This window comes from Parasteatoda tepidariorum, chromosome 2 (assembly GCF_982258835.1).
Source record: "Parasteatoda tepidariorum strain Cologne lab strain chromosome 2, Ptep-v5.0, whole genome shotgun sequence".
NCBI lineage: Eukaryota > Metazoa > Arthropoda > Arachnida > Araneae > Theridiidae > Parasteatoda > Parasteatoda tepidariorum.
In genome coordinates, this window is record NC_141756.1 from 92,703,033 (window position 1) to 92,775,121 (window position 72,089).

Consider the following 72,089-nt stretch of genomic DNA (forward strand, 5'->3'; position numbering starts at 1 on the left):
AAATTTTTAACTCAAAAATTCTATTAAGTTAAAGTTCTCAAAGCAATTCGAATAAAATTTTCTATAAGATCGATTTAATTTGCTTAAAAAAAAACTTATCGAAAATAGCAAAAGGACCAAAACTTATGAAGGCTGTTTTCTGTCATAATATGAAATGATGCCTTTTTGCGACTAATATGCTATTTTTATACCTGCTGGGAGTTTGCAATTGTTACTCATAACTGTTAGGTCAAGTTCAGTTTATCTAAAGCCAGAGCTGTCGACGCTTATCTTGAAAATGGCGAAAACGTCAAAATGGAGAAAAGCCACAGTTTTATGAAAATAAAAAGCGTTTGTGATCTAATATTTTAAAACTTTCTCCAATGCTACATTACTTGGGCTCATAAAAATTTGCGAAAACTGGGAATAAGGCAGTGATTTTGGTAACTTTTATCTAGGAGAAAAAATGTCGCTAAATCGGAAATTTTTAAAAAAGTTTAATAACCTTTAAAATATTTAAGTTATTTTTATCTGCTCTACAGCCCAGATAATTCTTCACGTCAAGATTATATATAAATAGTTCAAAATCATCACATTGCTTCAATTGTAAATCACTTAAACTATGGATTTTTTTTTTTTTGGCGACAGAGCTTTGTTAAGTAAAGCCAATAAACAGTTTCAAAAATTCTAAGTCAGAATAAAACATACTGTAAGATACTCTGGTCATAGAAATTATGCCCCACTCACTATAGTTAAAGCCTAGACCACGCCACCTGGATCAATAAAATGTAAAACCTTCATTCAATCACTCGATCATCATCACTAGTTTACCACCTCTCATGAAGTTAGAAACTTAAATTTGGAACGTGTTCTTTATGAATTAAATTAAAACTCATTTCAATATTTTGTAATTTTTGGGGTAATTAGCCTAATTGACAGTTATGCTAGACCTTCTTAGCAATATAAAAGGCTCAAATTTTACCACCTCTCATGAAGTTAGAAACTTAAATATGGAACGTGTTCTTTACGAAATAAATTAAAATAAAACTCATTTCACTATTTTGTAATTATTGGGGTAATTAGCCTAATTGACAGTTATGCTAGATTTTCTTTAGCAATATAAAAGTCTCAAATTTCGACCACGGGCTCGTTATCAGACGTAAAGAGAGACCAAAAAAGTTTTATTTGAGATCTTATAATTATTATTGGAATAATTAGCCCAATAAAAAAGCAACTTTCTCACTTACTCATCAATAATTCTTTCTATTCCCTGGAGAAAATTAAAATTTGGATAACGTGTTCTCTATGCAATAGATAAATAAAAGAGTTTCATCTCGATATTTTGTAATAATTAGAGTAATTAACTTAACTGACATTCATGCTTTAAGTTCTCTTTGTCTCAATACACTTAATTTAGAGTCAAGAGCCGTCCTAAGTGAAGTCACCTATGATATCAAACTTCGCCAAATTTTCTAATAAAAAATATCAGCCGCTTTTGGCGACCAGCTTGGTTACCTTTTAAAATTATCTTACATAACGCTTAAACATTAATGGTAACCAAGCCTAATCCACGGACTACTGTATTTGAAATTCTTCAACTCCTCCACCAATCCTGACAACCCAATTTGTTTTAAACTACATACTCGGACATCAAATGGGCCCTCAGTTATTGAGAAAAATAATGCATACAATTATTAATCATATTTCAAAAGATTTAGTTAAATGTCGCTAGCGGGCCCAATCTATTCTCGCTTGTTTGATTATGTGATTTTAGCTAGGTAATTCGGACCGTATTACGCCTTCTGATGCATCCGATTTCATAGATTCGTAAACGAGAATACTTTCTACTTAAATAAAATGACCCGTTAAATTTTTTTTAAAAATCTGGTTCAACAATTTCGGTTCAAGATAATTTCGAATTTTATCTTCTCTCAAAGCCTTTTTCATTGTAATTGTGATGTATGTACCTCGTTTGGAGCGACTTATTTAAATTGTGAAGTTGTCTAAAAGAGACTTATAGTTTGATATTCACAAAACAAAATCTCTCCGTGCGTGAATTTACTTACTTTGAAACAGAGAATGTTCTTTATTTACGTCGAACTGGAGCAGCACAATGGGCTATTGGCGACAGTGTGGAATTCATCTCCGAACTTGTTCGGAAGACATGCCATAACAATTTTGATCTTCTGCAGAAGAGATTGCTTCCCCGCTTTGGTAGCCCGACAACCTGCGCGTGAAGTCGAGTACTTTACGATAGAACAGTTTTTGAGTCGTGATGGCTCAGGGGATAGAGGGTTCGCCTTTCTATGAGGTGAACCAGTTCGAAGCTCAGTGATGACTGGTCTATACGCATTACAACTAGGCGAATCTGAAACTAAATGGCTTTATTTTTTTGTTCATAATTTTTTTTCGCTTATTTTTAGTTGATTTAAAAGACATTTTTAGATTTTGCAAAAGTTGTACTCGGTGCTCTTACAGTATTTACAAACTTGAATGGGACGTAGGACACATTATAAGAATTGCTTAGAAACCCATCTTAAAAAAATTTTACCATACGCCAAAAGGAGCGCCTCTGTGACATGACTTGGCTATTCGTACTCATTTGCAGTAGTAGTTTCTTTATTACTATTGTCATACGTTATTCATAATTTTACGCTGTTTAGTTATTGTTATTTTTGTCATAAATTGTATTAAACTAGGTTCGAACCACGGTGGTTTAGGAGATACAGTACTCGCCTTCCAATGAGGAAACCCGGGTTCGAATCCCAGTGAGAGCTGTTCGAAACGAATTCCGCACTAGATTTGCACCAACCACAGTGCTGCCGTGAAATATCCTCAGTGGTAAGCTCATCATGGGTTAGACCCTCTTTCCGTGGGGCTAACCATAGGAGGTTCTCGTGGTCTTCCTCTCCATGTAACGCAAATGCGGGTTAGTTCCATAAAGAAGTCCTCCATGAAGGCAAATTTCTCCCAATACTTGATACGGGAGTTCCCTTGTCTTCTGGATTGGGTTCAAAATTACAAGGTACGGGGTTGAACATTAGTATTCGTAAACCCAAAAATTGGGTTGGCTGATCAACGACAGTTATAAAAAAATAAAAAGTTTAACGAGGAACAGTTTAGCGAGGACTGATACCACGCACCCTCAATCCCTATACGCAGGGAGATCATGAACCCACTTACTGAGCGCAGTCAGTAATGTTTGACTTCGGTGCTCTGAGAACAATGTCTTTACGATCTGTCCACTGCGGTTAAGGATTGTAAATAAATATAAAACTAACTTCAAGTAAAGACAGCCGAAAAGCTTGCAAACTTCTAGCTTGGAGTAAATTGTCAAAAATTCGCATGTATAAATTTTTTCGCCTTTACTATTATGGTATAAGTAAAACTTGATTTTTGTTTTACATCCTTGGCGATCGCTTTCTTTCACTTCGAATCCTCTCTTACAAGTTAATTACACTTACGGTAAAATAACGGCGGAAAAAAAATCTGAATTGTTTTGAGATTTAAAGATGAATTTCAAGTGTGCCTGAACTTTTATTACATTACATATTGCAATTTTTTTTTCTATTTCTTATAGAAGAACAAATATAGAGGTTAAAAAATAAATTCAATTCAAAATTTATTTTTCAATTTAAATTAAAACCGAAATTCAAATTTTGACACAGCCATTTTCTAAATTCAATATGAAAAAGAAGAAAAAAAATGAGGAAAGTAAGACCTCTCTTATCTAAAGTATACTTCAAAACCTATAAAAAAAAATAATTTTTATGAATTCACACTATCATCCTATTCCTTAAAATCCCTCGTTGACAAAGTTTGATAGCGCACTTTATTATACTCCAAAATCTGAAGTTTTTTGAAAAAGGAAAAAAAAAGCTTTTCCGTAAAAAGGGTAGGAAGAGTAAAGAAACCTTTTAGTTCCATATTTCTTTCATTTTGGATCTCAATAAAAAGAAGAAAAAAACTGATCATTTCTCTGGGGCCACGTTTTGAATGGTCTGTGAAATTTCAAGGGAAAAAAGCAGGAAAAGAAAACTTCTAGCAAGCATAACCAAAGAAACAGCCCTTGGCGGAAGAAAAAGGTCAATGAAAAATGATACTGTTGGTATACTTTCATTTATCAGCCATGTATTTTGAACTTTAAAGTGTATACTATTAATTTTTTAACTAGAGCAGTGGTGGCTCAGGGGATAAAGCGTTCGTATTCCAATAAGGTCAACCGGGTTCGAATCCGAGCGATGATGGACGAATTCCGCACCCTGCTCGCATCGACCACAGTGCTGATCTAACAGATCCTCAGTGGTTGACAGACCACGTGAGTTTTCCATGGTTTTCTACTCCATGTAACGAAAATAGTTCCATGAGAAAGTTCAGATTTTTCCCAATACTTGATCCAGGAGTTTCCTTGTCTTCTGCATTGGATTCAAAATTACAAGGCTATGGAGTATACAAAAAATGGGGTCGGCTGTTCAACGACGTGTATAAAATAAAATAAGTACAAGCGGAAAATATGACAAAGGTAGCGGGCATTTTCGGACTGTGAAACAATTTTAGAACCGCTGAGCTTGGTTGCGTATTTTGTTGGCCTGGATCCAAATATGTAAATAAAACAATATGTTTCCCCTGCCTTCTAAATAAAACAATATGTTTCAACTATATTATTTACCAAAGGAAATTTCCTTTTTTTTTTTTTGCTTGTTTTATTAAGTTCTAAAAGTAAATAACCAAATTATAACAATGATATTAACAATTTTAAGGAGTAAATTTAAATTGCTAAAATAATTCAGCTGTATCAAAATATTTTTTAAAGAGTTTTTATTACAAAACTTATGTATTGAAAAAAAAACGTAAAGTGTGTGGTTTGCATAGTAAAAAACATGGCTGTTTTTCAAAAAAGAAAAATGTTTGAAAATTGCTGCAATTAAAAAGAAAATGTCTGCTACCTTTACCATATTCTTTCACGTTGCAAATATTTTTTTGGAACAAATCTTTAGTAAATATTTTATTCAATCTGTTTTACTTCGTCTTTAAATTAATACTAATTGCAGCAGCAAATAAATAACTACTAATTTATTCCAATAAATTACTTTTTGTAGCGGCCTTCCAAAAGCCGTGGGACCTTTTTGCGGACCCTTCGTTTTCTAAAAAAGATTCATCGTCCTCTTTTATTATCAAATATGTTATTATATTAAAACAATATGTAGCATGTAATGTGCTAAATTAAAAAAAAAATTAAATATGTTTAGGTTGTCCATTCCTTTATGTGAACTATGTTTTAACTTTATCACAACTACAACAAGGTAAATACGTACAGCAGTTAGTGGTTTTCTGCATTTAGAACACTCAGGTGCTTGCTTCGTTTAGAAAAAGATTATGGAAAAGGTGGTCTTATAAGTGTGTGACCAGTACGTAAGAGGCATGGAAGTTCTTCAAGTGTTTGGTTGATGCTTGCACGACTGTACATAAGGTTTAATTGCATGTAGTTTATTAGTTTCATAAATCCAACAGTTTTGCCAGAGTGAGATGAGGGCATTATGGATCGATTTTTTTACGTTAGAAAATGGTCAGTAGATTATTAGATAAATTGATTGTATATTTTAATATTTGACAACAGTTTCGTTTTACGTTATGTTAGTATGAACCGGAACCCAGAGAAAAACTGCTTCATATTCTGCTTCCCTTGCAACAAAATGTCATGTGTCTACGATGACTTTCTGAATCGGAATGCATGAACCATTTTGCGCGTTTTTGAATTAACATGTGCTGAAGTATTAAGAGCATGGCGTGATATCCAGCAGTTTTTATAAATGGTGCAATCAGGATAACTTGTTTTGTCGCGCAGAGAGGGGTGATATAGTATATTAAAACTCGTAAATGGTGAAGTTCGAAGCGTCTCTAGCGGAAAAACGTACGCCTGTATTGTAAATTGTCCCAGAAACCTTGTTTCATTTAAACTAGGAATTCGGGAGCTATTCAGATAAATTTCTGGATCAGAATGAAGTCCCTTGTCTACAAAAATGCATACAAGATATTTTAGTCGATTAAAAGATAAAACCATTTAATTTTGACCATTGTAATTGTCTTTCATTTTTGCACATGTGAGAAGCTTTACAAGAGCGAAGATCCTCTAAAAAGAGTCTGCAATCTACTGTAGGTGGAAGTGTACATAAAATTTCATTAATTTTTATGAGAAATAGTGTTGTACTGATAATACTGCCTTGAAGTAGAGTTAAAATTAGAATGCAACAGTCAGGTGTCAATGGCACCTAAATAATTTTTCGTAATTGCAAAAAAATAAATAAATGAAAGGTTTAGCTAGGCGTAATTTTAAAATTATATTTTTACTCACAATATTTTCCCTTTTTTATAACTTTCAGTAAAAAACATTTTTGGGCGATATATAACTAAAAAGGACACTATTTTTAAATCATATAAATACGAAAATCGATGATTGATATTAAAATCGAGATATTAGCAGATTAGAGCACAGTTCCAAAAATTCAAAATGGCGAAAATCCGCCAAACCAAATTGGTAAGAGAATCATATAAGCGTTAACAACTCGTTAAAGGGTTTTAGCAAAAGTTTCAAAATTTCGCCAGATTATAAGTTTTTGATTTGACGAAGTTCGCGAACCAAAAACCACCCTGATTTCAAAGAAATCACGTGGAAAAGCACTAGAATACCAGAAAAAGATAAGCGCAAGCAGTTATTGAAGCATAATAAACAAGATACAATATTTAAGATGTATAGCATGGTTTTAACTAAAAATAGTAGTAGTTTATTTACGTCACACTGAAGCTGCACAATGGGCTATCGACGACGGTCTGGGAAAATTCCCTGAGGATGATCCGAAGACCTGCCATCACAATTTCGATCTTCTGCACAGGGGATGACACCCCCGCTTCGGTAGCCCCCAGACCAGAAGGCAAAACTTCTAGGGAAATATACGTCTAGATTTTTTTTTATGGGGAAATTCTAATAAATAATCATAATAATAATTTCAGAAAACTAGCAAACAGTAGCGAGACCAGTGTTAACCAGAATGTACACTTTGAGGAATAAATGTCTAGATTTTTCCTGAGTGAATTCTAATAAATATTCATACTTTCAGTAAATGAAAATGACAGATAGCAAACAGTTGATGACATAATCCAGTGTCCACGATCGTTAAAAATTTTAAAAAAAAGTTACTTGGAAAATAGTGATTGGTACTAGAGGTAGTTGTCAAGTAGTATTCAATAAAATAAAATAAAAAGATTTTTATGAAGAAAAAAAAACATTTAAAATTGCTTACGATATTTACCATCACCGTTCACAGAAGTCAACTTTTCGTAATACTTTATGAAAATATGTCATATCTAAGACATATACTTTCATTTAAAAAGATTGGTCAGAATGAAAGCACTCACAAGCAAACTCTGCAAATTTATAGGAAGCTTCAAAGAAAAATAAGATCACTAGGGCACCTCGGGATCGTGAAACCCGTGTTTACCAGAAGGCAAAACCCCTTGAGGAACAAATGTTTAGATTTCTTCACATCAGAGAATTTTAATAAATATTTATAATTTTTTTTAAAAATGGAAGGGGGCAATCAGTTGATGGCATAATCAAGTATTACGATATATATATATATTTTTAAATAGTTGGATGGAAATAGTGATTGGTACTGAGACAATCTGTCAAATATTGAGTATTGATTTTGCTAGACATCATAATACCTCCTAGTTGATTCTATGTGACAAGGGAAGAAAATAATTCACCAAGGAATTTGTGGTTAGGGAAATTTGAAGAGCAGCAACTCCCTGATGTTATTAGTTGGCAAATCAGTCAAGTTATATTATACTTAAATTCATATGAACTATGATTTTATTAATAAGAACTGGGAACGAAACCAAATCTTTCAAGAAAAAAATAAGCACCTTTTATGAATTTTTTAAGCACTAAAAATATTTTTAAGTACTATATACATTAACAAAATGCAAAATAATTTTCAATGACTTTAAGTGATCATGACAAAATAACTAGTTTCTGACAAAGAACTCTTTTCGTGATTATATTAGCCACCATGAAAAGATCGAGAGATTTTTCAGTTTGATTTCAGAAGGTGTAAAATTAAGCCTGGAATTGAGAATATCTGGCATAATGCAGCAGAGTTGCACATAGGAGTGCAAGAATCTCACCGAACCCAGCTCACACGCGGACCCACAAGCATTTCATGAAACATGCAAAATGATTGGTGCTTTCATACGCTACCGACCGACTGTAAGTCGAAATGAATTGTTTGAATGAATTGTAAAAACGCTGAATAGAACAAAGTGAAAACCACGTTATTGCATAATATGTGCCAAAAATTGACAAGGTAATAAAAAAATCACATTTTAGAAAAGGGAAAATAAGCACCTTTTAAAAACACTCAATAAAAAAAGCACCTTAAAGGCTTTTTTAAAAAACAAAAATAAGTACCTTTAAGCATTTTTTAAAAAAGCTGCGCACCACGAAAAAATATGCAAAGTAATGTATGATTAAATCAGTGCTGTGGTAGTGGCACTCTCAAAATCTTTTTCCACTGGAAGGAAAAGTGATACCTATTGAACTAAAGTCAGCAAATTATTAATACTTAAGGTTTTTCAAAAAACCTTAAATTCAGAAGTTTTTTATAAATTAAAAAAATATGCTCAGAAGCCTACCTAAAGAAAAACCCTTTGAGACAATGAAAATAGGGTTCATAGAAAAAAAGAAGAAAATTGCTGATATATAGGGTTGTAACACAAAAGTAAAAAACCCTAAACATTTTATGAGCAAAAAAACGATATTAAGATATTAATTTACATATCATAAATGTTTCATATTTCACTTAAATTTTGAACTAACATTTATAATTAAATTACCTGCTGATGAAGAATATCACACCTGTAAGTGACTATTTCTAGAAAAAAAAACTTCTTATAAGAATCGCGATATTGGATTTTAAAATCGCTTGAATATGAATCACGATATTGAAAACGCCAAAATAGAAATTACGATATTGAATTTTTAGATCGCGTGAATATGAATAGCAATGCATAGTCTTTAAATTAGTGAAAATACGAAAATCGATGTTTGATATTACAACCGTGGGAATACGAATGGCAAAATTAGACTCTAATCTAGAGTGAATACGAAGCATGAAATTGCATTTTAAAAAAGCGTGAATACAAATCGCAATATTGGACTTTTAAATCTCGTTCATAGAAATCGTGATCTACGATTTTGAAATAGCGATAATACGAATCGCAACAGGTAACTTTTAAATCAGGATAAAGTGAAATTCGATGTTTTATTAAAATCGTGACAAAAGCAGATTCGGGGCAGTTCCAAACATTCAAATGGGCGAATATCTTCCAAACCAAAAGAATGAAATTTGTGAAAGAATCACGCGTATGTACAAATCTCGTTAATGAGTTTTAGCAAAAGTTTCAACATTTCATCGGATTAAATGTTCTTGATTCGAGGAATTCCCCGACCCAATGGTCTTGAAATACGAAGAATTCTGCAAAATTCGCCAAAAGATCACATGCCCTGCTTCTAGTTTTCAGACCTGGACGAACGATACGAAAAACCCGGAATACAATCATTGCTGATGGGGACTTTTCTTAATAAATAAAAAATTTTTAACATACATAAAGTTTTTTGTCTATCACATTGCTAGTTCTCTTCTGTTTCCTAGCAATGGTTTTTTCTCTCATAGTTTTAGGAATTAAATATCTGTTTTATAATTTAAAGCAAATGTAAGAAATTGTTCGGAAAGCAACTGAAAAATTTTAGCCAAATTCTGTAAAAGAAAAGCTTGCATTAAAAATAAGGCACGTTATTGTGATAACTCATTTAATCTCATTGTGTTACCACATACTTTGTTTTATTTTATTAAAACAGTTTTTTATTCACATAATTTTCAGATTTAGGTACATATACAGCCTAACTTTGATTTTCTCTAATTATTCTAATGTAAAAATAAATTTATTCTTCAATAATAAAATTGATTAGTATAACTGACTAGATAAGATTTCTGAAGACCTGAAAAACTTAATGATGATTCTGAACATATTTCTGAATATAGCTCGTTCACCAGGAGTTGGCACTTGGCTCCGCCTACATCACGTGGTATGCGACGATTCTATTTCGCTATTTTTGGGAGAAGGTTGTGAGCAATCCTGAACAATGTTGCTATTTGGCGATCGTTTGGCAAAAATATTTATTTCGCAAACTTTATGTGCATTTTTAACAATAAATATTTCATAAATTTGATGGTAGTTTGCCCCTTTTTTATGATATTTCTTTCTTTTGAGTGAATAGTTCGTCCTTTATGAGACATTTGCTGGGAGAGCAGCAGTTTTTAAATTTAAACTATATTTAATTAGCTAGAGTAACAAAAGGTATAATAGCAGATGATAAAGCGAAGTATGTGACTGAAAAAGAATTCACTGTTTGTGTTTGGCGCAAATTAAGGGTTGTCTCAATTTCAAGCACGGAGATGTTTCTCTTCTGACTCCCGCGCTGAAATGAACTCTGCGTCCGATGAGGTGGAGCCAAGTGTCAACTCCTGGTGAACGAACTATAGTCATTCGCACTCAAAGATTCTGAGGGAAGACTATTTTGATACTTTTAAAAGCTACAATTTAAATGAAAAATTTACAGCTTTTTCGTAAGAAAATCCAATTATATCAAACATATTGTATAAATGCATAGTTAATTTTTCCTAAACTGAATGCAAGATGAGTTCATTAACATTAATTTAGTAAATTGAATAGAGGAAAAATGTATCAACTTTCTTAATCAAGCTGATTGCACTGATGTATTTTCACAATTGTTTTAAGTTACAAATAATATTTTGAGCTTACTTTTTCTCTATAAGAAATCTGATTGAATCATGATAATGTATACAAATATTTAAAACTCTAAAAATAGAAACCATTTAAAAAAAAGAATTTTTAATGCAGAAATTAAAACTAAATAAGAGAAAAACTGACAATAAATAAACTATTTATTTTATAAAAATTCATATTATATAATCTCATATTAATCACTAGCACAAAATGAAATGGCATATCAATGTTTATAGTAAATTTAAAACGCAAAATATCATAAAAATTGTTTCATATTAAGTAACATGCAAAATGGAATGCAGAAATTATGAATCACCATTAAACAATGGAGAAAAAATCATGAATAGGAACTAATTAGGACACGATAAAATTAATTTTAATAAAGAAAGCAACTTCCTTGTGTTAACTTTATTAAAAGAGCATTTACTTTCCCCCGGTATCAGAGGTGAAAAATATGAATACAAAGAAGTAGCATTCAAGTAGAGCTTAAAATAATATAGTTAATAAAATAATAGATATTTTTAAAGTTATTGCTATTTAGAAAATACAAATTCATTAAATTTATGGAAACGCAGGGTGGCCATAAGCACTCAGGAAGAAATTCCAAGACTTTTTTCTAATTTTATCGAATTTCCCTGATTTTTGCAAACAGTGGCATAAATGTAAAATGGCGAAGTGGTATAAACAGTGGCATCGATATAATATAAACTACAAAACAGTTTTTCTTCTCTTAGAGTTTAAACTAGCTATTTAAAAATTCATAAACAAACAAATAAAAATTATTGCAAATATAACTTATTTGGGAAAAATATCAGGTACCTTACAATGTAAATTTATACATTAACCCTGGAATTTTAGTTAAATTCATTCATTTTTCTAAGTTGATAAAATTCTTAGACTTATATCAGTAGCTCTCATTACCCTGTTTTGAAGCCAACCTGAAAATAGTGCATTTTCATTGACTAAAAAATTTTAAAAACATATACATACATTTTAAAAGGATCTATAATTAATTTTTAAAAAAATTATGTAAAGAGAAGAAAATTTTCTCTTTAAGCTCTGGTTTGACTAGCATTTGTGATAGAAAACAAAGTTAACAAAAAAGTGTGCAATGAATATCTAAATGACATAGAATAACAAACATTATCAAGTTTAAATATCATATAACATTAAATTCAAAAAAATGTAACCAAAAACAAGTAAGTACTAGTCCCCATTATTACAATCAAAAGAAAAACAACTAAACAAAATCAAAAGAGCATATTAGAGAACCATAATGTTGTACATAGTCACAATTTTTAAATAAAATATAAAAAAAATTAACTCTATGGTATATAGCAAGTTAACATGCTACAATTTTAAAATCGTATCCATGCATTTTAAAAGATTTTTAAGATTACAAAAATATTTTTTTCCATATAGTCCGAAATTAAAATTTTCTTAGTAAGAGATAAAAAAAGACCAACATGACTGAAAGAAGGGAACACGGATATTAAAAATGTATAAATAACATAAAATGGCAAACATCATATAATCAAAAATATTTCAAAGACCGTAGTTATAACAAAAAATATATTTAAATTGAGGTAATTACTATCCACTAACAACTGACTAACTATTAGTAACATTTTCAATAACAACAGCTCCACCTGATGGTTTTGTTAAAAATATGTCGCTATCAGAAAGCCCATTGGCCATTCCATATTCCTTTAAATGCTGTAGTAATTCTTGAGCATGCTCCTTAGTTACAGCTGCAATCATTGCACCACCCCATCTAAAAAATTTGTATTTAAAAAAAGTTACTACTTGGAGACACATTTGTCATACAATAACCTCAGAACCTCATAACGAACTGCAGAATATATTTCTAACAGTGGTGAAACTATATGATAACTGGACTATTCTATATGATAAAGGCATCGGGTTATACAGGCTATACTCACTACAAATTTAACCCTTATGCATTGAATATAATATAATGTTTTAAAATATAATATAATAAATATAGTTTAATGTTTTGCCACTATAGAATAATTCACATTAATACTGTTTATAATATCAATAAAAGAGACAACAAATAAGAAATACTATTGATAAGTAATAGTTATTATGAAGAATTTAAATTGAAAGAAGAGAAATTTTTTTGTAAAATCATAACATGAAAAATTATTAAAGATGCGAACAGGTGAAAATAAGAAAACGAAGTTCAACTATTGGCATGAGTTAGTTCCAGACTTTTTTTTGTAATCCTTTCTGCTTCCTTCATTAACCCAGTCCTTGCAGTTTTACTCATTAAAAAAGCAATAAAAATATACAACTTCAGAAAATTTTGTTACAGTTATTTATTTTTGGTTTTGTCACTTCACTCATAAACATTTGATAATTAACTTTACAGATTTACTTGAACTTAATTTTTCTCTCACAAAAGACTCATAACATATGATAAATGAATACTGATTTTTATTATTATTGTTTTATGCATTGTATACCTTGGCACAGCAATGAGAAAAATTTTACTTTTTTGTGGTTTAAAACTTCATAAAATACATTTTTTGCTCAGGTTTTGTTATTTTTAGAAATAAGTACTACTCAACCATACATTTTTTCATTTTCATACTTTTAATAATGGAGGGCTATGCTAGGGATAGTAATCGGATTGGGTTATTTGGAAAGTAATTTCTTTTTTTCATAATCAAAGACTTAACTTCATTTTTTCAGTCAACTGCACACTTAAGCCACATAATCATTATATATTTTGACCACTGATATAGCAATAATTTCTATATCAGCAATTTTTTTCCTGATATAACAAAAATTGCTATATCAGTAAAAAATTGTTTGATTTTATGTAGAAGTTTTTTGTTAGAACCTTTACAAATATAGAAAGTGAAAAGCAGTATTTTCAGCATATTTTAGTTCTTTACTATCAAAAAAGTAAAGATGCAGATCAAGCAAATATATATATATATATATATATATATATATATATATATATATATATATATATATATATATATATATATATATATATGCAATGTGCACGGAGTTGTATTTAAGGTGAGCCAGAGACCAGTTGATGCTGATGGAGACACAATAAAGGCGTTAATTCATATAAATTGGCCAACTCGTGAGATCGCTGAGGGATAAAATTTGTTAAATTCGACCCTTTGAAACAGATAGGTTTAATCTCGAAGCTCCATATATGGGTTTGTTTCATTTTTGAAATACATCATGTCTGGGGACAAGAAACGGGTAGTCCACAATATTTGTTCCAGGCTTTACAAAATGTCTTACACGGAGAAACCTTTATTGCAAATACCTTAAATTCAAAATTGCTACAGCCTAAAAGATGGCAGAAAGTATTGAAGCAGAATGGTCAATATACAATTCAATAAGATAACTATTCACTAAAAGAAAATAGACTTTCACTTTCTTTAAAAAAATAATAATAATAATATTTTTTTTAACAACCCAATAGTTTAGGTTTTCAAGCAATTTATAGAGATTATTGCTTATATGTCAAAAAAAAAAATTATAAAAACTGTTTGAACATGATTTGTCTTAACAAAAAATATACTAAAATTTATGACCCTTTTGTAATTTACTAGTATTTATCTGAATTGCCCCACATATTCAGAAGCCCACATATTAATTTATTTAAGCAATTAATATTTTAGCTTTACATTTGTAATAAACATAGTTAAGTTCACACTTTCATATGATATTTAAGTGCGCTTCTGGGGCAGATGCATTTTAAAACCCTTTTTAAAATCTGTTATCAACTTTTCACAATGTCACTAAAATGAGTTAGGTTCAACTCTAAAACTCATTTTAGGGACATCAATTCTAAGATATCACTCTAAAAAGTTTTAAAATTAAGATAGGTGTTCTTGAATTTCTTTAACTAACTTATAGTTGCTTTTAAAAACATTAAGTTCTATACTTAGCTATCTGTCTTTGAAGAAAAAAAAGCACTTTTACAAAAACCTATAAATTCTAAAAATTTATTTCAAATAACAAATCCCAATACTTTACTTAATTTATGACTTCCATGAAAAATTTTGCAAAGTCTAAGAATATACAAACATTAGAGCCTAGCCTACAACCTAGATACACAATCGAAATACCTATATTTTTGCTTCCTATTAAGCTAATGCTTAGGAACGGAAAGATAGCCTTATTTAGTAAATTTAATGTTAAACAATTTTAAAAGATTAAGGTTCAACATTTGATTAAAAAATATACGTGATAAGCTGCATTAAAAGGCATAACATAAAAATACAGTTTGTCAAGAATTTTTGATATGTGATGTTATTCAGTAAATGTGTGTACATTCTGAATATGTTGGTTTTCTGACAGTAGAATACTAAATAAAAGACTTAATATTAAGACTAAAACATTACTAAAGGAGATTAATTAGTGTAAGTTGACAATACCCATAAAAAATAACAGCAAAAGAAAAATAAGATAAACAGCATTGAAAGCATATAAAAATTTGAAAAAAAAGAAAGGGATCATTTTACAATGTAACTAAAGCATAGCAAACTCCCAAACAAGAATATTTTTATTACAATACAAGAAAATAAATCTCTAAGAAAATAACTATATTTTTAAGACTGTTAAATAAAAAAATCTAGGTAATGAAGTCCAATAAAAAATATATATATAGCAAAAGAAAAAAAAAGAAAATTAGAAGCATTGAAAGCATATACCAAATTTGAAAAAAAAAATGAAGAGATAGATTATTATATTGATATATTATATTGCAAACATAGCACAGAGAGATATATTATATTGCAAACTCTTGAACGCAATGAACTCTTAAATAAGAACATTTGAATTACAATAATAGAAAATAAATATCTCAGAATATATATATTTAACTATATTTCAAAGAACTAGATTTGTAAATAAAAATCTAGCCAATGAGAATCAAAGTGAAGGAATTTAATTATTCTATGCTGACTACTAATTAAATACAACAACAAAATAGTCAAGAAAATATAAAATAAACACAAACAGCATTGAAAGCATTTACTAAATTTGGAAGAAACTTTTTTTATTTTGAGACGAAATTTTCATAGATAACTCCTAAATAAGAAAATATTTAAATTAAATTACAAGAAAAATAACAGACCCTGCACCAGTTAATCGTGCTCCAAGAGCTCCATATTTCACTGCATGGTCAACTAGAATGTCCAACTTTTCATGGGAGCAATCATAATTGTACCGTAGACTCTGATGACTAGAATTCATAGCACCTCCAATCGAAACTAGATCTTCTTTCTCACATGCTTCGATAAACTGCTCAACGTTGCCAGCCTCTGTATAAACATGCCTGGCACGAGGAAGAAGCTTTAAATAAAAGACACAATACACTGGTAAAGTTTTATGCAATATTGACGATTTAGACATGATGTAGATGCTACTATGTTTTTCTTTCACTTTAACTCACTTAAGTTAAAATTTAATTAACCTAGTAGTGCTTAATACCTTTTAAGATAGGGTTTTTTGTTTGCATCAAAATCTGAAAAGAAGTACTATAATATCCCTACCAATAATAAAATAAACAGTTTAAGTTATTTATTGAAAGTGCTTTTTTTTAAAGAAAAAAAAAGATAACCTATTAAGCACAATATCTTCAAGTCAAAGGTATTATTGTAGGCACACACACACACATATATATAGCATAATAAATACAAAAATGAAAAAAAAAAGAAAATTAAGAAGAAAAGAAAAAGTTTTATTTACTGTGCATAAGCTGCAAGTAAATAGAACTCATAAAATAAGTTCAAAATGTAGAGAAAACATGGAAAAAATTACAGAACAATGAAAAAAGGGAAAAAGAAAAATAATGATTGTATTGATATATTTTGCTTTGGCTATATTGATACAATATTAGAAAGCACTCCTTTTTGCAGATATAATCGTGTGAGCTGATGAAAAGATTATATCTTTTATTTTCCAGATTATTATTTTTTTCTTCTTTACAGATTTTAATCATTATTTTTCTTTTTCCCTTTTTTCATTGTTCTGTAATTTTTTCCATGTTTTCTCTACATTTTGAACTTTATATATATATATATATATATATATATATATATATATATATATATATATATATATATATATATATATATATATATATATATATATATATATATACTGATTTAAGATAATTTAAAATAAAAAACATTTCTTTTTTACAGCACCAGACAGTACAGTATTAAACAACACTAATAGTAAAAACTGTTAAGAGAAGCATTAACAGTAACAATTAACTAACTGCATTATACAATAGTAGCAGCATTATTTTGCTACAGTTAAAAGTTTGCCATATTTTCTACAATAAAGTTTAAATTTAAAAATAAGAGAGGATTATTTGTAATAAGTATTTGTTTTTGAACAAGAAAATTTTGATCCTCATTTACATTGAGAATATACTAATTGTGACCTTGTTATAAAAAAAAGAGATCTAAATAAAAGGTAAATATGGTGAAAAATGTTATTTTTTGTCAGCAATTTATTCAAAACGCTTTTACATTTTTCGCTTTGTTTAAATTTTAATTCTTTTTCACTAATTTTCGTAGCATTGTAAAACTGGAAGAAAAAAATTAAATTAAATATGGATCCTCTGCCAACTAAGCAATTTACGAAACAAAAAGAGTGTTTTTGTATAATATAAATTGGCCAACAATTTAGTTTAAATATGTATAAAGTAAAAACATTTTACAATTATGCCACAATATTTAATAATTTGTATTCAATAAAGCTTTAGAGGGGTAATGGGGAAAATTACTAAAAAATCATATCTGACTAAATTAAAGCACCAGACTTAAAAACAAATACATTTTTAATATTCTAAGACTTTTAAACTAATTCTTTATTACTTGTTTCTTCTTAGAAACAAAATATACAACGTGTCCTATAATGACTGTATTTAATTTAGAAAATCTTAGAATCCTAGTAAAAAAAAAGTAAGTACATACATAGAACAAAAAAGAAATAAAAATCTAACAAATCACTACCGAGAAAGACAGAACATAAATCCTTAAAACCATTTGACTAATCCAGACGTAGATCTAGAATATTCAATAAATCTTTTTATAATAAGATGTTCATAAATTTGCAAGAGTGCAAATATTGCAAGATATTAATATTAAGCTCATTTCACAGTTAATAGTCTTATTCAGTTTCACATTATGTACAAATGTATTTTGGAAAGTGAAATTTTTTAACTGTTATTTTATGATGCAATTTTTAATAAAAGACCTTTAACTCTAATCATGCACATCTAAACTAAAATTCAGTTTCAATGGAAAAAAATTTGATATCAGAAAAAAGTAGAAAAATATCCCCTCTTCTAATGGTTTTGTACAATTTCAATATTCTCAGATGAATATTTTCTAAAAAATATTTCTACAACTATTATGTTATAATATGAAATACATATCAAGTAAAACAGCTTTAACCTAATCGTGCTTAGATAAATTAAAACCAATTTAATTTAATTGAAAAAAATAAAATAAATAAAAAGCAGAAATCTGGTAAAAAATGGAAAATTCTTATCCCTACTAATAATTTTGTAAGGTTTATTTTGCTATGTTATGTTACAATTCAATTTTAAATAAAATACCTTCTACTTTAAACATGCATACATGATTTAAATTGAATTATAATGGAAAAATGCAGAAATCTGCTTAGTGGAAAAATCTGATTTCTATTATTGGCTTTGTACAATTTCACTATTCTGTACAAATATATTTTGTAAAGATTGATTATTCCACTGTTAAATTATTATATGAAATACAATTTCAGAAATAAAATACCTTAAACGCTAATTGTGTATAGATAAATTAAAATTAATATTTACTTAGTAATAATATTTTTTAAAGAATTTAATGAAAATTGGAATAGAGTATGAATCGGATTGAGCTCTTAGAAAAGTCTCAAGCTGAAGGTTTCAACTGCTGATTTCAAAGCACTGATATATGCTGTACACTTGTATGGCCAACCATAAAAGTTGTTAAGCATATATCTGAGTCATCAAGTTTCATACAAATTAAGTAAGAGGAAAAGACTGCAATAGTACTACTAAACATGTTTTGGCATTAATATTTCAATTTAAGAGCAGTTAAATGCCAATTCAGTTAGGTTAAAGATTTACTAAGTCACTTCAAAGAAAATAAACACATAAGTACATAAAAAGTTATTAACAGTACAAATGAATGAATTCAATCTACTTCAAAATGTTCAGTCTCCAAATTTGGAAAGTGGAAACGATGCAGAATTTCTTTTAATTGGTCTAAATTTATCATCAGCTCTTCGCAAATGCTTGTTGTACTGTAAGGTGCACTGTTCAAAATTTCATCCAATATACCAAGAATTTCACTAGGGGATTTTTCTGATTGAGCTACCAGCTCACCTAATGTATTCACAGTTTTCCAGTCTAGATCTAAGTGCTTGGCTAAAACCTGTAAAAGAATTATAACATTTATAACAAAAAATAGTGACCAAGCTAAATCCATAATTTGAAAATAAAACAACCTATCATTTAATCCCAGACAGATTCTTGCAAGGATGGATTTTTAAAAAAGTTATGACTCTGTTTATGTAGATTATAATAAATAAAATTTACATAAAACAAACTAAGTGTATAGCTAAATTGAAAGATGAATTAAAATACTCTAATAGACAACAAAAGGTCTTTAAAAGCATATTTTTGTTAACTGTTTTATGACATTTTCACTTGACGGAGACATTTAATTTGAAATGAATAAAGTAGTTCAGGAATCATTTTTATCACTGCGATGTCTAGGTGTAAATATCTTTTGCAAATAGAGCATTAAGGACTGTGAATCTGTCAAGCTCACTGTCAGATTTATTTCAACAATATTAATTTACTTAAACTACAATTTTTTATTACCTCTTGAGTATAAAACCACCCACAGGTGTACTAGAATAGCATGGTTAGTAATACTCATCATATTCAAAATAACATTAAAAACTTTCTTTTAAATTTCTTAAAATGAATAATTAGCTTTACACAAAATATCCTGTCAAGGTTAAAGACCTAGGTGCTTTAGCCATTTTTGTTATTATTTTCTTTAAAAAAACGATTACTTTGTCAATAAACTAAGAACTAGTTCCTTTATCTAAACTTAAAATATAGTAAATGTAAAGCAAAGTACTGTAAAGCTATCAAAATGTGAAGAAAAATCTTAGCTATAACAATTACATTTGAAAACTTACAAGTTTTGCTTTTTTAAATAAAATTACTAGGTTTTGACATGAATTTCAGCTCCAATATTAAAAAAGAAAAAAAAACTTTAAATTGGTTTACTCCTCAATTAAATTTTTCAGCATTTTCTTAATTGAATCATTGATTTTGAAATGAGAAATCAGTAATTTGTGAATATAAATTTACAGATAAAAATGATAATATAATAAAAACATAATTTACGGATAAAATAAAAATTATTTTATAAATTAAAATAAACTTGTAATTTTATGATTAGGTATGCAAAAATACATTAAAATATTTATTGACAGATACCTTTATACTATGCAATACTTGTTTTCAGTATTTATAATTTACAATACTTAGTGATGAAGATTTGTTTGCTGTTTGTAATTATGAATCAATGTATGATTTGTAGAATTGAAAAAAATATGTAATTTGATTAGATGTAAGTAATATATGATTTAATGAAGATATTTTTAAAGTTGTTGAATAATTATAATTATAAAGTCCAACTACACTTCGTTATACAAAAACTGAAGGAAACTATGTTTTAATTTCTTACGAAATTCATTAAAATTACTTTTCCTTCCAATTTTTGCTTTTTAATTTTCACTTATTGATAAATTATTTATCGAATGATATTACTCAGAAATAATACTATTATTTAAACTAGATTGAATAAACCGCTTAAAAATTTAATTTTAATGCATTATATTTGTTTATTAAATTTTTTTTTGCCACTTGGGTTTGATGAAACTCATTTTCAAAAGGACAGTTTTTACCGTGGTTTTTTTTGCACTGTGAAAGGAACTTGCTGTTCCAGAGTTGAATAGATAATATTTTAAGATATAGATGTTTAGATAAAAAAGTTTTTATTTATTTAAACCAACATATTTTTTTTGCCACATATATTTCAATTTCCGATTCTTTTTTTGTTTATAAAAAAAACTATATCATATTAACTGACAGAATTTAAAATTTGAATGCACAAATTTAATAGCGACAGAAAAATAAATAAAAAACTATTATTAAAATGGTACTTCTCAGAAAGTCATGAAATTCAATAAACATAATTATTTATATCTGACAAATCAAACTTATTTTTATTGTTATTATATTTAGAATGATTTTTTGAAGAAAAAAAATTAGCATCTTAACAAGGAATTTTACAACTGTCTGCAAAAAGTTTGCTGTAAATGCAAACTGTGAAAGATTAAAATTAGCATTATAAAATTGTAAATGCTCTCTTGATTAATTTATTAGAAGCATATTTTTGACATAACTGCCAGTTTCAAGATTTTTGGGGAAAGCTAAGAGGAAAAGTATGAAGTTAAAAGAAAATACTTTTTCCTTCAGATTTTTCTAACATACATCATATATCATTTGAACTAATAAATAAGCATACTTAAAAGACCAAGCCCTTCGAACCATCAGAGCTACATCTTAGTGCATAAGAATCTAATCATTCGATAAAAAGTTATAGAGGGTGTAACATTTTGCACACTGTACATTTAAAACTGAATAATTAACTGCAATTGTATAGTATCATATTTTTTTGCTTTAATTCCTACAAACTTTAACAAATTAGTGAATCGTTCTTTCAATAGCAAAATTTGAAATTTACAATTCAACATCTAATATGAAGAATAACCTTCTGCTCTTTAGTTTATTTCAGAAGTTGGACATTCAATTTTTATTTATCTTAACCGCAGCTTTAATACTTCTGGAATAATTGGGAATCTGTTCCATTATTCTTCGGGATTTTTTTTAAACTGTGAGCGTCTAATCTTTAAGCTCTCACAAGAAGTGTAATTACATTAATCGTTTATTGCTAAAACATTTAATACCTTTTAATGTTTGAAAAAAGAGATATTTTTACTCTTTGGCATTTTAATTAAATTAATTTTTTCAATTTTCCACATGCAGATAGTTTTAACAATTTGGAGTTTGAACCACTAGCAACAAAATTCCTCAAAAGTAAAAGAAAAAATAAAGCTGAAATTCTACACAAATAAAGGAGAAATAAATAACACCACAGTAATAAAAATGAATGTTTTGTATGATATATAATTAAAAACCAAACTAATCTTATAAACGTGTATTCTATTCAGAGATGGATTAAAATGAAATAAATAATATTTACAAAACGTATTTATATAGCATTCACTGATCTTTTAGATCCTACAAGAAGTTTAATCATACCAGTTATTAATTGCTGAAATACTAAATTCCTTTTTATGTAAAAAAAAAGAAGAAAAACAAATGTTTTAACTCTCAGGCAATTAAGCCAAAACCCGGTTTTAATAAAAAAAAAACCTTCGCTTAAAACCTGATGAAGGCAAAATTCTTTTCACTTTCTTAGCATTTATTATTTTTTAAATATTTTTTCAAAATGCTAATTTTATTAAAAAATCTTTGTCAGTAAAAGAAAAAAAAAGAATAAGTTGTTTATTGCTTAAACACTGAATAATTTTCTTAAGTAATAAAAAGGAACAACAAAACAATTAACAACCATACTAAAATTTGACACATTAGTTATCCATTAGGATCCTCTTAACTCAGCAGAGTTTTCCAAGGTATAAGTTTTAGCAATACAGAACATATAAAATGTATTTTAAAATTACAAAGAACCTTGCCAGCTAGTATACATTCAGCGACTCGTTTATTGAAGTCACTCGATAAAGCTTTTTCTTTTTTCACACCAGAATTCACAACAATGAACTGCAAATCTTCTGGCAAGTGAATATTTACAGAGCGAAGAGGCTTGAAGGAGATTTTTTTGGCATAACCTGCAACACAAAAATGTTAACATTGAATGAGTGCATTATTTAAGCTAGCAATTTAATAACATATTTTTATTAGGTGATAGCAACAAAAAATATTTTTTATGTAAAATCAGAGATAATATTAACAATATAAGCATTGATATTTTAATATAAAAACGCAAATAACCATTTTTTTTTTCAATAAAGAAAGGAACAAATTTCAGTTTCATGTATTCAAAAATAATTTGTCATTTAATATTTTTTTATTTGATGGTTTTAAAATTTTTTTATGCATAACCTTGAATTTCAGCAACATAAAAAAAGAAAGAAGAAAAGGGCAGGTGTTTAAACAGTCCTAACTTAGATGAAATTAATACATTTAACTTTAATCTTTTCCATAAGCTAACATGCTCCAAGGATAACATGTACTCACATCCTAAATCAAAAAGTCCTTTTTTTTAAAAGAAAATTAAAACTTTTTGAAAAATCAATTAAAGAAAAAATGTCTTTTAGCTCGTAAATGATAAGGCATACATACTTTTGATTGACATTTTGTTTATCAAAAGAAAATTTAAAAAAAAATTTAAAATACAAATAAAGATTCATTCTTAAAAAATGCACTATTCTGAGTTTTCCAAATTTACTTTGAGACAAATGAATCATAGAAAATTAAAAGGGTGAATGTAAAGTAACCATATTATGAAAATTAATTGATTAGGACTTTAACTGATGTAGTAGTTAGAAGAAATTTATAGTAAAATCATTTAATTTCTAATGTGTATTACAGAGGAGTAAAATATTTATAATTTCAACAATTATTGACTATAAAATACATTTAATAGAAATTAGGTTCATATGAAGGATATAATCAAGAGGAAGAATTGGTAGTCACAGTTAATTTACTTATCTGGAATTAAATTAAAAAATAGTTATATTAGTAGTTTTTATTTTATTTTCTTAAATAGTTGCAACAGTCACGATTAATGAATGATGCTAAGAACTAAATAAAACCAATGACAGCATGATATAAAAATATAACTAGTAATGACCACAAGTACAAAATTGGCACAAATCAACAAGCAAAAATTAAAAAAAAAAAAAAAAAAAAAAAAAAAACATTTGAACCTTTATCTGCAAGGAAAATAATTGCTTGATCCATACCACCTCCTCGAGTACCAACATATTGTTCAGCATTTGCACACAATTCAGCCAATTCAAACTTTCCTATCCCATGCCTATAAGAATAATTGAATAAGGTTTACGATGTTTAGAAACATTCGTTGTTATCATATTTTGCAAGAACCCAGCGCATTATATAAACAGTTCACTGAATTTTTTTCCATTTACAAGCTAGTTTTCATAAAAACAGTATGAAGTAAACATCAAACTCAAAATAAAGCTTTTAATTAATAAGCTAACTTTTTTCATATTGGATTAATCTTAATGCACTTAATAGCATAAAAATTAAGAATAATTGATATTCTTTAATTCAAAAAATGCCAGTGATGTCTTCAATACTAATAATTTCTTATAAGGAATAAAAGTCAATGTTTCTTATCTATGTAGTAGGTAAAGAAAACAAAGAAAAAATTGTCTGTTTCACGAAGAAATTTGCACACCACTTTAAGGACGTAGAAACATAAAAACAAAACTATAGCTTCGTGACAGAATGACAATGTTTCATTAACTTTACCGTTTCGAATTTATACTGTTGATTAGAAAATAAACCAATAAATAAATAACTAGTTATAAAATAACTATCATAAAAAATCATTATACTAGTCCAGTGTTTTCACTACAGCGCGAGAACGCGAGAATCTCGCATATTTTTTTCTTTTCTCGCATTAAAAAATGATTACCGCGAGAAATTCGCGTATTCTATAAATCAATTTCAAAATTCGCGAAATTCTCGCATTTTGGAAAAAGTTTCGAATTACGTCATTTAGAATAAAATCCGTTTCACTTTTCTTCCTGGATCTTCATTATTTTTAACACTTGCCCCGTTATCTATCTTCCCTATTTACCAGTAGGTATTGTTCAGAACCTTTTCGAACAACAGAACACAACCCCTCCGAACCACGGAACCCCTTTCAGAACACATTTCTCTGCAATCACGTGTTTACTCTAGGTATGGTTTTTCATGTAAGACGCTCAAATTTTTTTATGCACTAATGTAAGATGGACAAATACCTAGTAAAGGCAAAATCTTCTATGATGATGCAGCAAAAATATTCAATGCTTTAGAAAATAGAAGACGTTAAAAATGTATTATAATAAAAGAAATGATTTTTTTTCCAAGTCTATTTGTATTTTTTCAGTTTTTGGAAATATCACTTAACTTTTTGAAAACTCACCCTGTTTTTAAGAAAAGGGTGAGAAATTCTCACCCATTTTTCATCTATGATGAAAACACTGTAGTCACTCACAAATAAAGCCACAGTTATTTCTTTGTTTAATTTTTACATTGTAATTTGATATGAAAATTGAGTTTATTATTGACATCTCATTTGTATTAATTATTTAAAGGGGGAAAATGACATACTTTATTTAAGCCTAATTGAAATTTAAGTTTTCTTATGCATTGGCACAATTTTCTCCAATTTTTAACCTTAAGAATGTTAATAACTTTTTCAATTGAATTGATCTATTTCAGTGGAGTCATTTTTGAGGTCTTATACTTATGGGTTTTTGTAAGAAAGTTTTTCTAACAGCTACGATATCCTGGAGCAACCAACCCATTTAAGTCTTTGTAATCCTGTCAATTTGGCTACACCAAGTGACCCATATGCAAGATTACAAAGCAAAATCTTTTATTTTAAAATGCTTACAAGTTCCCTCATTCCATAAAGTAAAGGCTTAAGTCTCTGATACACAACAGTCAGGATAAATCTTCTTTTTTTTTTTTTTTTTTTTAAATGAAGCAGTTTTTTTTTCTGCCTGATGAACTAAAGTAATAAATGCATATTTAAGAGTTTGAGCAACAATAAAAATATCATTCATGTAAACCAGCATTTAGATTAACAAGGTAAAAATATTTCCTTGCATATTGATCATAAGATCTAACTCGGGTAATTTATTAAATCTACTTTTACTGCAAAAAAAAAAAAAAAAGAAATTGTTCATTATTATTATAATTCCATTTATTTACTTTTTGGAAAAGTTCGGCTCTCATTTATGTTACCAGATCAGCTTAAGAGGGAAAAAATATTAGACTATTAAAATACAGGTATTAAACTCAGATATTTTCAATCTTATTAAAAATGTTTGGTGTCTAATGCCAAAAATTACCTTTTGTTTCTTTAATGCACTCAGTAGACGCACCATGGAATATGAACTAGAAATTATTTATTTATATATGCATATTTAAACATTGACAATTTAACAATTTTGACAACTCAGTTTTCATTTGAATTTTGCACACAATAATTTTAGCATTTAATGGTTGGACTGCATTAAAAATGCTATTTACAGTGCATAAGTAGCTTTGTTTCATGACAATCCATTTTGTGACAGAGTTACAGACTGATACTTATCATAACTAAACAATGTAAGAGCAAATTTAATAATGACCAAAAAACAAAACAAATACTAAACATAGCTTACAATTCATGTAGGTGACACTTATAAGCAACAGCCATTGCAGAGGCACAAACCAATGAACTTGAACTGGAAAGACCAGCAGCAGGCGGCAGGTTGCTTGATACAAGCATGTTAAAACTGGGAGCAATTTGAAATTTGTCAGCGAGGCCAAGAATTGCTGCAAAGATGTAGTTGTACCATGACATGCCCTTACTCATTTCTTTCTGAATTTCATCAAAGGCAATTGAGATGGAAGGATACTTTTCATCGACATTTTGAATATTAATTTGCTTTTCCTTATTATCACCAACAGCTATTAATATACTTTGTTCTATAGCAATAGGAAGAACTTGAAAGTCATTATAATCTATATGCTCTCCAATTAGATTAACCCTTCCTGGACTCCTTACAAAAAAAGAAGGCGTGGATTTAAATGTTTCTTCAAAAGAGCTTTGAAGAGCTTGAATTCTCTTTTTATCATTGGTTACACTTATGGCCTCTACTGGAAAAGAATTCATTTTTCTATAAAAAAAGAAATGAAAGAGAATTAGAGGATGACACCACACACAAAAGAATTTTTGAAATTCAATATCAAAAATTTATTATTATATTCGCAAAACAATTTCCACAGTTTAAATACCTTTACCTTGTCTATAATGTACCTTTTAAAAATAAATTTGAAATGTTTTGATAAAAAAAAATTATTTTATCACACCAAAAACAGATTTTTCAATAAAAAATAAGCACCTTTTAAGTATTTTTTAAACACTCAAAAAATTTATTTAAAAACTTTCCAAAAAAAATTATAATTAGGATTTGTGCAGTATTAAAAATTAATTTTTTCTATCATTTAAAATTCCTAAATTATAAACATAAAATAAAATAAATTTTAAAAAATATACATAATTATGATAAAATAGCTAGTTTCCGATAAATATTGCAGAGAAAATTGTGAAAATCATGAATTTTTTGCAATTTAGAATGATAATCGATACAGCAGAGAAAAAATCTATTTTTAAAAGATAGAAAATTAAGCACTTCTTACAAGAAAGCTTGCGCATTCTATTATTAATTTTTTTTATCATTTAAAATTCCTAAATTATAAACATAAAATAAAATAAATTTTAAAAAATATACATAATTATGATAAAATAGCTAGTTTCCGATAAATATTGCAGAGAAAATTGTGAAAATCATGAATTTTTTGCAATTTAGAATGATAATCGATACAGCAGAGAAAAAATCTATTTTTAAAAGATAGAAAATTAAGCACTTCTTACAAACCTCGAATAAAAAAAGTACCTCTAAGGGCTTTTAAAAAACGCAAATCAAAAATAAACACCTTTAAGCACTTTTTAAAAATGCTAAGCACCCTGTAAAAAATATATTGAAAATTGTTGCTTTATATTTAGTAGTATTTAATTTCCTGAAATTATTTCAACAATAATTTTTTTAATACATTGAAATTTACAATCATTAGATAAGAAAATTAAAATAACACTCCAGTTTTAAATATTTAAAGCATATAGTGTATTTTACAGAAAAATGTCTAACACAATGTTCCCTCTGCAACAGCAAAATTTTGATATTTCCTATTTGAAGCTTGAAAAAAAAAATACATTTAATAAATTTCTTAAGATATTAAAATAACTGTAGTTTCTTTCAATACTTTACTTAAAGTCAAATAATAACACAGAATTCCACAAAAATATCATAATCAAATATGTTGCACACAAGTAAAAGTCAAATTTATTTACAGATTAAGTAAATAAAGCTAAAAAGCTAGTACGGCTTTGTTAAACTCGAAAAAAATTTGTTGCTTCAAAACTTTATTTCTAATATTGTACAACTTAAATCAAAACAATTTAAATACATTTGAATAAAAAAGAATATAAAATAAATTACAATGTAGCATAATCAAATATCATAGCTGATTTAAAAGCTTCATAATCTTTTTCTTGATTGTTTCTATTTTCATTTTATATGCAATAGTACAAAAATCAAAACTATGTAATAAACCCCATATAATATAGTAAAAAGCATAGCTCGATTATACTAGTACAGTGAGTAGGTATACTTGTGATGCAGCTAAAGTTACTATTGAATACAGTAATAAATATGGTTTAAAATTCTAGTGCACTAAATCTGGCAGCGATTTTTACTTATTTTCTCAACTTTTTTTACATAAAAATTAAATAGTCATATTGTGCATAGTTTTTCATTATTAAATCTTACTACAAGGAGTAAATCAAGCCTCTCATTTTTATTATAACTTGTGGGTGGAGAAGACAAACTAAGTTAATTATTTCCAGATTAAGACATGAAAGATGAAGACATGAAAGATAATGTCAAACAAAATTAAAAGAATTAAAAACGAGATTAAGAATGTAATTCTAATATATTTATAAATGTAATTGATACAGACAATACTAACCACAATAATTTCATAGATTTGTGAAGTAAAATTCTGCACTAATTTTAAATATAAACACCAATTTTACAATAAACGATTTATCTATGCCGAAAAACGATCATAATACTTCAAGGTTAATTCTTGTGTTAGACAGGGTTGTATACTTTCTCCAACAATCTTTTCAATTGCTATTGGCTGGATTATGAAAAAGTATCAAAGAATAAAATGAGTACAAGATGGAACCTTGCTGAATACCTCTCTAATCTTGATTTTGAAAACGACTTATGTTTACTACCAATACCCTTCAAAACATGCAAACATTTTAAACATTGAGATAAAGAAAATGGGGCTTATTATCAACCAAAATAAAACTAAAATTTTGAAAATTAATCTTAAACAATTAAATGACATATTTTAAAAAAATAATAAACTGGCGGAGGTAAGCAGTTCTAGGTATCTTGGAAGTATAATATTAACAACTGAGGAGGAACTAATGAAGACATGCTAAATAGATTAAACAAAAGCCCGAAGCAGTTACGCTATTCTCAATAAATTCTGGAAAAACAAAAACATAACAAATTTAATAAAAATTAGAATTTTCAATACTAATGATAAATCTGTCCTACTATATGGATCTCAGACATGGCACAGCAATAAAAATATCGTGGAAAAACTTCAAGTCTAACTGTTTAAGAAGAAACTCTCGTATCAGCGGGTTTCATAAAATTTGTAATGCAGAAATACTTAGAAGAGTAAAACAGAAACCACTTGATCTGGAAATTAGAAAACATTAATGGAAATTGATTTGTCATGTTCTACGTAAACCTGAAAAATTTAAAGCAAAACAAGTTCTTGATTCAAACTCCTAGGGAAATAGAAAACAATAAGAAAGACATGGAGAGAAGCAAAAAATCTGGTCACAAATAGGGTAAGATGGAAAGCAATGATAGAAGTCACATACTCCAATTCGGAGAGAAAAGGTATATGTATGCAGGTATGTTACTTTAAAAAATATCTTGTACAAAATCACTAATTAATTCATATATTGATAAATGTATACATTTTAAAATATGTGAAGAGCTAAAAATTCAAGATGATAGAACTGTATCTTGAAATTAAATCAAAATAACACCAAAAAGCACTGGAACTAGAGCTATTACTATTTGAAGCATTTAATTTCACGGCATTTCGTGATACTTCATTCAGCATTTTTTCAGCTGTTTTCATGTGGTTTTCAAATTAAGATATATAGGATATTGTAAAGACAAGTGACTGTTGACATATTCAATTCATAAAAATTCCAACACAATTTCAGGTTGTTTGATAATTGTTATTTCTGAAGACATTTTTCATCTTTTAGCACTTTTTACATGATTTTCCAAATTTCAATGTGTTTAATATGATGTTATTACTACATTCGAAATTTGAATTTGAGTTTTTGAACTCTATTTTTTTAGATGTTTAATTTCATAACTTTGTGACAATTTAATAGAATAATAAATTTGTTACTTTATCGTAACTTCAGGTTATTGGATTTCATCGTAATTTCAGGTTATTGCATGATAGTTTTTTTAAAAAGTTATATATCATTTTCTTGGTCCTTTCACTTGGTTATCCAAATTCCAAAATTTTTAATATTATGTTGTTACAACGAGTGAAATTCGAATTAGAGGTATCACAATATTCTATGTTTAATTGATGATGATTCCATCATAGCTACATGTTGTTAGGTCATAGTTTTTAAGGAAGCTACTTATCATTTTTGATCCTTGGTCTTTCAAATTCCGATATTTTTAATACAATGTTGTTACGATATGCGAATTTCAAATTTGCATCATAACATTTTAACCTGTTTAATTTCATATGATTCCATCACAATTTCTTGTCGTTTGATGATGGGTTTATTTGGCAGTAATTTATCATTTTATCAGTCCCTTCCCACAGAATTTTTCAAATTCCCATATTCTTAATCAGATGTTATTATGACATTCCTGATTTCAACATAATATGTCGCCCAATGATATTGGGTCTTTCAGAAAGTTTGTTTGATTCTATAATGCTACATAATGTGTGTATAGGCAGAATATATAATAAAAGAAATCTTCTAAAAATTCCTACGTACAGCTTTCCAGAGATTTAATAACCTGTTAAGTTCTTCAAAAGTTCATTGATATATAAAAATTACAGTATGAGAAAAGTAGTTAGATAATATATTGCTATTAAAGTGATACTTATTATATTTAGCCTGAAAAGGAAAAAACTTATTTTAATAACAAAGAAATGTTTCTCTATTCTCGATTTATGTTACAGAACAATTTTCAAGCCATAAAAACATATGATTAAATGCACAATGTTTAATAATCAAATAATGTAAAGATATTTCAAGAACAATATAATTATTCCATAAAACTTCATAAATAAAAAAAATATGCAAAAACTTGTCAATTATTATGTATTATGGTTTTTAAGGGAAAAATTCTCCACAAATTTCTGATGTTCATAAACAAATGGTGCAATTTTTAAAGAAAATAAATAAATTTATAAAAAATAATAAAAAAAACATGATGTTTAAACGCAGGCACAGGCGATCTGTAACAATGGCTTACATAAAAAACTGTAAGCTTATTGAAAATCAAATAAATGGTGTTTTCCAGAAATTTTCTTATTTTAAGTGTAAAGCAAATGATATAAAATATATTTAAAAATTTATCATATATTTAAAACTTTAAAATTAATAGCTTACCTTTGCTGATTTCTATTGCTTTCTGTAAGCTGTCAAGTTCTGTTCATTCATTAAGCTCACCAATGTCCTTCATGCAAGTTTTCATACAAGTAACAAGAATGTTGAAAACTGTTATTCAATCTAAAATTGAGAAACATAATAAGATTAAATAAAAAAAAATTAAAATACTTGGAACATGCTTCAGTTTTATTATACTTATATTAATTTTTTTTTTTAAATATATTTGAATTCCTGCATTTCCTGGTTAGCCAGAATTGCAAAGATTAAAATAAAAACAAATTGCAAAAATTAATAAAAACAAATAAATTTCAGGCTAATAGGACAAAATTGTAGGAGATAAAGTTAAATGATAAAAAAGGCACTAAAATGACTATGTAGAGTAAATAAATTTGCTAATATAAATAAAGAAGATCGACTTATTGGCACCCTACCTGGTTATTACTAGAAAGTGGCAAAATAGAAACTAAAAAAAAAATCCCAAAATGGGACAAACTCTAAAGGCAAAACTTGTAATCATCATTGGGCAAGTTAATAACATTTATCATTAATTAATTCCAAGTAAAAAACCTAGGCAATTTCATTTCTTGCTTGAAAAATTTCAATAAAAGGAAACAGGTTTCTAATAAGGAAATATTTTTATTGACTTTAATGAAAGAGAATATTTTAGCATCAATACCCGTCAGGGCTAACTACAATCGCCTTGATGTCAAAGGTTTCTAGTAATTGGAAAAAAATAATGGCTGGCCTGATTACAAGTTATACTACAGTGGAAACAAAGAAAAAAATTCTGTGACTTTTACAGATTAATAATATCAAATTTTCTTGATTTTTAAAATCCGTAACATAAATTTCATAATCATTTTTTTCAGTTATAATGTATCTTTATAACTAAAATATATTACAAAACACTTATACTTTCTACTTGCAAATAAAATTGCATAAATTTTAGAACCTCATTACAAGTCAATTTTTTAAAGGAATAATCAGGGACTTGAATGTACCTTAAAGTTAAATTCTTTTTCTCTGATGTTTTAATTATTTTAATTAAATTCCCTGATTTTTCCAATTCTATAAAATTCCCTACCTTTTTCGTACATTCCTTTTTTTGTTTCCTTTTTCGTACATTCCTTTTTTTGGGGGGGCACTGGTACCAATATAAGTATTTATAAATACATCTGTGTATAAGTATTTAAATAAAAAGTTAGAGAAAAGTAAAATATTTCCTAGAAGTTTTTAATGTATCCTTTGTTATTTATTTTTAAAAAAAACTTTAAACTGAAAATATGGATACAAATAATATTTATGTATGTTTATATATCACAAGATTCGTAGTGAAATGATCGTAGAGAGAAAAATAGTATTAAAATGATATTAAAACAAAAACATGATATTTTACTAGCGAATCTTAAGGTTAGAAAATAATTTATAAATAGAGAAAGTTTTATATATTTTGATAGCCTAAGCAATAACCTGTACTTGAAGTAAATTTTTACGTGCTTATCACTACACTGATCAAAACAAATATACTTCACCGGTAAATGGAAATATTGTTTCAATTTGTTACACCAATTATATTGTAAAATATTATATAGAAAATAATTAAACATTAGATAATTTAGAATACAAAAGTAATTTCTATCAATTAATTTAGAATAAAAAACAACAAACCAGACAAAAAGTGCTGAAGCATTCCACAACGGCAAAATTAAAAGTCGTTTGTTTATCTCTTGGCCAGCGAGTAAGAAGGCTTATCTTGGCTTATCTTGAGCACAAGAAGGTGAATCATGACTGCTTATTTTTGTCTATTCAAAGCACAAAAAAGCTTATCAACTTTAAAAAGAAAATAGGAAAGAATATATACTTCCACTTTTACTCATAACTAAACTTGGAATTACAGCCTACTAAATGGACTGTTGAACATGTAAAGCTAAACGCAGATGGCTCTACGGGTTTAAATTCGTCGTAAGACTCCCGGGCTACTACTTCCGATTGATTTTTATGCCTAAACGTGAAAAAGATCGCCATCAAATATTATTATACTTGTAGTGTTTACAATCACGTTTTATTAATTTAAATTTTGAAAGAATGTTGAAGACTTCGTAGGCATGCTATGCTCTGCAAGATGCTACCTAAAAAATAACTAACGATGATATTTTACACAAATATAGCCATATAAAGAATAACACTCAAAATATGGTAAAGCTTATACTTTATTAATGTTGTGATATTAATTTTCTGAAATTTATTCCAGGCTCACAACAAGTTAGAATTTATTAATGACAGAAACCTCTTATAAATTTTAAAATAACGCACAAATTTAAACATAAATGACATTAATAAAATTTTTCTTTTAAAATATAGATATTAAAATTATAACTCTAAAAGATGCAGAGACAATTTTATATCTGTCTTTGATTTTAGTATTAGTTTTTTGTACATAACACAGGAATTAAAAACTATTACTATATTGGCAATAATTAAAAACTTTCATGCAGCAATGCTCGCGCGATGGTCATTGGGCTACCGAAGCGGGGGTGCCCTTCCCTCTGCAGAGGATCAAAATTGTGATGGCATGTCTTCGGATCATCCTCAGGGATGTTTCCCAGACCATGGCCAATAGCCCATTGTGCCGCTCTAGTGCGACGTAAATGAACTACAAGTACAACAGTTTCATGGAACAATGACGGATTTTGTAATGTATTCATGGCACATCGTAAAACAATGACGAGTCTGAGTTTTGAGGTTTTATTTTCTTTAGAAAAAATTTAAAAAAAATATATATGGCAAAATTTCTCAATTATAAGTGCTTTCTGTTAAGAGCCAAGGTAATGATTGTTTTATATTCCTTAAAAATATACAAAATCAATTTTTCTGTATCTCAGAGTATTATAAACAATAATTATGAAACATTTTGGATGTATTAATTTTTTAGAATTTTTATTCCTGGAGATTTTTAATATTTAGCTTTTTTTTAAATAAATATTATAAAATTGCTCTTATCGGAATTAGGTTTCTAATCAACATCATGTATAGCTTTGATTGAAAAATAGTACAAAACCTAATATAATCCCAACTGTCACAAAATATATCTTCAATAAGGGAAGAGTATAGATAAAATAAGTATAGGCTTGTAGTTAGTATTATGATCGCTTTTTCCTCAGACCTTAAATGCATAAAAATTTATTGACAAGTTCATTTTTAACTATTATCTGGAAAATTGTGGGAAAATCAGATCCACCATAATGTTCAGTGTTCAAAATAAATAACAGACCACCCTGATTAACTTTTTGATCATATCAACGGATCTTCACTTTCTAGAACTCAATCTTAATAGTTCAAGAGGATGACTTCAAATATGATAATAGACGATATTTCAAGTCATAAATTGAGGAACGAAAATGTACTTTATCTGGATAAACAAACCTTTTTTTCGGCGGATTCAATTTACTAAACCCCCAATATATAGGGGTTCGCCGCTGTCTGGGAATAGTTGTTTCCAATATTTTGGTCAGGAGAACGGTCCAAAGTTTGGATTTCTTAATATTAATTTTACTTTACGCGTATTTCGCCCATTTCTAGAACTCTAAACGAGTGAAAGATTTTTTCCCACTTAAATATGAAATTCATTTGTCCAAACATAATTAATCCCATGCTTAAAATAACTTTCAGCATAAATATTTTTATAACTTTATTTATTTACAGTCGAAAATTTTTTAAATGGTAAAGGTGATAGTTTTTTGCATAATTTTAACGAATGTAATTTTACACTGGTGAAATAAGTTAAGAGAATTTGCATATTCTATGGAATTTCATGAGAAGAACTCAACTGAATATAAATTCCCTGCTTCTAGACAAAAATGCAAATCCTGTGCATCAAATAAGGAAGGGTACACGTGTGTGTATTCGGAGATCCTTGAAACAAATTGTCCTTGAATCCTTGAATTGTCCTTGAAATCCTTGAAACATATATCCTTGAAACAAATTGTCATATAAACTTGAAATCGGATTTAATTTCATTCTGCCCAATATTCTAATAAGTAATAACAATCTGCTTAGTAAATAATTAACGTGGGTAAAATGCAAGAAAATAACATGTAGTGAAAATAGCAGTTTTGTGATTAAACATGAAGAAGTGAGCTAGTACAGTTACTAGTTTTCAACTATCAAATATCTAGCAAACTATTGTTATCAACAATTACATAAATTCTGTAGTTTATTAGGAGAGATTACTTTTTCTTTTAGTTATAAATTCAGAACTATATCCTAGGGGAAGGCTGAGCAGTAGCTTGCTTGTCTCTTCTTCTGCACCGCCGCGCATGTGCTATTTACAGCCTAGGTCAGCTCAGTAATATCAGGGAACTGTGGATAAGCTCTGTAAATATATATATATATATATATATATATATATATATATATATATATATATATATATATATATATATATATATATATATATATATATATATATATAAACAATAATATAAACTTTGCAACAAATATCCAAACGATAAGCATACAGCTATAGTAGAATTTCAAAGCAAAATTGCTATTTTAAAAATCTTTCAATTTTCAATGATTTATTTATAAGAGAAATTGTGAACATTTTTCTCAATTAATCAGCGTGCATACTGCTACGTTAAAACATATACATTTAAGCAAAATGAAAAGAATAGTTCTATTTGACTGAACTGCAAACAATAAAATATACTGTGCATAACCTGCTGTAACGATTCACCAGTAATGTTACCCAAAACAGTGACGAGAAATATTTCGGTTATTCTCTCTTATTGCTAAGCCTACAACGATAGCCTCTAAGAATATCCTCCAACTTAAATTATTTAAGATCAGGACGCGTCGTTAAAACAAAAATAATAAAATTTAAGTTTCAAAATTGAAGCATATTTGATTAAAAGTGATAAAACTAAATTAATAAATGTCAAGCACACTTACCGAATTTCGAATAGACTTTCGATTGTCAACACACACGCCATTTGCCGGCTCGCATGGAACTCTGGGAAGTGAGTTAGTTAATATGAAGTGTACTTTAAGCAACCTTAAAACAAGCTTAGGTATAAATAAAATGACTTCAACACCTCAATAAATACCTCACTCTCTTTAGTTGAAATAAGGTATATTTTTTTATACCTCATAAATACCTCAATATCGTTAGTAGAAAAAAAGGTATATTTTTTATACCTCGTAATTACCTCACTCTCGTTAGTTGAAATAAGGTTGATTTTTTTATACCTCATAAATACTTCTTTTGTTACAAGTGTAAGAGAAACAACCTCGTATACCTTAAAAATCATCTTATCAGTCTGGATGATTTGAAGTGAATTGAAAACAACCTCAAAATAAGCTTAGGTATAAATAAAATGACTTCATATACCTCAATAAATACCTTTTTATCGTTAGTTGAAATAAGGTAAAAAATTTTATACCTCAAAAATACCTCTTTTGTTACAAGTGTAAGAAAATAAACCTGGTATACCTTAAAAATCTCCTTATCAGTCTGGTTGATTTGAAGTGAATTTTAAACAACCTCAAAACAAGCTGAAGTATATATAAATCAACCTCGTACACCTTAATTACAACCTTTACGAGGTATAATTTTTATTGCTGTTTTCTCTGCAACCTTAAATATACCTCAAATATACCTCAAAACAACCTTAATACCTCAAAAATACCTCAAATCAACCTTAAATATACCTTAAATTTTCATAAGGGTCGTGACTTGCATGCAGTCACAGGAACCCGTGTATCAAGGATGACTGTTTCCAAGCGACTTCATGAAAGAGGGTTGTTTGCAAGAAGACTTGCTGTTTGCATCCCGCTCACCTCTACAAACAGAAGAGTCCGTTCATTATGGTGCAGAGAGCATAGAGATTAGAGTATTGATCAACGGGCTACCGTTCTCTTCACGGATGAGTCCCGGTTATCACCGATTTTCGCAGTACGTTCATATGGGGAGAACCAGGGACCAGCTACCGACCCTCCAATGTCAGCGAAGCCTATCATTATGCCGGAGCAGGTTTAATGGTCTGGGCAGGCATCATGTTGGATGGCCGCACACCTCTTCATGTTTCTGAAAGAGGCGTTGTGACTGGTGTGAGGTATAGGGAGAAGGTTTTGGAGCCCTATGTTCGCTTTTTCAGGGGTGCAGTTGGCCCTGAGTTCATTTTAATGGACAATAACGCAACGCCACATAGAGCTCTTCTGGTCGACGAATTTCTAGAGAGTGATGATATTTGCCGAATGGATAGGTCGGCCAGATCTCCAGACCTCAACAATATAGAGCATATCTGGGACACTCTGGGTAGGGCAGTTTCAACTGGCTACGTCCCTCCGAGAATCATCCAGGGAATGAAAACGGAGTTGCTGAACGAGTGGTACCGGTTGAAACAGGAAATGATAAACTGCCTTATTTTAAGCATGAAATCACGCTGCAAGACCTGTATGTCTGTATGAGGGGCCATACAGATATTAAACCATTTTATAATTATTTTTTTTGTTTATTCTGCAACCGCTGTTTCATGGCTCCCGACTCCAACGAGTGTTACGCACTATCATGCGTGTGTATTACAATCACACGCATGGTTATTTGTTTTGTATTGTATCAATGTATGTACATGTCGAATTTCACTAAAATTGGTCCCAGAAGTTATAATCGACCAAGTCTGCAAATTTTCTTAATATTTTACACCAGTGTACATGGCGAAATACAAAATTTCTGCGAAATCAGTCAAATAATTTCCGAGATATCAAATTTAAAAAATATTAATTTATTTAGAATTAAATTTCTGAGAAACAAATCAACCGATTTCACTCAAATTTTGTAATTTGCAATCTTAAATTGCATTCTTAAAATTACATGAAATTTTGTTAACCTGACACTTCAAAATTGTTTTGACTGTTATTAAATAACGTGATAAAAAATAATAAATATTTACTAGAGGTCATTTTTTGCACAGACTCATCTTCGGATAAACAAATTTTATAATTGTTCGCAAATTACTTTTTAATTCGTTTGAAGCGTTTTCCAGATTTTTCGAAATACGCAAAAAGTTAAATTAACATTAAGAGGTCATAACTTTGCATTGATCTCTTGACTAAATTATGTTGTGTTTGATTTCGTAACTTAAAATATCGTCTACTTTTATTAATAAGCATATTTGAAGTCATCCCCTCAAGTCTTAAACATTGAGTCCTAGAATGTGCAGATCTATTGATTAGATATCCTATGAATAACTTTTGATATCAAAAGTAATTCAGTGTGGTCCTTTTTTGCGCATTGCACTTTTTTATAATTTTAAACAGTGTAATTCTTTAATATAAGATTCCCTTAAAGTCTAAAAGAATAACATTTTCACTATGTTTAATAATGGGGAATTTATTTTAATATTTTCAAGCATTTAGAGTAATATTTTCCTCCAAGTCTAGTGCTAGTTTTTCAAAATCAAATAATACAGTTTAGAATACATTTAACTGAAACACACCAAAAATTCGCCGGTAATGAAAAAAGGGATATATTTAGTATAAATGGAACGACTCATTGGTTAAAAACTAAAAGAACATCAGTATTCCATCAAATTATGCCTAGAAATTTATACTTGGAACAAATCAAAATATAAATTTATAGTTCCAAACAAGCTGGAAGTTGTTCAACGCTACAGGACAGAAATAAGTTAAGATGATACTAAAAACTTTCGACACAAAATGTAATTGTTTTTAAAAATTTTTACACTATGTATGTTAATCGAAAATAATTGTAATTTATTAAATTATATCAAGCATAAATTAAACTAAATAACTAGTAACCACTATTATAAACTAATACTGAAATCATTAAGCATTAATCGATATAATTCTTCAAATACCACTAAAATACCACTTACATAACAGCGCTTAACATAAAATTATTTCGTTTATTGAAACGCTATTTAAACTATCAATCTATTTAAACTATTTATTGATGAACAATCTAAAGTTATTAATTTTTTATTAAATGAAAAAAAAAATTTTTTTTTGTTTTTTTTTTTTTAAAATAAGAAGTACATTTCAAAATAGCTCTTAAGTTTTGAAAAATTATTGAGGGAGAAGGTTCCTCATATGACCCCTAACCCCCCAAAGATACGCTTATGCTCCTCCAGTGTGAGTCAAGAAACTTCTAGATTCAGTTTTTAACATGTAATGTGTACATTACGGGCTTGTCAACTGATTTTTTTTATTTAAGAATCGCAGTCAATTAATTTTTCAACCTTTTCAGTCTACAAAAATGCTTTTAAAACTTTTCATCTTTATTCTTTTTGTAACATTGCTTTTGATATTTAATTAAGTTTTAAAGGCACTATTAAAAAAAACAATAATAATAATAATTTTCGACCTTTGAGTAGGGGGAAAGCAATTTTTCTCCAGAGTTCATCTTTTATTAGGAGAGTCAGGTCTAAGGAGAAATTATTTGAATCTCACGCATTCAACACAATGCAATAACAACCCTTCTGTCTAACATTGACTTGATAGAAAAGACGTGGTTCCTGGTAGAACACTGATGTTAAACATTACTGGAAGCGGTCAGTGAGCGAGTAGGTGATCTCTTTGAAAAGTCTGTGAAGAGATTGAGGGTGTGCGGTATTAAATCTCATTAAACTGTTTTACTGCAAAGTGTTCGACGTTGCTTGCTGGTTGTTGCCAATACCGTCACCATTAAGCTCATCGTGCAGGCAAGTAGACCGTCACCAAAAACTTATTGTGCAACTCTAGGGTGGCTTAAATAAAGTATGTTTCTTTTGTTTTCTTTGGAAGAGGGAACACTTTGAGTTCATTTTCAACGCTGATTTAGCTATTGAAGCGTCACATACTATCGCCAATAACTCATTATCGGTTGGTGTTGCCTTTAGCATCAATTGCTAAGATAGAGAAAATGATTACAACTAAAATAGCCCATATTAGCGTAGCTTTAGAGCGACGTTAATAATGTAATACTATTTTTTCTTTGGAAGAGGGAACACTTTAAGTTCATATTCAACGCTAATTTGGTTGGAAGGGTCCATCAATTTAGCCCTAGTGAGACTTGATATCAAAAGCAAATCATTTTTTGGATAAAAAGAACGGAGTAATGGTAAGATTATATATAATATTTACATAAAGATTATGCAATAAGTTTTTTATGTTTAAAACGATGAATAATTTTGACAACTGAGAAATAATTTTGACAAAGTAATCAGATATAATCAACGCTTGGCAATTGATTCAAATATAAATCTCTAATAATCTCGATGTATGAACAATTCACGCGAATTGTAAAACTAATACGTAAGCAGTACTGCTTACTTATAAATTTTTTGAGCACGCATTTTAGCTCGCATAATCTTTTTTATAAATTATTTTTATCATCCTCCATTAGGCACTTCCATGAATTAAAAAGTTTGATTTACATAATTAATAACCTAGAATGATGTGACTATATCTGAGACAGTTTCATAAATTGCTATCCCTAGAAATCTTCTCACTGATAAAAAAAAGTGTAACAACATAATGCAAACCTAATAACGGAATAAGAATTAGAGTTGCACAAACTGCTTTCCTGGAAATATTTAAAACAGTTCTGTTTTTAGAGTGAGATCTGCAACTGTGAAACACTGTAACATTGATATTATTATATCAATGTTACTGTGTTTTATAGTTGTCATGAAAATTCATATTATTGTCTTTTTTTTAGCATATTTTTATATGTTACATTTCTTAATAGAAGTGAAAATTTGTTGGTAATGAGAATTATTTAGTATCTATTTTTACAGTTTAATGGGTCTATAATTAACTATTTTACATAAAGTAGACGATAATTTGGTTATTTATTGGGTTGTTCGGCAAGTAATTTCATCTTTTCCAACAGACTAACTTAATTGCTTTTTTTTCGGATAACTTTGTATTTAATTCACATTACAATTATATATTTTGACAGCTAACATAGCGAGGCTTGCTTGTGAAAAGTTCGATTGATTCTGCGTAGCAGTTTTTAGTTGGTGCCCTTTTAAATATGAAAAGTGAAAAACTGCATTTTCTGCACATTTTACTTTTTTGCCATCGAAAAAGTAAAAATTCTGTTCAAGCAAGAAAAAGGAAAAGCATCCGATGTGTTAAAAAAGATGAATTTACAGAACACTAGTGCCAAAACTAGTCTGAAACAGGTAAAAGCATATTTTTTTGTAATTGAGCACAGTTGACTATCTCAACTTAAACTTGGAAGTTAATGAAAACTGATTTATGTATTTGAGACTATACTTTACTAATCCAACCTTGCTTACATTGGGAAATTCGGATTAAATCGAAAAATATAATTTTAAGAAACACGACTATCACGTCCGTTATCAAGAGTTCAATCAACGCGTTGTTGGAGCCTTGAGTATCACTTTAACTTCGGAAACGTTAAAATAGTTTCTTTAACTGACACATAACTCATCTTGGTACTCTTAATTCTTGTTTCATAGATAACAACAACAATTTTTTAGTAAATGATCCCAATTCTACTCCACTCCAGCATTGCGATCGGAAATGTATTCTTTTCTGATCCGTCATGTTCAGCCAGCACCATCACCTCGACTGCTATTTTTTCTTTCCCCAATTAATTTCTTCCCCCCATTTATGGCAACTGAATCGTTTCTTGTTCTATACCCTTTCATAGCATTTGCCTCTTGTTTGAGAGATCAAACCATGCCGATTGTTCTTATGTTTCAACAATGAAACAAAAGAAGTTTTTAATTTTTACTTTCAAATGTAAAATTTAATATTTGAAGAGTCTCTTTGTTGTGAAGGAAAAAAAAACGATAAATAATTTCTTGTCATTATCTTAATTAAAAATCGTTATTTATTTAATTGCATAATAATAGCTTAAATCGATACTTAAGTGAACAATGCTCTTAATGTGTTTAATTTTAGTTGATTAAATACACATTTTCACTCGAGGTGATTTCTTTGTTTATCTAAACATAAGAATAGAAGATGGAATAAGTAGGCCTAAATTTTTATCCAATTGGTTTTATTTAGTTTTGGTATAGTTATTAATAACTTTATATTGGAAAAAAATAAAGATTTTTCATATTTAAGATGTTCGTTCTTACTTTATATAGATATTTAGAACGCAATCATTGATCCCATTTTAAAGAAAACTGCATATATATACGCAGAAAGAGTATCTTCATCATCGTGAACACACTTCATGCCTGAATATCATCAACTTGTAGTAACAAGAATACTCATTTTCCCATAAACGATTAGTCTAAATTAAAACCTATTACAACTTTATTGGAGAAACCGAATTTAGTTTCTTTTTAATAATGTTTATAACAAAGTTCTAAATCTGCAAAAATTTTACCTATTTCTGATACTTAACATCTTTTACATCGGTCACACGACATAGACAATTTTAAGGGTTAAATCATCTTTTTTTCTTTTTAATTTTTTTTCTTTACTAAAACTTTTGCTCAAAGCTGTAGATTAATAAAATAAAAATGAAATTGCGTGTTTCAAACTCGCCGAGGCTGAAGATGACAACCAATTTCCTAGAAATATTAAGTTCTAGCATATTAGAATTAAAAAGGAAGCGTAAGTATTTTATAGTGGAATAAACATTCGAGCGAGTAAAAGGGGGGGGGGGACGTAAAGCATTTTTAGTTATAATCTGTTTTGAACAGAATCTATTTCAGAACAAGGAAATCTAGGCAAATACAATCGCAATTCTCCTGAGACTAAGAAAAGTCAATTTCCTTTGAAATGAATAGAACTTTTAAAGTTAAGAAAGTCTAAAAAGTAAAATGGTATTTCTATAGGCACTTGAAAAGAACAAAAGCTTTAATATTTTATTTTCTACTTATATTAAAAAGAAGTTTTAAAAAGGAAGGAATTTTTTAAGGCATTTTGTTCTTGAATCTTTCTTTTCTTTGAAAATCAGTAGGCAGAAAAAAATATGAGAAGTTTAACAAGTCTATTTTAACTGAAAGCAAAGTAATCATTATTTCAGTGTAAACTGGTTTTATTCAATAAATATTACGAGAAATTAGTTTATTATATCTTTTGCTTACTAAGGAAAACAATCATTATGATTCTAGTTATTCTTTTTTAAAGCCCTTGCTTTGAAAGGTGGTTTAAAACAGAACAGATATAATAATGTACCTATTGTTTTCTTCGCTTTATTTTAGCGACTTGAGTTTTACGTGATAATTTTGTCACCATTTATTAGAGTACATGTGAAGCTAAAACCATTGTACATTTCAAAATAATAATGGTAACTCTTTCTAGAATTGGGTTTTAATTTTTATTTGGCTTCAACACCTAAGTTTTTGAAGCCAAAACAAGTTAGAATTTTCCCAAAATATTGCAACTGAAATTTGCTGTAACTTTTAAAAGATTTTCCAGTATTTCCCAAGTTGTTTCCAGTTTGAGCATTTTTTGACACAGGTGCATGTCAATTTTCCAAGAAACTTAAACCAAAACCACCAAACCAAAAATACTAAAATGAGTTACCACCAAAAAATAACCCATACCATCTTTGGAGAGTGATACACTTTTCGTTTTGTATGCAAAAAAATCTTTTCATTTCATTTGAAAAATATTAGTTTTCAAAACTTTTGTTTTTATTATTTTTAATCTGTAGCTCTGATGAAGCTTCAGTATATAAATTTTAAGATGACATTCTATTGCACGAGTTTTAAATCGAGGTTTCGCTTTTCTGCAATTGCTTTAAGTAGAATTTGTCGCTTCATATGATAACATAGATACTGTTTATTTGCACATTATTCGGAACATTTCACCATTCTCTTCATAAAAAAAATTGGAACAGCTAGTGCTGTTTTGAAAGTTTAACTTTGCGTTTTTTTTAAAACTATTAGATATGTAAACTTAAAATTACGATATTCTAGAAAGAAAGAAAGTACAATGAATTTTAAAAATAAATAACATTCGGTAATTAGTTTGCGAACTATTAACTGTTAAACTGATAAAAATACCATGCGGCTCGATCAACAGACTGCAGAAATTCAATCATAGAGTAGAAGTTCAACGAGCTGAAAACCCACATTTGTTTACGAACTTAATAACATGAGTTTTTTTAAATAACTTGGAATGTTGCAAATGTTGTAATTATAGGAGCTGTTTTCGTGCTTTTTTCTTCTTAAACTGTTTCCTTCTTTTGTTTAACTGTGCAAAAATATAATAGACTTATGATCTTGAAATTAAAATGAGGAGTAGAAAAATGTATAGGGGTAGCACGGAATTATGACATTTACATTCGATAATTATTTCGAGAGCTGTAGTAATTATTTATCTGCAGAACTTATAGCCAAAAAATACCATGAGAGCAGATCTGCTGCCCTCAGAACTGCAACTAAGGAGTTGAAATTTGACATTTTAAAATAGCCTATTATTCTTCTTTATTTCTTCTTATTCAGTCATACAATCTATTTTCATTAGGTTAATGTTTTTCAAAATATAGATGATTGTTTTTCAAATCATGGTAATCGTTCATTTCTGTAGGATTAATATATTAAAAAAGTTCTAGTACAAAACTACAACTGTATATTTTGATGACAAAATGTTTTTGTGAAAAATGTTGACTTTAAAAACAAAAACGCTATGACGGATGAGGAAAATTTAGAAAGATGATAAACTGCTGTTTGTAGAAAATGCAACACCATGAAGGAATCATCAGAATCAAATGAAATTCGCAGCAAATGTCAATTATAGGATATTATGCAAATTAATAAAGTTTCAGAGCCATCGCGCGTGCGTGGCGCGCGCAGCGCCCTCTGAATTGATGCTGAAAGCGTATAAATAAAGTGCTGTAGCGGGACGTTGAAAATAGTCTATGATTATTTGTTAGTGGCAAACGTTTAGTGAGACCTGAGTATGCCTCCACGACGGAAGAATAAGAAATTCAAGTAACTTACGGAGTTTGAACGAGGGAGGATAATCGGCCTTCGAGAAGGAGGATTTTCCTATCGCGCAATAGCAGCTCGTATGCAGCGGAACAGTTCCACAGTGATGCGAGTTTGGAAGCAGTGGACAGACGAGCACCGAACAACTCGAAAAACAGGCACTGGACGACAGAAGGTGACGTCAGAGCGCGATGATCGACACCTGCTCCGCATGGCGGTGAATGATCGCACAGCTTCCTCCAGGCAGCTGGCAGCACATTGGTCTACTGCTACAGGTGTACAATTGTCGGCTTCGTCAATTCGTCGTCGTCTGCTGCGCCGTGGATTGCGTGCAAGGGTGCCATTATACAGGATTCCCCTCACGGCGGATCATCGACGGCTGCGTCGGCAGTGGGCTCTTGAGCACAGAGACTGGCGAGCTGATTGGCACCAAGTTGTCTTTTCAGATGAATCACGCTTCAATTTGTGGACCCATGATGGCCGTGTTCGTGTTAGACGTTATGCCGGTCAACGCTGCCTTCCTGAGTGTATTATTGAACGACATAGTGGTCGAACACCCGGAGTTATGGTCTGGGGTGCGATTTCGTATCATGGACGATCCAATTTGATACGAATTGAGGGTAATCTCAATAGCAACAGATACGTCCGTGAAGTGCTACAGCCCGAAGTCGTTCCTTTCCTTCAAGGCATCCCTGGAGCTATCTTTCAGCAGGATAATGCACGCCCACATGTTGCGCGGACTGTTAGAGACTTCTGTTCAGCACAACGCATGCAACTTCTTCCTTGGCCTGCTTATTCGCCGGATATGTCGCCTATTGAGCACGTGTGGGATATGGTTGGTCGGCGTCTCACTCGTGATCCGCGTCCTGCAGTTTCCAAAGACGAACTTTGGTTGCGCATACAAGCGATATGGAATTCTCTTCCTCAAGCAGATATTCAACATCTGTTTGACTCCATGCCACGTCGTATAGCAGCACTTATTGCAGCGCGTGGTGGCTGCACCAAATACTGATTTCGGACGCTTAATTTGTTTCTTTTGTTTTGAAAATTTCATCATTTATTTGTATCAGTACAAGTCGTTTCTGCATTAAATTTCATTTGATTCTGATGATTCTTTCATGGTGTTGCATTTTCTACAAACAGCAGTTTATTTATAAATTAGATTTGATTAGAGAAAATTTAGAAATTTAGGTAGATAAGCGGAGCCTCGTGAGTATTTAAAATAATCAACGAAAATTTATCTACAAGGAGGAAAAAAAAATTCCGGAAAAATTACCTTACAGTATGGTAAAAACATTTCTGGAAAAGGAAACCATAATTCTAACTATAAAAATCAAAATGTATGACAGTTAAGCTAGTCATTTGGTAAATTTTTCATTCATGTGGTAACCGTTTACCGGGAATTCTGGTTTTCAAAATTATCGTTCTTATTTACACACATTTAGTGAAAAATACAAAACTAAAATGCAAATTTAAATCGAAAAAAAAAAGGGTTTTTCTGATATGCTCTAAAGTATCATCATCAAACTACCAATTTCTCAGTTTAAGCACTTTTATTTAAAATTAAACATTTTAAGAGCACACCCGCATGAGATTTGAATTTTTGAAATTTTTGAGCTATTAATTAAAAATATAGGTTTCTTTTAATAAATTTTTTTATTTTTTTTTTATTTTTTTTTTTATTTTTTTTTATAACCGTCGTTGAACAGCCGACCCAATTTCATGGGTTTACGACTACTTACGTTCAACTCCGTAGCCTTGTAATTTTGAACCAATCCAGAAGACAAGGAAACTCCTGGATCAGTACCCCCAGAGGTATTGATTTGTTGTGGGAACATGGAGGACTTTGAGACTCGACAGATTTAACGTGCATCAGTCAACATTTACTACACGGGGAGTCTTCGGCCGGCGAGGATCGAACCCACGACCTCTTGGATATGGGCCCAGCGCCCTACCGACCAGGCTATCCCGGCCCCTCTTTTAATACATTGTATAATTTATTTTGCAACTAAAATTGACTATTGCAACAAGAACCGAATTAAATATGTTAATTTAATTCAAACGGAAATTTACACGCATTTAAATATCAGAGAAATTTAATTTTTTTTCAGATTAATGTCTTTTACTTAGAAATTAAACAGTTTAAATGCGCACTTATTTGAGATTTGAAGTTTTCGAATTTTTATAAAAAAATATGTTTCTTCTAATACATTACAAAATTTATTTCTCAATTAGAATTGATTATTGCAACTAGAATTGAAATAAATATATTAATATATTTCAATTCTAGTTGCAATAATGTTACAGCTTATTTAAGATTTTAAGTAAGTAGTACTAGAAACTTACTTATCATGAATGGTGTCAACACCAGACAATTCCTTTAGATATCTTTCAAACCTGATATAAACATGTAGATTCGATTAAGCAGCATTTGGTGACATCAGAATTGATGTGCTTAAAGTACATAATAGAAAGTTGCGTAATAGCACAGCTGGGCTAATATGAAGTTAATAAGAGAAAGTTTTCCAAATAATCAGAAGAATTCGATTCTTTATCAATAGCAGCAGTAAAAGTACAGAAAACATCTTAATGTTTCTTTTCTATCGCAATTTTTACATTGCACAATTTTTTTTACTTAACTATATTAGTAATAATAAAAAAAAATTGTAAAAATAATATGAATTTAAATCATAGTGTCCTACTTTCAAAACTTCATATTTTACTTGATAAAAATAACTTAAAATTACTTTAATTGAAAATTTTATGATTCATGTAAAAAATGGATGTATTTTTTGTAGAGAAAATGGATGAATACGAACTGTAATACGAAATTTGAAATGTGATGGACTATATGTTCAATATTTTAAAGTGCTGAAATGTCAAAACAACCGGTTTGCAACAAATGTAAAAATTAAGACTACTCTACGTGTATATATTACGGTTAAAGTGATAAATCCTGCTATTATTAATACTAACCGGTCAAAATTAATAATAACCACTTTTTTTGGTCAAAGTGAGATGTAAAAAAAGACTCCCGGTGGCTGAGTGGTAGCGCTTCGCGCTCTCGTGCCACAGATCCTGGGTTCGATCCTCGGGCCGGGCAAGGTTGACTCGGCCTTTCATCTCTTCAGTGGGTCGATAAATGAGTACCAAGCATGCTTCGGCTGACCACCTGACCGGAACATCTGCTCCTGCACCCCAGAGCCCAAAGTCAAGAAAATTAAGATGGGCACAGTAGGACTTGGCCCTCTATGGGCTGTCAAACCGCTGAGCTTAGTTTAGAGATGTAAAAAAAATGAGATTTTCGTATTGTGGCAGAATAATCGCTAAGTCTTAGCCACTTCCGGGCAACGGTCAGCGTGAAACTTAAAAAAAAAAAAAAAAAAACATCAACATGTTCCCTTCCTCCTTTTTTTAAAAAAACTTTTCTAGTTAAAAATTAATTAGGAGCCTTGGCGATTGTAGTTGGCATGACAGATCATGATACGTAAATATCCCCACCAAAAACACGAAAGAATGACATCGATCCAACTTCATTTGTAGTTATTAATAATAACCGGTTAATGTGATAAATTCGCTTAAAATATAAGCTAAAACCGGCTTATTTGGTTATTATAAATATTGACCGGTGGAGTTTTAAAAATAACCATTGACGGTTTTTTTCTCTTATGTGGCACCATAAACTCAGATATTTTATTGCATCTATAGGTAACATTATAATTATTCATTTTTTAAGTTGTATTAAGTAATAATTTAGTAGTGTTAAGTATTTACTCAGATTCTTTTTGTATTTTTACATAAGTAACAACCTAGTGGTGAAGTAGTTGTTTAGATTTATTTGTGATCCCTTCTAAAATAGTTGCAAAAATTTTAAAGATAGACGGTGATGTGATAGTATCACAGTCAGTGATGCAACATACTGTCATAAACCAATTATTGGTGACAAAGCTTGTGTTTTTCGAGAAATAGCATTTACATTATACTACACTCAAGTCATGGCTCGAGAGGTGCGCAAGGAAATAGTACAGCATGTAATGAAGAATTGGGATGAGTTTTCTATCTTATCTCATGATAGAGATAGAAATAATCTTAATACTTCTGCTGCCTACTCCCCAGAAATGTCTTGAACATATACTTACGGTGGTTTGCGTAATTTAATGGCTGGGGTGAAATTTTAAATTATTACTGAAATTCAATGCATTAAAAACTTAGACAATATCGCGGTCATCCTTTAAAAATAGTTGAAATTGAATTCAGAGTAGTTCCGCATGGGCAGAGCTGTAAGCAACAGCTAGACGGCGAAAAAATATTTAATATATTGTTTAAAACTAATTAAGGTGGTAGGATTGGAGGCAGAGTTGAAGAATTAGAATATTTAAATACAGTTGTCCTGTTCAATCAGCATGGCTACCAATTAAAGTTTATATGTTGTAGAAAATAATTTTAAAAGGTGGCCAAAGGGTAAAGGCTGCTGGTATTTAATAAATTTGCAAAAATCATAAAATTGTACTTTTTAATTGAGTGTTAAGAATATGGCCTTCATATAATAATAATAATATTAATAATGTTAATACATACGTGAGTGTTTAATAATTTCACATAAAAGAGTAAAGCTTCATTCAGTAATGGAAAAATAATGTATTTTTTCTATTGCGAAGAAAAGTTAATACTTCCTTATATTCATGGAAATATTTTATTAAATACACCAATTAGAAATAAAGTTTGTCATGAAGTAAAAAAAAAGGTAATTTAGTTACTTAAATTAAGCTTAAGAGTTTTTCTTATTTTCTACTTTACACAGTTATAAAGTACGAATTTAGGCATATTTTATGGAGAAGTTTACTCAACTATTAATTATGCATAGATATTGTTTTAAACTGATTTAATAATATGCAATAATTAAATAATTTTCCAAATTATGCTATGCCTTTAACTCCTGCTGAAATAAATTTTATCTTTCGATTTCATTACTGAATATTGCTTTATGCATCGTATACATTTGAACTCGATGATGGTAAATTCAAACAAGAAAATTTCATTAATACTATAAATTCAGTGTTATGCAAATAAAATTTGTTTTCTATATACATTTAATTGAAGAGCGTAGATTGTAATAGGTAAATAATTTTTCCTAATTAGCTCTACATTTTATTCCTGTTTATTAATTTACTGTAGTTGTTTTTTTCATAGAATATGAATTTAAACTAAAAATATGTACTGTTGCAGTGTATACTGTTGAAATACGGTGGAAAATTAAATGTACCTAAATTAATACTTTATTAAAATTATTTACTTTAAATTAATAAGCTGAAAACATGTTATTAAAGAGCGCAGACTCTAATAAGTAAATTATTTCCACCAATATGAAATGATTTCAATTTACATTAATATATGCTGAATGCATCATTTTGTTTCTCAACACTTTTAATAGAAAATATGTATGCATAAGCAAATTATTTAAAACTTTCGATGTAAATATGTTAAACGTTATTCAAAAATAAAATAAATATACTTTACTATCACGAATTTAAAAATGATATGAGGTGAAAATATTTCTCAAATTAATAAACCCTGCAGTGTTCGCAAAAATGCATTTTTAGAGTATATATTTGTTGAATTTAAAGAAGGTATGATGTTTATGATAAATATCCATTAAAATTTTCGACACGTATAGTTCAAGACGGTAAATATTTCGTGTAAGGTATGTTTATTGATGGGTTGCTCTGCTCTTCATAGTTATGATTGTTATGCGACTTCAACGTCATAAGCTGTGGGAGGAAAGCAATGTACGTGACATGTGGGACAACATGTATAGATCAGAATTATTGAGCATTGTTTGTGTATGGAATAAAAAATGGATATTTAATGTAAACTTTCAGAAATTTTTAAAATTGCTGAATAGTAGACTATTTAATTGTTTTTTTTTACCCTATTTAACCGAAAGAGTCAAATTACCATAAAAAAGATGGTATCAAAACTATTAACTGTGAGAAAAAATCGTTTATTGATTGCTTTCACCAGATGCGGTTAAACATGAGGCAATAGCTTTTTATTCACTCCAAATAGGCCCACTTCATGAAATCATTTAGTTCCTTACAGTTTGGTATATATTGTTTACCTTAATCTTCACTTTAATTTTATAAATCGTTGAAAAAAACGGAATTAACAAAAACTGTAATAATCGATACAGTTGCAATTTCAATTTATTGAAGAGAAGTTGTTTAAAAATATAGATGGATAGAATATATATTAAAAATATATTTTCATAAACGTAATATGCATTAATTTTAGAATCCTTGTGAAAAATAAAGTCAGAAAAAATATGCGCATTGAAGATTCTAAATTAATGTATGGATTTAAGTAAACTGAAATATTTATTAATAACTAATGACTTTGCATTGAGATATATGGAATTAAAAACATAAAAATCAGTTTAATAGCCGAAAGAAACTGATTTGAATTTTTTTTAAAACAGTTATTGATTATTTTCACCAGATGCGGTTAAACATGAGGCAATAGTTTTTTATTCACTCCAAATAGGCCTACTTCAAAAACATTATGTCACTATATGACGACAACGAATTTTAGACGCCTAATTATGATAAAATATATAATTTGTTCAAAAATGCTTTTAATTTTATTGTTTAAAAATTAATATTTCCGATCCATTTTTATAATTCTCGGATTTCTTTGATGCAAGGTAAAGTAAAATTTACACCAATCAGAAGATTTTTTTGAATTGTGCTATTTAAATACTAATAATACATTGTAAAATTGTGCAGAAAAATTTAAGAGATTATAAAAATAATAAGCTTTAAGCCTAATAAAAATCTGATTAAATATTGCATTGATTCTTAACATTTAAAAAAAAATTTTACTGAAATCCTTCGCTCTTTGAATCAATTTAATTTAAAACTCCGTTTGTAAACCCTAATATTTTTTTAAATTTACTTATAACTTAGTTGTTGTAGTTCATTTACGTCGCACTAGAGCTGCACAGTGGGCTATTGGCGACGGTCTGGGAAACATCTCTGAGGATAATCCGAAGACATGCCATCACAATTCTGATTCTCTGCAGAGGGGATGGCACCCCCGCTTCGGTAGCCCGTCGACCTGCACGCGAAGTCGAGCACTTTACAGTAGAACAGTTTAACGAAAATCAATATCGCACACCCTCGGTCCCTACGCAGACTGATCCAAGTGGTCACCCACCCGCACACTGACAGCAACCAAGGATGCTTGACTTCGGTGATCTGCTGGGAACTTATAACTTAGAACAGCCCTAAAGTCATGTCTCATTATAGTGCAAGTTTTTTCGCTTTAAAAATTTTAATAGTGAAAATTTGTAAATTTCTTCAAAATTTTCAATTTTCAGCTATATTTTTTTAATTTATTTTTAATTTACTTTGTCTTAATATTTTATTCAAATATTCTTAATACACTGATTCCTGTACTGTAGAATCTCCCTGAAGAAATTAAATTATTAGTTGGATTTGTGTTTTGCTAAGTATCACGTCAGCTTGTCTAGATAAAAAAAAATTAAAATATGCGTTTGATCATGATATAACATGCTTTTATTGTGATGGGAAATGTTTCGATGTCGTGAAAATTTCAGTCAGCGCATGAAAATTAACAAGATAATTAAGTTAAAAAAAAGTTTAAGATAATATCGTGATTAATATACCCAACATTTTCGCTGATGGGAACGAAAGTAATAACTTATTAACAGTAAATTATTAGTAATAAATGCTCTGCTAGGTTTTCCCCCCATATATTTTTAAACTTAGAGTATTAAATTATGTGTTGGTTCTTTTAAAAACTTAAAATTTTTGCTTGAAGATAATCTTTTTCTTATCATCCGAGCTTCCGTTTTCTTTGTTGTAATCAAATTAGTTTTTCAACTTTCAAAAACATTTTCAGATTTATTTTATTTAGGATTTAATGCATCTTAAAAAGGATGATTAGATAAAGAAAAATTCAAACTGGTTCCCTATTTCCTGGAATTTTTGAGAAAAGATGACTTAAACTTATCGTAATTTTATAAAAAAATAAATGAATGTATCAAGTCTCTATTTCGGGTAAATAGACTTAATATGCAGTTCGAAAATTTTCAAACTGAAAAAAGAAGTGGTGGATGCTTTTTACAATAGAAATATGAGTACAAAAGCGACTTTATACTTAAAAACAAAAATAAAATAACGTTAATGATAACAAAGGGATGTAAACGAAAATATTTTTTGCTCTAAATCGGGTGGTTTTCCATCAAAATACTTGAAAGTAGAATTTTAGCATTCTTTTTCTCAAAATAGAAGAAATATAATTTTCGCAGTGGAGGCCTTTTTAATAATGAAATGCATGCAACAAATTTATGTATGCTGAATTGTAAGTAACAAGTGATATCTAATAGATTTTAGCTTAAAAACGCATTAATAACAGAGCATACTAAGAATGGATGATAATTAAAAACTATAAGTAATTATCACTAAATTAAAAATAACGTAATATTTTATAAGTATGTAATGCATTTATAAATTAATTAATTTTCAAAATGACAGCTAAAGAAATCTGGATCGCCATGTGAGAAAACTGGATGATAGCATATGATGCCATTACGTTTAATGTTATATTAAGATTAAATGAACGCTATGGTGAAATGCAAACGAAAATATTTTGCAAACGATGTAAACGAAAATATTTTTTGCTTTACCTCGGGTCTTTTTCCATCAAAGTATTTGAAAATAGAATTTTAGCATTTTTTTTCTCAAAATAGAAGAAGAATAATTTTCGCAGTGGAGGTCTTTTTAATAATGAAATGCATGCAACAAATTTATGTATACTGAATTGTAAGTAACAAGTGATATCTAATAGATTTTAGCTTAAAAACGCATTCATAACAGAGCATACTAAGAATGGATGATAAATAAAAACTATAAGTAATTATCACTAAATTAATAATAACGAAATATTTTATAAGTATATAATGAATTTATAAATTTATTAATTTTCAAAATGACAACCATTGAAATCTGAATCGCCATGTGAGAAAACTGGATGATAGCATATGATGCCATTACGTTTAATGTTATATTGAGATTAAATGAACGTTAAGGTGAAACGCATGCTAACATTTCAATATTTTAACTAATTTCCCTGATCATTTAAAACTGTATAAATTTTCTTAAATATGGATAGTGTACTCAACGTTATTTCATAGCTGAAACGGATATCTGGATTAATAATCGTATTTTCATTGAGCTCTGGAGTTATTCAGAGACTTATTAGGATAGTTTAATACGATCAAACTTAAATTGTTCTGTCAGATAGGAGCTGAGAACATAAGTCACTCATCATTAGGTTACTACAGATATCGACGGAGATCATCACCTTTAACAATAACTCGCAGGTTTAATTTTAACGTGCCTGAACATTAATGAGTTTTACCTCTTGGCAGTTCATATAGTTTAGATAACAATCACCATGTTATGTTATGGTGAATTTATCAGAAATATGTCAGGTATTCAGGTGTCGGTGGAATTGTAAGAGGTTAACATGCATTGTGTTTCAGAAATTCTCGTAAAATAAGGGTATATCTCTAGATTATGAATAGCTTTTTTGATTTTTTTAAAATCTTATATAGTTGAAAGATATTCTATCTTAAAAAACAACTCTAATGAAGAAATTTTAAATAAAAGGTATTCTACATTTTTTTTTAAAAAATACTTTTATTTTAAATATGTTTAAATTTTTATCAGATAATATGCCACTTTAAAAAAAATTGTTTAGATGAATGATAATTTTAACATAAATCTTCATTTGGAGAGGAAATTCGATGATTTAAATGAGAAAAACAGAGGGATTTAGGAAAATATGTTTGCGAGAGAAACAATGACGATTCTTTGCTAATCTAAAGCAGTGGTCCCCAAATGGTAGATAGCATGCTACTGTTGGTTCATAAAAAAATATTAACAAGCGAAGATTTTAGCTTGAACATTTAAATTTCCTTTCTTTCGACAAGATGAAAAAACTTCTGGTACAATTACCTTACTGCATTACAATGGCGTTCCTGGTGTAAAAACCATAATTCTGGTTAATTACGATAAAATCTACGATATTTAAACAATTCATTTGGTAATTTTCCTGCTGATATGGTAATGGTTTACCGGAAATTCTGGTTTTAAAAATTATAGTTCTTATTGCCACATATTTATTAAAATCGGAAAAGTAAAGTAAATGGACTTTATGCCATGATCTAAGGTATCGTGTTAGAATCACCAAATTTTACAAGATATATCAAATTTTTTCGGATTTCATGAAACTATATTTTATAACTAATTTTACCACAATCATTACCAAAGCGCTTCAGTAAAAATTACCGAGCTTTTTCTTGCTCTTATAGAAAAGAAACACGATATTTTACCATGCTCTGGAAATTTTGCCAATACTTGTTTTCTTAGTGAAGATAAAAAATAGTAGGGCTCTAATAAAGTATTGTAATACAATTATTTAAAAAAAGAATTATTATTGCTTAAGAATACACTATAACATTTACAAATTAATTGTAAAGCTTTACAATAAGTATACGAAGCAATTAGAAAGAATAGATTTGAATTATAACATTTCTCTTAACAATTATTTTCAAATTATATTCAGATTATGATTCAAATTCAAATTATGATTCACATGAACACAATTAAGCAAACTAAATATGGAATATGGATGGGAAAAATGAAAAAAAAAATATTATTGTTTTGGAATACACTATAACATTTACATAGTAATTGTAAATCTTTACAATAAGCATACGAAGCAATTAGAAAAAATATATTTAATTAATAACATTACTCTTAACAATTATTTTCAAATTATATTCAGATTATGATTCAAATTCAAATTATGATTCACATGAGCACAATTAAGCAAACTAAATATGGAATATGGATGGGAAAAATGAAAAAAAAAATAGCTACATTCTTTGCAAGAATTTTGCATTGTGTGGATAAAAAAGAAATTTAAATGCCAAAAAAAATAGCTTTAGTTTAATTGTCATAGGTCAGGCAACATGAATTTAAAATTGAAAACCTCGCTGATTTACATCGTTTCATACACAGATCAAGGATATAATAAATCAAGATCTTTAAAAATTTTCAACAAAATCACATGCAAAGCTTTAACATTTAAAAAATTAAAGAATCTATCTAATTAAAAAAAAGATTTTAGATAAATGTAGACAGTTTGTTTACAGATTGATCTTACTCGTTGGAACTCGTCAATTACATTCTTTCAACTACCGTAGGTTTTCTTACTTTTTGTTTGGCACATTTAAGTCTCATCTGGCTCTTGTAATATTGATGTGAACAATTTATTCGTCCAATTTAGGACTTATAATGTTAAATCTTATAATTTGAGTCTTAGTGACATGAAAAACACTTAGTAAACAATATTTATATTCAAAAAGTCATTTTATGTTAATTTTATGTTGGTAAAAATTCTAGTTTAGATTTCAACAAAAAAAACGAGTTGCATTATTAACGTTTTAAAACTTTAAAAAAACTATGATGGATTTAACATAAATACAGAAAAGAGAAAGAATCGATGAGCGAATAGCGTGTAAATACACATTGCTGTTAATAAACTCAATTCAAAATTTAAGGAACTCAATTCAAAATTTCAGGAACGTAAGTATAACTATTGCTTACTTAAACAGTATGTATAGGCCAGCTAAATTAGTAAGCAAATCAAATATTTTCTTTTTATTCAAAGTAAGAAAAACAATCATAAATTTTTTTTCTGCTTAAACTGAAAATATTTTGCATGTGTGGGGAAGTTAAAAAGTATTGCAAACAACATTGACAAAAGCTTAATTTATTTGTTTAAAGTTTGAAGATTATTATTTAATCTTGAACATTTCACATTTTTTTATACAAGCTGAACTTGTAATCGGATTTCATAGCGTAATCTTATTTAACAGGATTTTTTTAAGCATTTAAAAACATTTAAAAATGTTTTGTAAATTATAAAGCCGCTCGAGGCATTTACTTTTTTTTTACTCAAACAGTAGATTATGTAGTTTCAGCAGAAATTTTCTTTTTGTAAAATTAATATTTTCTTATTTGAAGACTTTTGTTTTTTACATATATTTGTGAAAATTAATTGCCGATTAAATGTATTTCAGATTTTTTTAACCAATACCACAGACTAAGAATAATATCAAATTTAGATGCTTTGCTAGAGTTATTGTTTCTTATTTGTTCAATAGAGTTGGTATATTATATCTTTAATAAAATAAAAATACTATGATCAAAAATCACTTCTCCCAGGTAATCAGTGTGTTCTTATTGGCTAAATGATCACATGATTGGAACTATTAAACGTATAAGGTTCGTAAATCTTCGGTTGTCATTTACTTGAAATTATAGAACCTTATAACTGTATTTACTTAAAAATTATCTATTTAAAGATATTGATTTATTATCTAATTACCATCCTTCTTATTCTTTATTATTCTATGTTTTTGATTTTGATTATTATTCAGAATAATAGGTGATGCTGCTTTATTATTTCAAGTAGTTCTATGATATTTACCTATAAGGCAACATTTTGAGATAAAGATATTCCCTAACAATTTCATGACAAATAAATAGTATGCAGCTTATATTTACTTTCATAATAATATAAACTTACTTTTAAAATTAATTCCATATGGAAATTTGTTGAATCAACGTATGCAATCGAAATAGAGAATATGAGAGTATGGTCAAAACTACCAGAATAAGGTAAAATTTACCGTGCGTCTGGCTCCATAGGAACACTAAAAAGCTCGGTAGTTTTTACCGAAGAACTTTGTCGAAGACTTTTTACTAAATTAACAATAAAATAGAGTTTCATAATTAGTGGTAAAATTTGGTACTTTTATTCTGACACCTTAGAGCATAGTGCGAAAACAATTTATTCGGTTAAATTTACATTTCAGTTTTGTATTTTTTACTAAATGAGTAGTAATAAGAATATAATTTTGAAAACCAGAATTTCCGGTAAACTGTTACCATAAACAGAACATAAATGGTTTAAATACTGCAAATTTGGGTTTGACATACCAGAATTATGGTATTTTTTTTCCAAACATTTCATTACTATTCAGTATGGTAATTTTTCCTGATTTTTTTCTCCGTGTACTTATTTAGAAGACAAATATTTGCTTGATATAGCTGGAGGGATCTAATATTAAAATTTGTTCTTGAAAAAATTATAATATTCCATTTTTTAAACATAATTAACTTATTTTCTGATATTGAATAAAAAATAATCATATTCAAATGTTAGTCAGAATATGCTTAGAATAAACATGTAAATTGAAAAAAAATGTATTGAATAAACGTGTAAATGTAAACTTTTACTTTAATGTTTTAAATATATTCAACCTTAACGATAAGAAGAATTGAAGCACACATTATAGAAATGATTTATTTCGCTGTTGGGGGCTTAGTTATAACAATTTTCATATTTTGCTTGATGAAATTTAGTATTCTGTGTACAAGTTAATGCAGAATTTGCACAAAATTTAAAGTTTATTCTTACAATTACACAGAAAGCTTCTTAATCAGAAATTATACACAAGTCAAGTTTGATATAAGAGATGTGTCTTGTGCTAACTTTAAAGGTATACAAGACATAATTATCACGAGTTTATAGAGATAATGAGAGACAATTTCACGCAGCCCTCGGTTTGGATTTAATTCCTGTGCAGTTAAATCTCGGAAAATGGCGCTTGTTCACTTATTACAACAAATGAGAACTTTTATCGCTAATTATCAATATCCATGTAAGTAAATTTTAAAAATACGAAATTAAACATTAGATGTTTGCTTAAAATTCAACAAGATTAAGAGTTTTATTACAAAATTTAGCAGAGATGTAACTGGGTATTTTTTTTCAATGTGATTTTTAAAACACTAATTGCGCATAAATGATTGTTCAACTTTTATGTCTAGACTGAGAAAATGGTAATAAACTACCAAAATATGGAAAAATTTATTGTCCTTCTTGTTCTATGGAAACAATGAAAAGCTCGGTAATTCTTGACGAAATGCTTTGATTATGATTTTGGTTGAACAGACGCTAAATATTATCTTATAATATGTGATAAAATTTGGTAAATGTGGTAAAATTGAGTTTTTTTTTTAACATAATTTCTTAGAGCATAACTCCAAAATCTAAAGATTCTGTATAATTTACCTTCCAGTTTTGAATTTTTTACCAAATGTGCGGTATTAAAAAATATAATTTTGAGAACCAAAATTTCCAGTAAACAATATGACACTGCTAAGAGAAAAGAAATCAACAAGTTTACTTGATGCTTGATTTGGTAAATATATATGAATTTTTGCTTCAAGGATATTAAAATACAAATTACACTTGTCAGTACTTTTCAATAAAACATAAACAAATTAATCACTGAAAAATACAAAGATGATGAAAATTAGACTTAAAATACTCAAAAGATTAATATCAATCATACTTATGTTTTATCAATACTTATTTTTAAATAAAATGAGTTAAAATGAATAACATGTTGAAAAGCCTCTTTTTTTAGTTTGAAATATAAATTTCGCATACATACAACTGTACATAAACAGTAAAAATAATCTGATATTCCGTAATTTTTGCAGTAATGAGTACCGTAAAGTCACCAAATCACTCGTATTATATAAATATTACTGTTAAAAATACGGTACCATAATTGTACCGATAAAGTGAATTTTACGGAAGATGCAACAGACGTGCCGGTACTTTATACCGTAATTTTTTTTTACAGTGAAGATAATGAAGTGATAATAATGTGAATAGTTTTTTTTAAAGGAATACACTTTTTAAAATTTCATGTCCATTAAATTGAATAGAAAATATTTGAAAGTCAAGCTACTCTGCCAAAAATATCGTATAAAATTACTGGCACCCTTAAACCTGAAATTATTAGCAAACTGCTTTGGTCAAAATAATCGAACTTTTTGGTGTTCCCATAGAACCAGAAACATGGTGAATTTTACCATATTCTGGTAGTTTTGACCATAATTTTTTTCTCTGTGTGCTGTTCATACAGCCAATTTGTTCTAATTTCGGAAAAGTAAGTTGATAGGAAAGGATTATTAAGTTATATTTAACTCTATCAGTCAGAAAATTTATCACTACACTCTGAAAAATTCCGGATTACACTATAAAAAATTCCAGATCCTGCGTGAAATCCATTTTATACCAGTATTTTTACAGTAATCTTAATTTAATTACAATGATTCAGAGATTTTGCAGTAAATATTACTGGAAAAACACATTGATACATCATATTTTTTGTTACATAAAGTTTCATGGTAAAAATGTATTTTAAGATAAAGAAATACAGGCATTCAAGGTTCATTACATTTTACTTTTGTTTTATCTTCAGTTCAGTTTTATCATTTCTTATAGTGTTCGAAGAGATATTTTCAAACATAATGTATCAAAAAATGCACTATTTACAAACATGAAAATATACTAGCATTCAACTAAGCAAGATAGAGCATTCCACAAGACAAAATTACATTTAGGAAGAAAAACGTGAAAGAGGAACACTTCATTTAATATTCATGGGAAAGATGCGAAAAATACGAGCAATTTACTTCAAAAGGAGTTCTATGATATTACTTGCTTCTCAATACCCAACGTTTTTCGAAGTTTCAATTTCGAGGTATCATTTCATACATTCTGTATTCCAGTGGAGAAAACTCCCTTCTGTTTAACGTTACTCACTGAAAATCTGACCTTTAAGCTAGGCTACGACTACCTGTTTATTTCATTTTTTAATAATTTTCCAAACAGGGCTTTTTATCGTCCAAATTCGCGGCTTTTTAAAACTTAGAGTAACTTGTGGTGAATATACGAAAGCAAAATCTTACGAAATGGCAGTCAAATGTAAATCAATAATCACTACTTATATTTATTCTGATGCACTGACTGCTTCACTTTGTATACTTTTTTCCAGTCGAGTAAAATGCAGATTTGTGTTTGAGATTCTTATACTACGATCACAAAATAACCACCTACTGAAATTTGAATAAAAGTTGCAATATGATTCAGTTCTTAGTACTAAAAGGTACGAAGACAGCGAAAAATAACTTTTGATAAAGTTTCAAACCACAGGAATTAAAAGGTTTGCCCAAGACCTATTCTCAAACACTAAAATACAGCTTCAATAGTATATGCAATGCGTAAAACAATAATAATGAATCAAGACATTTTATGGCGAAAAAAAAACAGGTTACGTAAGGATATTTATTGAAAATTAATGAGTGATTTCTCAAAGAAAAGATGTTATCCATTGGTCTGAAACTTGATATGGTTCAAGCCACCTTCGTATTTAGATGCAAAGGAAATAAATAGCAGAAAAAGTAGTTCCCCTCATTTCAAAATAATTGCTTGATATACTTTTCTCTGATGTCCAAAAATAACTTCTGATACGAGAAATTTGGTAGTAATTTTTATACAAGAATTAAACCTGGAAAGAAAACAATGATAAAAATTTATTTCTGATATATTTCAAATTGACCTTATCTATAAGTTCAATAAAATACATCGATAAAACGTTATTTATTTGAACTTGGTTTAAGGCAAATTAGCTTAAATTTAAGATCAATAAGACTTCATAGAGATATGAAGATCTCGTATAACTGCTATGGAGAATTATTTTCTTATGTCATAAGAAATTATCACCTATTAGACCACTTTTTGCCAAACTAACTGAATTTAACAGAAAACTTGCATAGTTTCAACTAGTCTCCCACCAAAAATATCTTTTTTACCTCTTTGCAATTTAATAATTATTATTTTTTTAAATTTCCTCTGAATCTTTATTCTACAACTTAATCTGCAGTGTAAAACATTTTGGATCAAATTATGATAAAAAAGTACCGGCACTGAGGAAGCGGGTACTTTTTACCGTGAAATCCATTTTTACCGGATCATGTTACGGAACGAAAATCTGATGTAACATAATTTTTATAGTAATAATACAGTAATATTACTGAATTTAATTGAATATAATAATAAAAATTACGGTATATCATTTTACGCTAAAAATGGATTTTACGATTAATGCACCTTAAGTGCTAGGAATTTATACCGTAATTTGATCCAGAATTTTTTACATTGTACTTCCGTAGTTAAGCCCGCAACTAAAGTTTCCGCAACTAAGTTTCGAACTGCAGTTTCTAACTATAGTTTTGAACTATAGTTTCCATAACTAAAACCTTTACATAATGTGCTTATTCTCATGCATAAATTACATATTCTATAGTTATTGTAGTTCCATTTTCCTTCAACAGAATTTTACGCTAAAAATGGATTTTACGATTAATGCACCCTAAGTGCTAGGAATTTATACCGTAATTTGATCGAGAATTTTTTACATTGTACTTCCGTAGTTAAACCCGCAACTAAAGTTTCCGCAACTAAGTTTCCAACTGCAGTTTCTAACTATAGTTTTGAACTATAGTTTCCACAACTAAAACCTTTACATAATGTGCTTATTCTCATGCATAAATTACATATTCTATAGTTATTGTAGTTCCATTTTCCTTCAACAGAGTTTTACGCTAAAAATGGATTTTACGATTAATGCACCCTAAGTGCTAGGAATTTATTCCGTAATTTGATCCAGAATTTTTTACATTGTACTTCCGTAGTTAAACCCGCAACTAAAGTTTCCGCAACTAAGTTTCTAACTGCAGTTTCTAACTATAGTTTTGAACTATAGTTTCCATAACTAAAACCTTTACATAATGTGCTTATTCTCATGCATAAATTACATATTCTATAGTTATTGTAGTTCCATTTTCCTTCAACAGAAATTTATTTTGAGACACTAATAACAATAACATGGATTTCATTTGATCTAAACAAACTGAGAGAAATCTTCCATTCCATCCAGTGTTAAATAATAATTTAATTCAATGCATAGTAATTTTCCTAATAAGCATTATTACTAACCATCATCAATTTTTTATAGTCATATATAGTTAAAACTCTTTTTTTACTAAACGCAATTCTCATATAATACAGCAGCCTTTAATTAATTGAAGGTGAATTTCCAATTTAAATCAGTACATTTTCATTCCTTTGTTTGCAAAACCATCTTATTTATTTTGAACAGGCTCTATTTCAAAAGTATTTTAATTTAGCTTTAATGAAAGAATGCTGAGTTGGAGATTAAGAATTTTTTTAAATGAGTTCCAATGCTAAATTCTTCAAGGAATTGTTTGGAGTTGAAAAATACTTTTATTTATAGCACCAGTATAATTTTTTATCTCGTTTGAATCGCAACTAAATCCGCAATAAATACAGACGTTATATTAAATACGTCTGAATGTTCCAGGTAATCAGAGATAATTAATGCATTTTCTTTTGTAATTCCATGCATATTACATTTATTATTTTTAATACGTGCAAACCTATTATTAAAATATGTATCTGAAAAATGAATCGTCTTTAAAAGAAGTGTTCATTATTTAATGCTTCAATGAATTCAAACACAAATTTTTATTTAATATTCGGTTTTGATTTATGCATAATAATTTACTTTAATATTTTGGTTCTGTATATGTACTTTCTGTGACATGATTTGATTGTCGTGAGAAGAAATAGATTTAGTTCGTATTCCAGTTATTAATTTTTTTTTTGCATTTAAACATTTAAATGATTGAATAATAAATTCTAGCTTTAAGGTACTTTTAGTTCTTATTTTCAATACTGATGGTAAAGAAAAGTATTTTAGGTCAACAATTGTAAACGCATTTAGTTTTACCGAATTTTTTAAATCATAAATGATTGATTATGTATTGATTTCAGAAATTTTATAGAATTTATGTTTCTTGCTTATGAGAATACCAAAACTTTGGTAATTTTAACTAAAGCACTTTGGTAATGATTTTAGTAAAATTAACAATAAATTTATTTTTCTACCATATAAATGTTTTTTTACCTCATGTTTTATCGCAAATGAGTAAAAATTTGGTGATTTTATCATGACACCTTAGAACTTGGCATAAAAACCATTTATTTTGTTAATTATACTTTTCAGTTTTTCAATTATTACCAAATGTGCAGTAATCTCCTGTTTGAATAGTAACACAGGTCACTGAACTCGAACTAAATTGAATGTTTTTGATTTCTTTTTCTTTACTTTCAAGAAACTGAACGGAAACAAAGGGTTGAAAAAAAATTGAAGTATTCAGTCAAGTTATAAAATTGATTTAAACAAATCTTGAGCTAAAACTTTCAAAATTATAAATCAAAATGGAAAAGCTCTAAAACTAGCTTAAAACAAATTTGATTTATGCAAAAAATTTAAATAAGAAAATGAGAAACCAAAAACAAGCAAAACGAAATTTTAAAGATATGTGTGTTAGCAAAAACAACACTTCAATAAGAACACACTTTTTTTGTTTTCTCACTTTTTAATTTAAATTGAAGTATTCAGGTTATTATTTTCCTGTTTTAATTGTTCTTTAATTGTTTTAATTGTCCTGTATTTTTATTCTTCTAAATCACTGATCCTGAGAAAGATCCGGATCAATAATTTTGAAAACCAGGTTTTTTAGTAAACTCTTGCCATAAAAACGGAAAAAAAATTACCAACTGCATAGTTTAGTAATATTAACTGAAATTGTGTTTTTTTTTTTAATAGGAATGTTATTACCAAACAATGATTTAATTTTTAACTTTTTTACTCCGATTCAATTACTTTTTTTAAAAGTTTCTCTTTTATTTATTCTTTTATTTACTTTTATTTTTTATTTTTTTCTGCTCTCTGGTCAATAAAAGGAAATAAATAATTTTTTAAGCATCTAAAAATGTATTTATTAAAAAAAAACTACTTTCTGACATTAACAGTTGTGTTCAAACTTCAAGATACAGCTTTTGAACAGCTAAAAATACTTTTAATTTTATTTTCTTCCATTAAAAGGACAGTAAGTTCTGTTGTATGTATAAAGAATAAAATATAGAACATTTGTTTATTTTGAAATATTTTCAACTAACCCAAACTTTTTTTTCTAGAGTAAAAAAAATGAAGTAATTCATTACAAAATCATTATACTTTCGTAAAAAAATTCTTTCTTTAAAAGTTATTGTTTTATAGTATGCATGAGTAATTTTGTTAAAAATAGAAACGAAAAGAATTAAGTCCCCAAGAATAGGATCGATGAAGTAGAAAAAGGTTGAGCTTTACACGAAGAAATTTGAAGATCACCTTAGATTTTGCATTTTTATTCTTACATTGCATGAAGAAAAAAATAGATAAAAAATTGTTTCGAACAACATTCTTTTTTCCATATCTAGTGTTTTGTGTTTTTAATCATAGCTTTTTGAGGTACGTCCAAGTAATAAGTAGCATTTGTCTGCAATAGCTTGTTCAAAGAATTACGATTGAAATAAAGTACACTGTTAGAAATTTCTTGAAAAAATGGTTTAATAACAATTAATATAATGGTTATTTTACCATATTCAATCAATCAAATAATCATAAATAAAATAGTGATTTGAAAGATGTCATAAATTGTCTCAATTAAAAATTTATTTCCTCAGATTAATTAATTTTGTAAGTTAACAAATAAAATGTCCTTAAGAAATTGGCTAAAACAATTTCTTTATATAAATCAAAATCAATCCCAAAAATATTTTAACATAAAATTATTAGAGAAAAAGTATCCTATCAAACATTAGGTATCTAAATATTTATTTAGAAACAGTATCAATGTCAAAATATTCCGTTATATTTTTTTATTAATGGATGTTTCAAAACAATAAATAATAAAATTTACCATCAAAAGGAAGTTCTTTCGACGTTTATCGATAAACACACATGCCTAATTCTCACAGTTTCAACTATTCTGGAAGGTTTCGAAAGAAGAACTTAGCGCTGTCAGAATGTTAAAATATTTTAATTGGCGGCGACTTCAAAAGTTAAGAAGGTTACTTCAATTATTTCAATAGCTTTAGGCTTCAAAAGTTCCTAATTGTCCACAGGGAGGAAATGGTTATTAATTAGAATGAAATCGAAATTTTAAAATAAAATAATTTCGAATTATGAATTATTTGAAAGCATTTATGTGTTTTAAACTTCAAATGGCAGTACTTTGTGTTCAAAATAAACTATTTCAACGAAAGTTTGTTTTAACTAAAAGTCTCTAGACCTGCATAAGCTAATTAGTAGTTTATAATGAGTTAATTAATATGTAATTTTGAAAACAGAAATATTTCAAAATCACTGTTGAAATTGAATTGAAACAAACTGAATTATCACTAAAAGAACAAAAGTATTATATTTGTTGCAGAAAGTGTGTTGTAATATGTATGGTTTGATTGAAGGTGTCAGAGAACGTGGAACCCCCTCATATAGCCCCCTTTAGCCCCCTCATATTTTATAAATGAAAGGACTCAGCCTCTTCTAGGATAACAATTTTTAACTCAATATTTGCGTAATTAAATTTATAATTGAAAAAAAAGTGTGTCTGAATTCTCTATTTCAAAACATTTTGTTGGTGATACCTGCGACGAAATCATCCCTTACTCATTCCCCCGCTGGAGAAATATATGTATGTCTCTATTTCTGACTGATGGGAAAAATCATAATTTCAATAACACAGTGAACAGAATAACACTGTACAGAATAACATAGTACACTGCAAGAACTGTGGTGTAACATATCTCCGAATATGATGTTGAACAACCCAAAAAATTCTCTAAAAGAACACTTTATTATAGGTTAACACCACATTGAGCGTTCATATAAGATTTAAAGGGTGTGATTTAAATCTTAACACTTGAAATTGAATCACCTTACACCAAACTCCAGCGCTTTTACGCCACACGAGATTTATTTTCACTTCTGAAAACACCAATGTTGACGTGCTTAGAATTTTAAAAAAAGTTTGCTTACAATTCAGAATTAGATGACGTGACGTCTGTTGATGTTTTCGACGCTGTAATATATCAATATAAACCGTAGTTCTACGTTAAAATATGTAAGTATGCTTTTAGTTGCGCGAAGAGGGTAATTATATTTTAATTTTCAGATCGTTGAGAAACCGAATTAAGTAGTTTTATAATCTACCATTCAAATTCACTTCCGTTCGGTTAAACTGAGTTTAAATTCGTCTTAAGATTCTCTCTATGCTACGCGTATGTTTGATTTACAAAAAATTTTTATTTTAAGAATTTGTGCATGCATGCATTCTTGATTCTTACTTTATATTGTATTACGAAAATAACTTTCTTGACTCTTAAGGTATATTATCGTACTGTAATTATAAATGTCAATGTAATTGAATAACAAAAGTATCGGTGGCTGCTTTACATCAATTAATGTAAAAAAAAACATTGGTACGGTTAAACACTAGCGTTATGTATGGGTGTTTCCTTACACTACTTCGGTGAAAATTTCTTAACACCATTTTTGCACTCAGATATACAGACATTTTTTACACAGCAATAAGAGGCGTTTCAGTGGAACCTATTTTTGTTTTCAGCATAATATGTCAAGCGCATATAATATGTATGAATTTGTGCGGTCAATTGATTAATGGATTTGCTCATTCCTATTAGAACATTTTAAGAATTATTTTTATTTTATTGAAATAATTTTTTTAAATTATGCAAGGAAAACAATTAATGGTACTTTTAATACAAATAATAATTCATTTAGTTTGAATAGTTTTTAATGAAAGTTGCAAAGGTTGACACTAGAACTATTACATATTTTGACTTACCTAAAACCGCCATTTGGGGTCAGTTAGACCCTCATAAGAATCTGATGTTTTTTCAAAGTAAATGCCTTTTTAAGTGATGATATTGCTGAAAAAAAGGTAAGAATTTTTAAAGATTTAAAAAAAAAATGTTTTCGTATTTTTTTGAATTAATGCAAGGACTATATTACATTGTAATATAATACTGGATTGCAGAATATTCTTTCGCAAGAGAACAAATAATACGATAATAAACAAACTCCATGCATTAGCACACAACTTGTTTTAAAAGTTTAATTCCATCACTAGTTAGACGTAAGAGTAGGTGTATACTGTATATCCGCGTGACCTGAAAATGACAAGACATCGACGATTTATTTTCTAGCATTTCTCATTATGTTCCCTGCAATGTTAAAAGGCATGCTTCTCATGTCTTAGGGATTGAATTTTATCAATCATAGCTATCTGATGCTCAAAGTACTAATTTGTAGTTCTTCAACAAACGCAGGAATAAATTCGCAATTAGTAATTAGTGTTGCAAAGGATTCAAACATTGAGGACAGTAAAATCACTAATTTCGGTAGTCGAATGTACCGGAAGATACAATATAAACACAAAACTGCTGCTCGTGACATTTTTTAACAGGTTGGAGCCTAATTTCTGTTTCATAATTCATTGTCATAATGTTTGCAGTTCTGCAAAATCAAAAGCAGACATTAAACTTCAAAAACGAACGTTTTTCTTATTGGAGTCAAAATGGACCCCTTTTGGCAGTTTTAGATCTTTACATTGTGAACTGATCGTTAAGACACGGTTCCCGAAAGATCACCGAAGTCAAGCATCACTGGTTGCGGTCAGTGTGCGGGTGGGTGACCACTTGGATCAGTCTGCATAGGGAACGAGTGTTCTGTCAGTGAATCAGTCTGCATAGGGGTTCGATCCTCGCCGGCCGAAGACTCCCCGTGTAGTAAATGGTGACTGATGCACGTTAAATCTGTCGAGTCTCAAAGTCCTCCATGTTCCCACAACAAATCAATACCTCTGGGGGTACTGATCCAGGAGTTTTCTTGTCTTCTGGATTGGTTCAAAATTACAAGGCTACGGAGTTGAACGTAAGTAGTCGTAAACCCATGAAATTGGGTCGGCTGTTCAACGACGGGTATAAAATAAAATAAAATAGCCCATTGTGCAGCTCTAGTGCGACGTAAATGAACTACAACTACAACAAGATCTTTACATAATTATTTATTTTGGTAATCAACAAAAAGGCATGACAGTTTGGTACAGTATTCATAGAAACAATTTAGGAAAAGGTAAAAAAGAAGAAAAAAAGCATGAACTTTGAAACACACGCGTATCTTTAAAAATACTATAAGAAATGGCAAAAAAAAAGGAAAAAAAACACTATCAAAATAAACTCGATGGCACTTCTAGTATCTATTGATTAATAGCTTTGGAATAGTTAAAAATAAATGTAGATCCCGCATCCAAAGACAAAATGAACAAGACAGCAGAATTTCGGATGCTGCATTAAAAACTTATGAGGCGTCACTCAGGGATAGATCGACAAGAAAAAGAACTAGACTAGTGATCGAGACTTTTGAAATGATAGAAAAAGCATCTTATGGACCTGGTATTGATGCATTATACTTCGATGCAAAATTTTACATATTTATATAGAATATTGACCACTAAATTTAAACTCGTCTCTGACCAGTTCAATTTTCAACGGATTTACAAAAAAGTTTTGGAACAATGTAGTATTAATTAATTTAAATATAGTTTTCATTGCATGTAGCAATTTTTAATTGGGTTGACTGATTTTTAGCAATCCATGAAAGATTAATTTATTTCTTGATAGTTTTTGATTTATTTTTCTTCAAAACTCTGCCATTTTGAGAAAAAAGTTAATTTTTTATACAAAATAGACATGTAGTTTAAAAAAAGTATATTCATGTAGTTTAAAAAAATCAAAACGGGATCAAATTTGGATGATATTTTTTCAACACATGAGTACAGCAAGTTATGGATAATTTAAAAAATAAGTTATAGTCATTGCATTTTATAAACGTTAATTTTTGAAAATGTTTGCTTTTATAACATAAGAAAAAAATTAAAGTATATCTACAATGAGATAAAAGAAATTTATTATGTTAATTTCAATCCTTGCAAAATTCATTAAAAAATCCTTCTTCTTTAAAAAAGGATTTTTAATAAATTTTGCAATAAATTTGATAAAGGATTTTTTAAATTTTTCTTTAAAAAAGGATTTTTAATAAAATCGAATTTCTATAATTTCTTTTCATCTTCAAAGTCAAGTGGCTCTCTCCCAGAAGCTAAAGAACATTCCGACTAAAGAACAATCCGAAAAAGGAATTTTTAAAACCAATGTGACGCTTGAAATATTAAAAATTTTTTTTTTTTAATATTTGCAAATTTTTTTTATAAATAATTTTCCAAAATATGTACTCCACAATTTTCGACATTATTATATAGTTTTTAAGAGTTTAGTTCTAGTAAACTTGCATTATTAGCAATAAATTTTTAATGAGACAAAAAATAAATTATTTCTGCTTCTTCTTGAAGCATGATTGTTATGAAGGATGATAATGACAAAATGTAAATATTTTGTTCCTTAAAAGCTTTCTATAAATAAATTTTTAAGATGACTAACCATTAGTGAAGTTTCTGATTAAGGAAGAGCAGAAAGGATCTCATTATTGAATTTTCTGTGTATGCAATTAAAAGGTTGCATTTGACAAAAAAAAATCTCATAAAATGATTTAAAAAGAGTAAAAACGTAACATGAAGATGAAAATTTTAAAATGTAAATTATCTGTCTCCGACATCATAAATTCTTATAAATTTATAAACACTTCGTATGTTTAGTTTTTCAGTATAAAAATACTGATGTATAAAAAAGGGAAGGAGACTAATGCATGTACTTAGCTAGCAAGCCTTGCTGAGAAATTTTAAGTGATAAATAATTCTGTTATTTATCACTGTAAATTTTTCTATGAACTTGGTGTAAAACTGTGTTACGTAAACTGTATTACAGGTGCGATAAAGTATCAAATTAAAGAATTTTTTTTTTAAAGTGGAGAAATAAATTTTAAGTCTGCTTTTTAATTTTTGCAAAGATTAAGTTTGTTGCCATGCATACTTTAATCTAAGAAACTAATGTTTTGAATGAGGTCTTTAATTTTATATTCTAAATTGTTTTGCCGCGTCTATTAAAATATTTAATGTTAACTTACCATACCGCTAGGTCAGTATTTTGACCACTTTAGAATACTACAGTTATTACTTAGACTATGATTAGTTTACAAATAACATATGCTTAGTAAATAAAGAATAAATTAGCTAATATGTTTCAATAATCTAACTAGCTTATGAAACAAAACGATTTTAAATCAACAAATGACACTTAGTTGAAGAGCATCACACCATAAAAAATACCGATAAATATGAACTGGTACTTTTAGTGAATTATCCGTGAAATCCATTTTACCGTAAAATCTATTTTTATCATGAAATATTGCACAGTAAATTTTTAGTAATATTTATTTAATCAGTCTGATTCGGTGATTTTACAATAATTAGTACTGTAAAAATTACGGTCTAATAGATTTCTTGATCTGTAACATTTCCTGCTAAAAATGGATTTTACGTAAAAAAAAGTACCGGCACTCTGATTGCCGGTACTTTTTATCATAATTTGATACGGGTTTTTTTAATAGTGTATGTAAATGTTTAAAATAATGTTTAGTATTTCGAAACGTACTTTATGTACAGTAGGGGAG

The 72,089-nt window shown here is 28.7% G+C and overlaps 1 protein-coding gene across 4 annotated transcripts; it reads right to left on the reverse strand.

Moving 5' to 3' along the window:
- Positions 1 to 10,985: 10,985 nt before the first annotated feature.
- Galk (N-acetylgalactosamine kinase) lies at positions 10,986 to 47,913 on the reverse strand. 4 transcript variants are annotated; one of them, XM_071177838.2, is made up of 8 exons: positions 47,864 to 47,913; positions 31,590 to 31,709; positions 26,458 to 26,955; positions 23,980 to 24,089; positions 22,721 to 22,878; positions 19,089 to 19,319; positions 15,983 to 16,200; positions 10,986 to 12,619 (listed from the first exon to the last, which is right to left on the reverse strand). In XM_071177838.2, the coding sequence occupies exons 3-8, from the start codon at positions 26,949 to 26,951 to the stop codon at positions 12,457 to 12,459; spliced, it is 1,374 nt and encodes a 457-aa protein (XP_071033939.1). In that variant the 5' UTR covers positions 26,952 to 26,955; positions 31,590 to 31,709; positions 47,864 to 47,913; the 3' UTR covers positions 10,986 to 12,456. The 4 variants fall into 4 exon arrangements, with proteins under 4 accessions (XP_071033939.1, XP_015908534.1, XP_042909603.1 ...); XM_016053048.4 differs by lacking the exon at positions 47,864 to 47,913 and adding an exon at positions 33,258 to 33,320; XM_043053669.3 differs by lacking the exons at positions 31,590 to 31,709; positions 47,864 to 47,913 and adding an exon at positions 33,258 to 33,287.
- Between the last annotated feature and the right edge of the window lie 24,176 nt (positions 47,914 to 72,089).

Bases quoted from the DNA above. Each gene is read 5' to 3' on its own strand.
- Galk (XM_071177838.2), bottom strand. From the start codon at position 26,951: ATGAATTCTTTTCCAGTAGAGGCCATAAGTGTAACCAATGATAAAAAG. The intron at 24,090-26,457 runs GTAAGCTATGTT...TTATTCTTATAG, and splicing joins AAGTGTCACCTACATGAATT to GCATGGGATAGGAAAGTTTG. The intron at 12,620-15,982 runs GTCTGTTATTTT...CAAATTTTTTAG, and splicing joins GCACGATTAACTGGTGCAGG to ATGGGGTGGTGCAATGATTG.